Source organism: Lycium barbarum, chromosome 2 (genome assembly GCF_019175385.1).
Source record: "Lycium barbarum isolate Lr01 chromosome 2, ASM1917538v2, whole genome shotgun sequence".
NCBI classification, from domain to species: Eukaryota; Viridiplantae; Streptophyta; class Magnoliopsida; order Solanales; family Solanaceae; genus Lycium; species Lycium barbarum.
Genome location: NC_083338.1, coordinates 52,486,358 through 52,558,446, shown reverse-complemented (window position 1 = coordinate 52,558,446; position 72,089 = coordinate 52,486,358). Strand labels below are relative to the sequence as shown.

At 40.3% G+C, this 72,089-nt stretch overlaps 1 protein-coding gene and 1 non-coding gene across 2 annotated transcripts; one reads left to right on the top strand and one right to left on the bottom strand.

The window, feature by feature from the left end:
- Positions 1 to 38,064: 38,064 nt before the first annotated feature.
- On the top strand, positions 38,065 to 38,170 carry LOC132629580 (small nucleolar RNA R71). The gene has a single exon (XR_009578348.1). It is a non-coding gene; the product is annotated as a small nucleolar RNA R71 (small nucleolar RNA).
- A 22,245-nt stretch (positions 38,171 to 60,415) lies between these two features.
- Positions 60,416 to 61,843, bottom strand: LOC132628565 (uncharacterized). Its single transcript, XM_060344340.1, has 2 exons — positions 61,529 to 61,843; positions 60,416 to 61,411 (listed from the first exon to the last, which is right to left on the bottom strand). Exons 1-2 carry the CDS (start codon positions 61,841 to 61,843, stop codon positions 60,416 to 60,418), a joined length of 1,311 nt encoding a protein of 436 aa, XP_060200323.1.
- Positions 61,844 to 72,089: the final 10,246 nt, after the last annotated feature.

Sequence of the window (72,089 nt, the reverse complement as noted above, 5' to 3'; positions counted from 1 at the left end):
TATTTGAAATCTAAAAATGAATCCTTTGGACTTGCCTAGTTGGATTATGAGACTGTTAAGTTGGATATTTGTTTAAAGTAAAGGCCTAAAAGACTTGTAACTTGTCTTGAGAATCTTGATGTCTGATCATTGTGTGATTGCTGATCCTGCTCTTTCTAGGAACCTGATAAGAAGAATAAGAAATAGGAGGTGTAAGAAATTTGTGTACTTGACTTGCAACTAGAATAATGGGATCCAAGGGTGGCTTGCATGTTGGTAGTTTTGACTTGCTAGTGACTTATAGATTACTGTCCTGCCTCATATTAGCTATTTGTTTGTAATGTTCATGTTGGTTTATCACCTGTGACGTGTATTTTATACCTGTATTGATTACAGTTTGCCTGGTTCTCTTTGCCTAATGTGATCACCTAATAGACTAAGGATAGGGATTCTAAACTTGAAACGTGATATATTTCGCATGAATGACTAAAATCTTTTGTTGCGAAAATGTAAGCCGAAATAATTGTTTACCATAAACATTTCATATCTACAAAGGCATACTATTAGAACCCGTAGGTCAATCGTATTCTACGGATCTTTAATACCGGGGTGCCTAACACCTTCCCTGGGATATCACCAGAACTTTGGTTAGATTAGGATTCTTTTAAAGTTTAACCGTTTTAAACGTACCATTTTCGAACTGGTTTTCCTAATTTCCTAAAAATTAGGTGACAACTCTAAAATAATATCCATTTAGAGTACCATCCACGTAGAAGTATATTTTTTCCTTTTTTCCAGTACGATTGACAACATTACTTCCCCGGGACACTATCCTTTCAAATGAGGCAAGTGCAAATACGAATCGAAAAAATATGACCCTTTACAACCTACCGGTACTGTGGTTTGTACTGATCTATACTTGTTGCATTCTTTTATGAATGTAGAGTTCCAGGTTAGGTCTCCTCTGTCTCCCATGGCTGATAGTCGCCATCAGCTTGGCATCGAGTTTCCAGGGTGAGCACGAGTCATCCGCTGCCTTGAAGACTTCTTTTATTATGTCTTAATTTTCTATTCTGAGACATAAACAGATTTGATGCATATTTATATTCCAGACTTGTATTATTTCAATTAGATTCTCTTGTATTGCTTAGACCAGACCCTGGGGGTATTTTCCTTATTTCCGCACTATTTCGATTAGATATTATTGTGAGACTTACGTAATCATTCTTTTCCGCTTGTTTGATTTATTTATTTATGTCTTTACTTATCGATGGGTTGAGGGTTCGCTTATCGAGGTGGAAAATGTAAGTGTCCGCACAACTTAGTCGAAATGGGTTGTGGCACACATATGCCGGGATTGAGCACTGAAATAATGGCTCACATATTACCCATCAAGGAGGGTATTTCCCCAGTCAAGCAAAAGACGCGAACATTTAAGCCAGACATGAGTATTAGGATAAAGGACGAAGTAGAGTAACAAATCAAGTCTGGAATAGTGGAGGTGACATCCTACCCCACTTGGGTGGCCAACATAGTGCCAATACCCAAAAAGGACGGGAAGATTCAGATCTGTGTGGACTACCGAGATCTCAACTAGGCCAGTCCGAAAGACAACTTTTCTCTCTCAAACATCCACATTCTAATAGACAACTACGCCAAGCATGAGCTGTAGGCATTCATGGATTTTTTTTTTGCCGGGTACCACCAAATACTCATGAGGGAGGAAGACGTTAAAAAGACAGCCTTTATCACCCCTTGGGGAGTCTACCATTACAAGGTGATACCATTCGACCTCAAAAACGCCAGTGCTATAAAAATGAGAGCTATGACTACTCTGTTCCATGATATAATGCATCGAGAGATTGAAGTCTATGTGGAGGATATCATCATAAAATCAAGGGAAAGCTCAGAACATACCGTGCAATTGCATAAGTTCTTTGACAAACTTCACAAATTCAATCTGAGGCTGAACCCTGCAAAGTGCGCATTTGGAGTCTGTAGGTAAGTTGCTAGGATTCATAGTCAGCCGCAGGGGTATTAAACTGGATCCTACCAAACTCGAAGCAATTCGGTAGTTGCCGCCTCCCAAGACTAAGAAAGAAGTCATGAGCTTCTTGGGAAGGTTAAACTACATTAGGCAATTCATTGCCCAGTCAATTGTGATTGTGGAGCAAATCCTTAAACTTCTCAAGAAAGACGCTCCCACAGATTGGACGGAATAATGCCAAAAGACATTTGACAAAATCAAGAGATATCTTTCCAATCCTCCCGTCTTGGTGCCGCCCAGGCAAGGGTGTCCTCTGTTACTGTACCTGTTGGTATCAGAAAATGCTTTCGGGTACATGCTAGCCCAGCATGATGAAGAAGGCAAGAAGGAACATGTCATCTGCTATTTGAGCAAGCAGTTCACATCCTGCGAGGCACGGTATACGGTCATAAAGAAAACCTGTTGTACTCTGACATGGATTGCTCAAAAGCTGAGGCACTACCTATCTGTGTTCACCACTCACCACATATCCAGAATAGATCCATTGAGATACATTTTCCTGCAGCCGATGCCCATTAGTAAACTGGCCAAATGGCAGATGCTACTGAGTGAATTTGACATCGTATATATAGCACAAAAGGCAATCAAAGGACAAGCCCTAGCTGACTTACTGGCAGGAAGTCCCATCGATGACGAGCTTGAACCGTTACGGACTTTCTTCCCAGATGAGGAAGAGGTGGCTATAGAAAAGGAGGTGGCAGAACCATACTCAGGTTGGAGACTTTCTTCAATGGAGCAGTCAATTACAAAGGATCAGGCATCGGGGCAGCGTTAAAATCAGAAATAGGACAACACCATCCGATGGCCGCAAAGCTCAACTTCAAATGTATCAACAACATGGCGGAATATGAAGCATATGTCCTCGGCCTCAGGATGGCATTGGCCATGAGCATACAAAAGCCGCTGGTAATCGGGGACTCCAATTTGCTTATAAATCAAGTTAAAGGAAATTGGGCCATAAAGAGTGATAAGATACTCTCGTGTGTGAATTTGGTACAGAGATTGTGCGGGAGATTCAAAAACATAAATTTCAAGCATACTCCAAGGGCTCAAAATGAGTTTGCAGACGCATTTGCTATGATAGCATCTATGATCCAGCACCCCCAGAGTACTCACATTGATCCACTAGAGATCGCACTGAGGAAAGAATAGGCTCACTGCAACAAGAGGTGCTACATCACCTTGGCTATGCCTAGCTTTGTATTATATATAGATTAGTGTCGTTTGATCCACGAGCTCTCTCTTTCTTGTTGTATCAATTCTGATCCTTTTTCTGAATTATGAGACCCCTATTTATAGTTGTAGGATGGAGGAGTTGTGATAAGGACGAACTCCTTTCTGTCAATCAGATTGAAGTTGACATGTGAATATTTGATTGGTCCGAACATGTGATTTGTCATTTTGACACGTGACTTGATTTTATTGGCTCCTTCATTTGACTTGGCGTGCCAAGTCATTCGTCACGTGGCACCGATTTGGGCCTCTAGGATAAAATGACATCTTTGGGCTTAGCAAAGTGGGCTCATCATTTGTAGCCCAATCAAATGGATTAGCCCAATAATATTGGACCATTAATTAAATCCATATTTATTGGACTTAATTAACTAATCTTATTATAATAGCCCATTAATATATCTTGAATATAATCCAAATTATTTTACGGATTTAATCCGATAAAATATAAGTGATTACAAATACCCCTACTTCAAGGCTTGTCACAGTGTTAAATTATAACATCGTGGAGACTAGGCTTGAAGCATTAATTTTTTTTTGCCAGTCAGTTAATCAAGAACTTGGAGCCATTATAGCTTGCCAAGGAATTACGTGGTCAATGTACAACCAGATTCCTAAATCATGATACTTAAATTCTTTTAATTTCACATGGAATTAATAAATCATGAGTTCCAGTTCCAATTTTGTGGGTCCGTGTAACTTCCATCTCCTGCTTGAACTCTCATCTCAATTTGTTTAATCTTAATAGAGAGTTGTTATATTGTCACACTAATTTGATCTAAATTTGGTCATATTTATGTAAAAATTATTATAACCTCTATTGTATAATTCTAAATTAAGATAAACTTTGAGAAAAAAAGATAGAAATGACATTAAGTAAGCATAAATTATTAAATTTGACCTAAATAGTCATATGAATTTACCCCATTTGGACCATTGTGGCCAAAATAGCGTGGCAAAAAGACCTTATTGATCCTAATAATATTAGAAGAGTGTACAATACAAAATATTGCACGGATACAACTTTTGAATTAGACAAGGAGTCAAATTGTAGAGACCCAATTAATGCTGGAGACTAGCTGTACCGGCCTCCTTTGATCCCTTTAAACAGATGCAATGCAAGCCCTCCCTTCATAATTCATGAACATTAATTAATCAGAGAGATTGACGGCTAATAGCAGATTTCAATTTGTGCATGAGTAATTTTCTTTCAAGCTTTTAAATCATGCCGTATCTTTTAAGCTTGAAACTTTCAACGTATAGTTTCCTGCTTTTGAATGCTTTTTTTTTTTTTTTAAGTTCCAAGTCTTGAAATCTACTGACAACAAGCTTATAATCATTATGGATTATGATTTTATTAAGTGCCCGTCTACCAACAGAACAATAATTAACGTTTTGGTTGTTGCTTCTTTATGCTAGTTATACTATATTTGCACCTTCTAATTCGAATTTCCAATTCTAAGCAGCAATCCGAGATTGAGAATAGGGTCCCGGGCAACTTTGATCTCTACATTTCCATCCGGAACGTCATTATAGGAAGCTTCAAGCAGTCTAGGCACTGTGTTTCTTCTGCTTGATAGGTAATTGCTTTCACATGCATTTTCTTCTATTGCCTTTTAATTATTATTTTTGTAGGCAACGGGAGCGATATGTGTATTGCGGATGCGATACGATGTGAAGAAGGGAGGCTTTATGAGATCCCAAATATTTTGGTTTACGGTTTGAAGGGATGTGTTTAACGTTCCCGCCTTGAGATCACAATTTTGAGGCTTTATGAGACCCTGAATATTTGAGCTTGAGGTGTGAAGGGATGTGTTTAACGTCCCCGCCTTGAGATCGCAAATTTTAGGCTTTATGAGATCCCGAATATTTGAGCTTGAGGTGTGAAGGGATGTGTTTAACATCCCCACCTTGAAATCACAAATTTGTGGCTTTATAAGATCCCGAACATTTGAGTTTAATGTGTGAAGGGATGTGTTTAACGTCCCCGCCTTGAGATCACAACTTTGAGGCTTTATGAGATCCCAAATATTTGAGCTAACAGCATGAAGGGATGTGTTTAACGTCCCCGCCTTGAGATCATAACTTTGAGGCTTTATGAGATCCCCAATATTTGAGCCAATGACGTGAAGGGCTGTGTTTAACATCCCCGCTTGAGATCACAACTTTGACGCTTTATGAGATCCCGAATATTTGAGCTAACAGCGTGAAGGGATGTGTTTAATGTCCCCGCCTTGAGAGCACAAAAAAAAAAATCCATCGATTATTTCCTTTTATGCAATCTTTTTGTTTCCCTTTAGTTTTACCCCTTTTCGTGTGCCTTCATCAATAAAGACTAACTTCTTCTTTTTTTTTTGGCAGTTTGAACAATGGCCTTCTTTAAGGAATACACTTGTCCATCTTCCAAACTCAAATATCTTGTAATTGGAACAGAAGGTAGCAATGTGGAGCCCGAGTTATTGGTCGAGAATTCCTTGGTTGGTTGTTACGTTGATCCATGGCCATATTTGAGGAACACGCATTATATGGAAAATTGGACCTCCCAATATGATCACAAAACCAATAGAGCTTCCAAAGTGTGGTATCTTGAGAAACCAAATCTTCAAGGTGTGAATTACGCAAGAACCCTTCCAATTTAGGTTGACGCATGATTCAAGAGGAGCTGCGTTGAGGAGAAAAAAAATTGTATTTGAACACTGGATCCCGGGATACTGGGAATGGACAGAAGATGTCCTTAGTAAAAATGGGCAAAATTTGAGCAATGCTAACATTCGTGATGCTGTCTTTGCTTCTCTTTTTACTTATGGTCGGAACTCCAATATTATACAAGCCTTTTGTGATGCTTGGTGTCCCCAGACAAATACATTTCTTACATCTGCCGAAGAAGCATCTCTGTCTCTTTGGGATTTGCATACTCTTGGTAGCTTGCCAATTGGTGGCTTTCCTTATGAAGAAGTGGTACCTGATGTTCTAGAACTTACATGTTTTGATGAAAAGAAGGAACGATAAAATTCTCGAACTTGAGAGTACTTGTTTGCTGCGTTTCATCATCTCAAAGTGGAAAGAGGTGATAATGTTGGAATCCCGCTTAGTGAATGGATAAGATTTTGGTGCAAGAAAGATGTCAAGTATGAGCCAGCTCAAGTTAGGATAGAGAAGAGGGCTCGATGTCTATCATCTACACATAATCCAATAGGCGAAATGCTAACGGAAGTAAAAAACCGGTTAAGCGCTCAAGAGATGGTATTTTCTAGGCTTGGAGTGAAACATAAAAAATATGAGACTTATTTAGTAGCCTTTTCGCATTTTGTTTATGTGCATTTGTATTTTCGTCTGAAGAAGGAAACTTTATTTAAGATGGTGAGTTTGATAGAAAATGGTCGAAGGGTTAGCTTTGCGGTCCCAGTTTTGGTAAGCATCTACCATGGCTTAAATAAGATTTCATATCCTCACAACTTGACCATATCAAAGTTTATTTTTCTATTCACTATGTTTATGGTTGGCTTGCCCATTATCTCAAGATGCATTATCCACTTAATGGTGGGCCTTATCTCCCACAAATGGTGGTATATTCTGGAGAGGGTGCTGCGAACTATTTTGACAAAGACGAGGCAAGGAAGCGTATCCATCAAGGGGAAAGTATTGTGAGGAATGCGAACATGTTTTGTAGACCTCATCCGACCCATTATATTGATTATAGCAAAGCACCAAAGTTGGATAAAAATTATTTCATGAACCTTCGTTTCAATTATCACCCATTTAGGGCTGGAGACTCTTTCATCATTGTGCCATATAGTCCACATCGATTTAGTCATCAGTTTGGTTTTCATCAACATGTTTCTGGCTATCTAGAAAAGGATATTTGTACTAAATCACTTGATGAGGGACTTAGATATTAGCGTATTTGTATATCTCGTGCCACTATGTCAAAGGCGACATTTCCTTCGATGATAGCTTCCGCGAAGAAGCTTTTCTTGAGGATAATTTGCAAACTTTGGTGGAGAAAGCTGGACCAAACTTTATTACTCCTTTAGAGGACGAAGATGTTATGACTCGTGTTTTCACACGTTTGGAAAGACTTGAATTACATTGGATTCTTGAGATATAAGATCAATTTGATATTTTGTTGAACATAAGAGTTATGCATGAAAGAATAGAGTCATGAAAGTGTGGGACAAGACTAAGGGTAATTTTGGAATTTTGGAAATTAGTTTCGGGAATTACAAAATGTGATCCATAAGTATTGGGCTCAAAAAAAAATTGAAGCAAAGTGAGGCCCAAAATGGGGTGCTTGGCCGGCCACTTTGGCTTGGTCCAAGCCCATTTTATGGGTCATGTGCTTGGTCATGTGACCAAGCACTTCAATACTTATATAATTGAAGACTATGATAAGTATGAAAGGAGATAATCAAGAACAAAAAAATAGAAGAGGAGAAAGAAGAGGGTTTCGGGTTTGCTAGGAAAAAATAGGTACCAAAAATCTTGCTTCAAAAATTTATTTCTTGTTGTTTTCCTACTAAGTCAAGGTTCCTTTGTAACTTGGTATAGTTGGTTTGGAGTGGGGAGCATCCAATTCACTAAAGTGATCATATATCCAAGTGAAGAAAACTTGAAGAAAAGGTAAAAATTTCTACCTTTTATTTGTGTTATGAAGATTTGATTGTGTTGTAGTTTATGGAAATGTGTTGATTGTATGAAGAAATGGAAGTTTGCAAAGTGGGTATGTAGTATATATGTATGGCCGTGTATATACATGTTGTATAGCCAAAAATGTATAGAATTCATGTTGTATTCTAGTTGTGAATGTGATGGAATTTATGTTGAGAATGAAAGTGGAATAAATTTGATTGAATGGAGAAAAATAGCATATGGCCGTGTGGTATATTTGACTTGGGAATGAAATGGATTAAGTTTGTTTAGAGTATTGGAGTGTTGTTATAATGCTTGATATGTAAATGAAGTTAGAATGATATAAGTTTGTATTGAATTGGAATGTAGAAACTTATGTCGTTTTAGTATGATTTTTCCGACATTAAGGAAATGAAGTTGTTTGGTTGTTAGTTGTGATGACCATTGATGAATTTGGAAGTTGGAAACTTGTTATGAAGTTGTATGCCAAAGATTTGATGTTTTGCATAAGTTATGATTTTGGCGGAAGATTGTATATCATGTATATCGAGTGTATATCTTAAGGAAAACGATATGAAATGTTTCTAGAACTATATGGTGATGATCATGATGGTTGTTGATTATGAAATTATTGATCTTAGTTGAAAGTTGGGTTGAATTGAAGATTATGTCAACTTGTGAGAAAAACGACTAGTTGAAGGATATTTGTGTTTTTAATGTTCATTGTTGATATTGTTGTTGTCGTTTGGGTTGTTGTTGATGATTTATAGCCGAGTTGAATTCTCGGGGTGTCATATGTATAGGGGAAGTGCTGCCGAAATTTCGGTAGCCAAATATGCTTAAAGTTGAAATAATGGCATTAATAATTCACAATTGGTAAACTTGACCAATTGCAGTTTTTCGACGAAACGGGAAGTGAGTTTGGAAAGGCTTAAGGAGCGTGAAAGGTATGTAAAGCAAACCCAATTCTTCCCTTGGCATGCCCTTAGTGTATTAGGGTCGGATCCGGGCCTCGAAGGACCTCTTGGCCCTCGGAATCCGCAAGACAAAATTTCAGTTTTTCCTTCAGTAGAATTGAACCATTTTGATACGCTTTTTCTGAAATTATGCAATTGTGCTCTAAATTACTCAGAAAGTCATAGGATGTCTGTATAACCTTCGTAGATGATATTATATGTTTAGAGGGCACAATTTGAGCCCGCCGCCTTATTTGTTCTGAGGCGGGCCCACTATTTACGTTTTTGCCCCTAATGTGTTAAAGCTTCCTTTTTAAGCGATTTTTGAAAGAAATGTTTTAATTACCCTACTAATCGCTTAACGAATATTATTTTAAATATTCTGTTAAATATTATAAATTATTTTGACACTCAGAATGACTTCGGGAAAGCTATACTTCTGTAATTTATTATGATATCCGAAATACATTTATTATGATTCCGTCCGACCCCATTGGATTTGTTTGTCTTTGATACGCTTCATCGAGTCTTTGAAAACATTTATTATATTTTTAAATTGCATTAGTCTCTCACTACTCCATTCGTGGATGTCCCAATGTTTCCCACACTGAGCCCGGGCCAGGATATGTTGTCAAGCGTAATTCTCTGCATTGTTCGCCGCGTCCCGATGTGAGGGGGCAGGTATACGCGTACATGGGTCTGTGGAGTATGATGTGCCATGTCCGCCTATTCTGATCTGATCTGTTATGGCCATTTTGATATGACATTATATGATACGGGGCCACGCCCCTTTTTCTGATTCCTCTGTATAGTGGCACCAGCGCCGGGAGGGTGGCCACATTCTGTCTGCCGAGTCCCGTGGCAGGGACCGGATATGATATGATATGACATATGTTTCTATACACATTCTGTCTGATTTGGAAATATGCATTTGACACTCTGGATTTTGTACCCATTTTCTGTAATCATTATGATTTGATTTCTATGATTCCGCTTTACATATTCAGTACATATTTCGTACTGACCCCCTTTCTTCGGGGGCTGCGTTTTCATGCCGCGCAGGTACGGACGACAGGTTTGCTGATCCGCACGTTTAGGATCCCATTTCTGCTATTTTGGGGCGCTCTCTTCTACAGAGCCCATCTTTTGGTACAGTCTGTCACTGCTATCTGGATATGTACTTTGTTCAGGGTATGACGGGGCCCTATCCCGTCTTATGATTATGATATGTTCTGTAGAGGTCTGTGGATACATCTGTGTGGGTTCTGTACATATGTTTGGGATGTTTTGTTTTATGATAGCCTTATCGGCTTCTGTGTGCCAAGTCTGCTCTTCTGCTAAATTCTGTAGCATCCATTAATGTTATTACTATATTATTATTCTGATAATATGCTAATTTGGGTATCGGGTACGTATAGGTGCCCAGCTAGGGCACTGGTCGCGGCCCACGTTTGATAGAAAATGGTCAGAAGGGTTAGCTTTGCGGTCCCAGTTTTGGTAAGCATCTACCATGGCTTAAATAAGATTTCATATCCTCACAACTTGACCATATCAAAGTTTATTTTTCTATTCACTATGTTTATGGTTGGCTTGCCCATTATCTCAAGATGCATTATCCACTTAATGGTGGGCCTTATCTCCCACAAATGGTGGTATATTCTGGAGAGGGTGCTGCGAACTATTTTGACAAAGACGAGGCAAGGAAGCGTATCCATCAAGGGGAAAGTATTGTGAGGAATGCGAACATGTTTTGTAGACCTCATCCGACCCATTATATTGATTATAGCAAAGCACCAAAGTTGGATAAAAATTATTTCATGAACCTTCGTTTCAATTATCACCCATTTAGGGCTGGAGACTCTTTCATCATTGTGCCATATAGTCCACATCGATTTAGTCATCAGTTTGGTTTTCATCAACATGTTTCTGGATATCTAGAAAAGGATATTTGTACTAAATCACTTGATGAGGGACTTAGATATTAGCGTATTTGTATATCTCGTGCCACTATGTCAAAGGCGACATTTCCTTCGACGATAGCTTCCGCGAAGAAGCTTTTCTTGAGGATAATTTGCAAACTTTGATGGAGAAAGCTGGACCAAACTTTATTACTCCTTTAGAGGACGAAGATCAAGAGGTTGAAATGACACTCCTAAAAATTGATGAGTCGCTTACACGTGGCGTCTGATCTGTGCCTGATCAGCTAAGTCATCTTGTACTTTACTGGGGTACGAGACATGAACATGGCATGAATGGATCCAAATCTCTCAATGGGGAAAATATGAAAGAATCGTCCTAAACATGGGCGAGCGATCCTTATCCTACAGTGGCAAACCTAGTTTCAGGCTATCTGAGCCTTCTCGGTGATCTGTGCAACTCTCAAAAACATGAACATGGAAAATAGGTGGCACTTTCTGCCCATGGCTTTCATAATTCATAACTTGTATGTACATGGATATCATTTCATAGCATGAAAACGGGTAAAGCATGTACAGTATTTTCGTGAAAACAAACATAATGAATTATAACTTGCATATAAGAACTGATGGAATGCAAAGTATGGGTTTTCATGGACTAGGGACAACTTCTCAATAATCATAAAGAAATATTAAGAACTCAATAAGGGATTATTAATACTTCAATACTTAGTATAACATGGTACATGGACCTAGGGTTATCATGAGCATGGTTAAAACCCCTAGTTTTTGTATAACCTCTTACTTTATGAAAGAAGTGGTGTGGGGAAGAACAAGAATGTTCCCACACGTAGATAGAATGTTCCTACACGTAGATAGAAACTCTACATACCTGGTAATGCTCCAAACTTGTAATAAAAATCAACTTTGTAGAAGAATCCTAAAGCTTTAGTCTTAAATCCTTTCAATGGGTTTTCTTGAAAACCCTAAGTTAAAAAGAATGAATTCTTATTTAGGAATCATGGATACATGTTAAAATTAATTTGGGATGGCTTGGAATAACTTTCCTTGGTGAATTTTAATGGATGGATGAGAAGATTTCGTCCTAGGGCTGGAGGGAATATGAAAAGTGAAAAATAGAACTGAATCCTCATATTTATAGTTTCTGGCCAACGCGGGAGAAGTACGGCCCGTACATCGTGGTCGTACATGGGGTCAACTTTCCAGTGATAAATCAATTTTGACGGGGGAAGTACGGGCTCAAGGTACATCCCGTCCTTCAATGTACGGCCCATACTTTAGTCATAAAACATACAATTGACATCCTGAGGCCAAATTTTCCAATTCTAACACTTTTGTTTTGGTTTCTAAGTCCTGAATCATAAACGTAGCCTAGTTAGGATATGAGGTGTTACAATATCTCCCCTTGGGATCATTCGTCCTCAAATTATAGGTCATGGTTAAACAAAGAACTGGATATAGTTTGAGTACATAAGCGTGAAGGAAACATTACATGAAGCGTAGAGACTGAATTATCATGACATGGTTACATGGAAATATGGATAATTAAGCATGACTGATGAACGCCTAAACATGAACGTGAAACATGATATATGGATACATAAGCAACTTGCCGTGGATACGGAGGTTAGTTACCTTGGACGTTCCTTTCTGGTTCGTCAAACAAGTATGGATACTTGGATTTCATATCTTCTTCGGCTTCCTATGTAGCCTCTTCAACTTTCTTATTTCTCAACTTGCGAACCTGACAATCAAGAATGGTTATGGGAATCTCTTCATAGGTTAGGCCATCCTTTGGTCATAAAACATATAATTGACATCCTGAGGCCAAATTTTCCAATTCACACTTTTGTCTTGGTCTCTAAGTCTTGAATCATAAACGTAGCCTAGTTAGGATATGAGGTGTTACAGTATCTCCCCTTGGGATCATTCGTCCTCAAATTATAGGTCATGGTTAAACAAAGAACTGGACATGGTTTGAGTACATAAGCGTGAAGGAAACATTACATGAAACGTAGAGACTGAATTATCATGACATGGTTACATAGAATTATGGATAATGAAGCATGACTGATGAACGCCTAAACATGAATGTGAAACATGATATATGGATTCATAAGCAACATGCCATGGATACGGAGGTTAGTTACCTTGGACGCTCCTTTCTGGTTCGTCAAACAAGTATGGATACTTGGATTTTATATCTTCTTCGGCTTCCCATGTAGCCTTTTCAACTTTCTTATTTCTCAACTTGCGAACCTGACAATCAAGAATGGTTATGGGAATCTCTTCATAGGTTAGGCCATCCTTTACCGTTATAGTATCATCAGGAACAACCAACGACGAGGCTCCTACACACTTTCTCAACGTGGATACATGAAACACTGGGTGTACAGTGGCCAACTCTTGGGAAAACTCAAGTTCATAAGCTACTTGACCGACAGTTTCATAGAATTTTGTAAGTTCTAATATATTTGGGACTGAGTTTCCCTTTGTTGCCAAATCTCATAACACCCTTCATAGGCGAAACCTTAAGGAACACACAATCATTAACTTGAAATTCTAAGCCCCTTCGCCTCACATCTGTGTAAGACTTCTGGCGACTCTGAACCGTCTTCAAACTTTCTTGAATTAACTTGACTTTTTTCATAGCCTGATAGACCAAATCTGATCCTAACAACTCTGTTTTATCAACTTCGGACCAACCAATTGGTGATCTACACCTTCGCACATACAGAGCTTCAAACGGTGCCATCCCAATACTACCATGATAACTGTTATTATAAGCAAACTTCAATGAGAGGTAAGTGATCATCCCAATTACCTTTAAAATCTAGGACACACGCTCTTAACATGTCTTTAAGAGTCTGAATAGTACGCTCTGCCTGACCCTCTGTCTGCGGATGAAAGGCTATGCTAAGGTTCACCTTGGTACTCAATCCTTTCTGAAAGCATTTCTAGAAGTTTCCTGTGAACTGAGCACCACGATCTAAAATAATAGACACTGGGGTCCCATGCAATCTGACAATTTCGTTAACATACAGCTTGGCGTAATCTTCTACTGAATTTGTGGTCTTGATCGGCAGAAAGTACGCCGACTTAGTAAGTCAGACAACGATTACCCAAATAGATTCATGTCTCCTAGCTGAACAAGGTAAACCTGATACAAAGTCCATATTGATCATTTTCCATTTTCAGACAGGAATATCAATATTCTGTGCCAAGCCTCCAGGCCTCTGGTGTTCGGCTTGCACTTGCTGACAATTCAGACACTTAGCTACAAAATCTGCTACATTCTTCTTCATATCATTCCACCAATAAATCTCCTTAAGATCATGATACATCTTAGTGGAACCTGGGTGAATGGAATACCTGGAGTTGTGAGCTTCTGACATGATTCGCTCTCTGAGCCCATCTACATCTGGAACACATAATCTGCCTCAGTATCTCAAGGTACCATCATCTCCCCCTTGTTCAAAATTCGTCGTCTTATTCTTGTGAATCCCCTCCTTCAGCTGCAACAAGTAGGGATCCTTATATTGTTTCTCTTTAACTTCAACGACTAAGGAGGAAAGAGCTCTATTCTGAACAACCACACTACCATCCTCGGAGTCCAAAAGTCGAACTCCAAGACTGGCCAAACGGTGAACTTCCTTGGTCATAACTCTCTTATCTTCATCAATGTGGGCTAAACTTCCCATGGAATGCCGATTAAGAGCATCGACTACAACATTCGCTTTCCCGGGTGGTAAAGAATATCCACATCATAGTCCTTAAGCTACTCGAGCCATTGTTGACACCCAATTTTGACCCTCCTTTTCCTCCGATTCATTTCCTTAAGCTTCTATGTTATTAACAAACTAAATACTTTATTTTCACTATTATTTTTTATCGCCACTACTATTAATATTATTATCCTTTTTATTGTCATCTTGATTATTTTACTATCCACAGTACTAGTATTATTTTATCACCATTTTTAATGGATTGTCGTTATTTCATTTCAAGTCAAATACTTTATTAGTATCTACATTCATGGTAAGGTTATAATATTAGTATTTTATTTTCTATAAATATCTATTAATTACTACATTAATGGTAAGGTTATAATATTAGTCGTCGATTGTCATCACATAATAATATATTGTACTAGTTATTAAGTTAGAAGCTCAAAGAAACTTAAAAGGAAAAGGGAATTCCAGCCATTACAAGACCCATAACAGCCACATGTTAGCTTAAAATACTGTCCAAATTAGCTCAAAAAACTAGCCCAATTTGTGTATCCGCAGCCCACCAGCTTATAAATCACAGAACCCAGCCCATAAGATTTTTTTTCACCCTTTTTCCTAAACCTAATTTCCCTGCCAGCCGCTACTTTACTCCATTTTCCCCTTTAAACAAAAGTTAAACTCCAAGCTCCATGGATCAGATTTTGTACACTCCATTTTCGTCAAGGATTCTCTCTCTTTCTTTTTTTCAAAATCTCCGAAAAAGAACAAGTCAAGATTTGGAGATAGCTCTTCAGACGAGCAACGGATAGTTATTTCCTCTTTCATGAAGGTTCATTCTCTTGTCATTGTACTTTATTTTTCTTTACTCTACAGAAGTCGACACCCACCTCCTCTCTTTGATTCTTTTGAAATTCAAACGTCTATTCACTTCGAAATCCCGCCTAAATTCTAACCCTAATTTTCTACTCCTATAAATACTCCTTCAATCCTCAGCCGAAGGGAGGTTTTTTTTTCTTTTTTTTTTCTGAGCAACCTAGAAACTTTAATACACTCAAACATTTTCTTCGACCACTACTGTAAACCTTAGAAGTGTTTAAACTTTCATTTTGTTACGGCGGACTTTAGCCGCAACAGAGTTTTCCGAACTCATTTGTGTCGAGGTTCGGATCTGTTCATAACAAGAGAGTAGATTCAAGGCCCCGACGGCTCAGTTCGCTACACCCACAAGAGGTAACATTCGACCCTGCTCTTCTTTCTTTTCCGTCAAGGCATCGTATTTATATCGTAGGAAAATCACGTCTTAGGTTTCGATATATTCGCATGAGGTATCTTTGGATTTTAGAAGTCATGTGCTTAAGTTTAATTTGTTTCTTTCGAAATCTGGTTATAAAATCACATGTAAGGGTGTAAGAATATCTCGTGTATTTGTGACATATGTGGTTTAGTAGACTAGTAGTTCTGATCAGGAGCTGCTATACGAATTACTTGGATATTATGCTGAAATTTTCTTTTAATGCTTCATAAATCAGTGGTTGAGTTGAAAGGGCTTATCTTATTTTTGGTTCTTTCTATTTCCATGTGAATAAACATATGCAGTAGGGACTATGATTTAGCAAGTATATTCCTTTACGTGCCTGATGCATGTGACAAAGTTTAAAGTATCATTGTCTGTTCAAGTTCTTTCTTTTAGTAAACATGTTTAGAATTATTCCCTTTATTAAGAAAGAAAGATGTTTGTGAGAAAGGTACTGCATTGGTAAAATCTAACTCGAGCATGACTTCTTTCAGTAAAATATGAGCTTGAGACTTTTTCCGAATGTACAAGCCATGAGTTGTTGTACTTTTCTCTCCTCACTGTATGTTTACATCTCTGTATGAGATAAATTTGGATTTTCAACTTCTAACCTCATCTTCTCTTTCTTTTCTTTGTTTGCATGAACACCGGAGCCAAAGTGTTTCACTCGAGATTCAACGACGCCGCTGTTTCATAAAGCCATCCATCATCTTCTCTTATTCCCATTTTCTTAAACAGCTGCGTCGAGAGAATTTCAGCCTTTCGCAGCAGTCGGATTCGAGCTCATTTATTTTATCTCCCTCTTGCCTTTTATATGGTATTACTTGTGTGATTAAATTACCTCTGTTTATTTAGGTGGTAGTTTAGTCTTATGAAAACAGAATACTACTTAGGATTTTAACTTTAGTTAATAAACAATTATTTTTAACTTTCGTAAGAGGAGCTTCTGATCTTGCAAATGTCAGTAGCATTTTTTGGAAGTCAAATGACAAACTCATTTTTTTTAAATGTTAGAATTTGGAAAGGTTTTAACTTTGAACTAGAGCTCGAGCCAAATGACATTAGTTCGTGACTATTTTCATTGGGGTGCAAACTTTCTGCCAAATTGAAGTCTTTTTTTTTTTTGAAAAAAAAAAGAAAAAGAAAAATCAAATATGCTTTCCTAAACATTATACTTTTGCCAACTTATACTCTGTATTATATTTTATAAACATATCTTCAGACTACTTCTTATCATGGCTTATAAAATGTTTCACATTGAGCTTTTAGCCTTTTTAATCAACTCTAAGTCCGGTCGGTTAACCATTACTAATGGATTTTAAAGGATGCTTAATACCTTCTCTTTAGATTAATTGAACTCTTATTTAGAATCTCATAAGTTTAGTAGACCATAAATGGAGTTAACTTCAAACAATGACTTTAACTAACTTTAGGTGTCCTAATTCACTATAATAATTAGGATGCTTAATACCTTCTCTTTAGATTAATTGAACTCTTATTTAGAATCTCATAAGTTTAGTAGACCATAAATGGAGTTAACTTCAAACAATGACTTTAACTAACTTTAGGTGTCCTAATTCACTATAATAATTAGGTGGCGACTCCTTAATTTTAATTAACTTTGGAATTACTGAAATGTTGTAAATCATTTTGATTCAGGTTAACAGCCATCCCCTCCACCTAAGATTCAGCTCCCTTTGCTTGAAGATACGCTGCAGCCTTTTATGATCTGTGAAGATATCAACATACACTCCATACAAATAATGATGTCATATCTTAAGTGCAAAAACCACAGCTGCCAACTCTAAGTCATAAGTCGGATAATTCTTTTCATGAGCCTTAAGCTATACCATGCTGTATTAAGACACATCTGAGACTAACTCCTGAAGCATCACAATAAATCACGAACCCTTCGGTTCTTTCTGGTATCGTCAGAAGTGGAGCAGAAGTTAATCTCTTCTTCAACTCTTCAAAGCTTCGCTCACAAGCATCTGACTATTGAAACTTAATCTTTTTCTGAGTTAGCTTAGTCAACGGTGCAGAAATAGAGGAAAATCCTTCTACGAAACGTCTATAATAGCCTGCTAGACCCAAAAAACTTCTTATATCAGAAATGGAGGTGGGTTTGGGCCAATTCCTTACGACATCAATTTTCTGATAATCAACTTTGACACTTTCACTTGACACTACATGGCCTAAGAACGCCACTGACTTACAAAACTCATACTTTGAGAATTTTGTAAAAAGTTCGCGATCTTTAAGAGTCTGCAACACTATTCTGAGATGTTCTACATGATCGGCCTCACTACGGAAATACACCAAAATATCATTAATAAAGACAATGACGAATAAATCAAGGTAAGGCTTGAAAACCCTGTTCATAAGGTCCATGAAAGCTGCTAGCAAATTTGTCAACCCAAACAACATGACTAGAAATTCAAAGTGACCATAACGGGTTCTAAAAGCGGTCTTCAGAATACCAACTTCCTTAACCTTTAACTGATGGTAGCCTGATCTGAGGTCAATCTTGGAATAACATTGGGCACCTCGAAGTTGGTCAAATAAGTCATGTATTCTATGAAGAGGGTACCTATTCTTAATGGTGACTTTGTTCAACTGGTGGTAGTCAATGCCCATGCGCAAGAAATCATCTTTCTTTTGGACAAATAAGACTGGCGCACCCCAAGGTGAAACACTGGGCCTAATAAATCCCTTGTCAAGAAGGTCTTTTACTGGGCTTTTAATTCTCTTAACTCCGCTGGAGCCATTCTGTATGGCGGAATAGATATCGGATGCGTGTCGAGAAGTAGATCAATTCCGAAGTCAATCTCCCTGTCAGGTGGGACTCCAGGAAGATCTTCGGGAAAGACCTCTAGAAACTCATTTACAACTAAAACGGACTGGAGAGTTCGAGTCTGGGCATCTGAATTTTTGACTCGAACTAAGTGGTAGATATAACCCTTGGAAATCATTTTTCTGGCTTTTAAATAGGAAATAAACCTACCCCTGGGAACTACTGAATTACCCTTCCACTCTATAATTGGCTCATTTAGGAAACTCGTCATGACTCATCGGTTTGGATCGTGAAATAGCCTCGGCGGCCCACTCATCCAGCACCGCAAGCAATAGCATGCATTCCTTCTAGAATCCGGTAACAAAGTCCCAAAGGCGTTCTAACTCTCCTTGTGCAATGCGGAAGATGTCCGCCTTCCTGGTTTTTTCTTTCCCTCACTTGGGCCTTGATGAATATGTCAGCCAGCATCAAGAAAGATGAAATTGAATGCTAGAGTAACTTGGAGTACCATGTGAGAGTGCCCCGTGCAAGGGTCTCACTAAACTTTTTGATCAGAACCGACTCAATTTCCTTCTCATTCAAGTCGTTCCCTTTGACCGAGGTAGTTTACTCCAGGAGGTGCTCTTGTGAATCTATTGTTCATTTATACTTGGGAATATCGAGGATCTTGAACCTCTTTGAGATCAACTCTGCGGTCTCGGGTTTATACACCAACTTAATGTTATCTTTTAGCATTTGGGCCTTCCGCCACTAGGGAACCCCAGAGATTTGATCCAAGCGCCTCTAAAACTCCTTAGCATTCATCTTCTTTGGCAATTTTATCCACTTTGCCAGTGATTTCCCTCATAACCACATAACCTGCGCCTGGAAGGGATCTTCCGGTATGGACTCGCTACCGCAGGCATCTCTATTCCTCCCTACTTTTTGTCTGCTACCATTGGCAGTGTTCCCGCTAGTTAGTGTTGCGAGCGTCATGCTAGGAGCTGCAACTCTGAGGATTAGCCATGAAAGAAGTGATAACCTCCCTCAACTAATCCAATTCCACGGTCATAGCGTGGTTTTTCCCCTTCAAGATCTTCATTGATTCCGCAGGAGATTCGTCGGTGGGAGTTTGTTCCTCAGTGACTTGATGTTCCTTTCTCTCATCTGTTGGTATTTCCCTTGTGATGTTCTTGGGCTAGAAGCCTATTACAGAACCATGGAGGGGCAAACCGTTAGGGCTGAGCTGGTTGTTGCCCAAGTTGTTTCCAACATCCGTATTGCCATTGGCTCTTGTTATACCTGCAGTTGGTACTAGGGCAAGAAATGGAATTCATGAAGAGTTAGTAAACAAATAATGGTCACGGTGACTACCACAACTGTCGTGGCCCCACGGTGAAAAAATGGTTCAGTTGAACTTGTGCTCCTAGTCAAGGACACCTGGATCAAAATGACCAATAAAATAATGTAATATGCTATTAGAAATGATATAAAATGAAATGTAAGCAAAGTAAAGTTAAGAATAGCCTGAGCCTTGACGAAGCTTGATGCTTATGACTCCGGACAAGCTGGAAATTAGAACCTTGATGGTCTTGAAATAAAGCAAAAAAGAGTTTTGAAATTGAGCGAGCGTATACTATATGCTGTGTATTTCTCTTGGATTTTGTCCTTTATAATGGAATGACAAGCCCTATTTATAAATAAGACACGGGGTACACATTCCATGAATTTTTCCCCTGTTAGTAATGGGTATTAATGTCATTATAATGATAAGCCATAAAGAGGACAATAAAGCCTATTAATGTTCCACGGAAGGCGTACAGCCCGATTCGCAACGGCAGACAGTTGGTCTCTCTTGCGGAGCCATTCTAATGGTCTTCTGAAACCTGATACGTCTCCGGAATCACAGAGCTTCCTCCAGGAAAGATACATGCTGAATCATACTTGACTCATGTCTCTTGCCACGTGTCATCATGGGACTGGTCTAGTTGTGTTGTACGAATTTAGCCCGATACAAATGTTCGGTCATCCTCATTAAGAGATTCCTCCGAGACTTATTCAGCCCATGCTTATTTATCTTATTTATCATTTTCCCTATCTTATATTTACTTGATTTCATTGCAATATTATTAGTATTTTCCTCTTGCTAAACAAATCAACTCACATATCCTTTAAATAACTAATAAATTTAACTGGGCTCTTTTTGGGGTAAACAGTAGCTACGAAATATAATTAACTTAAATAGCAGTTATTAATCATAAATACCTCTTAAAGTTAGCTATGACATGTAAATTTTCCATATATTATTCAAATAATAATGCATGACTGCTAGTGCCTAATTGTACAGAGTAACCTGTTGAAAAAATAGTTAATATCTCAAAAAGAAATATTGTCAGCTCATTCTTTAAGGCATGTTAATGAATCTTGAATATGCCACTTATTCTTTCCTTTAATCTCTAACGTGTCTTGGTCTTTGTAACAGACAAATACAAATATTAAAAACGTTGATTAGCATTTGTAACAGCCATCAATTTTCCCAACGTTATTTGACTTAAATTTGCAAGTTCCCTCCACTTTGGAGATTGTGAAACCAAGAATCAAAATACCTTATTCTTCTTATGTTCTTTAGTGATAAATTTTCTATTTTTATGAATTTTTTATTAGATTCTGGCTTCTAGTTTTATACTATAAGAGCTTGTATACACCCATACAGGGTGGAATATCTTTAAGGACAGTGTCTTAATTTACATGCCTCAAGTTTTCAAGAATTCCTGCAAGGTTCGTGATTAAGTATTTTCCGTAAGAGTTTCAACAATCTTAAGGATATTTCATGCTCTATTCTTACGGAAAATTGATAGAGAATAACTTAGTACAATCTGTCTAAGTTAAGTATGTTTTTGAATTATATTATAATGAAAAATATATGATTTAAAAGGAAAGTAGTAGTGATTATGATATGATTAATTTATACTTTTATTTGAGACTTTTAAGTTGTGCTTGGACAGTAAAAATTATAAGTGGGTTTATTATAATAATGATGTTTTACAAGCTTGACATTTTGTGGTAACAATTTTTATATTGGATAATGTACTTAATTACTTTAGGCTCTCAAAATAGTCGTTGCTTCTATCTTGGTCATTTGGGTCAACAAAGTGTTGAATACTTGAATTAAGTATTCAATACTTGAATTATAATTGGTTTCTTTTCTTACAAATCCAAGACTTTTATTTGGAGATAAAGGCTCTAAACAATGGTAATTTTGGTTAGTGAATTTAAGTTATCTTCAGTTCTAAACAAATTTGAGTGTGTGGATCTGTGTATCACTGTATGTGATTGTTGATCCTTTGAGGTGGAAGAATGATTAACTTATTAAGGCTTATAATTAATTTGTTGATATTGGAGTATTATAAATATGCATAGAGATCTCCTCTCGTTATATATATTTGAATGTTTAGACATGATTTATTGAAGTATTTTACAGAACATAAATTATGAGACTCACTAATCGTGAAAGGTGTTGCCCTTCAACTATTTATTTACACAACTTTGACTCCATGATGTATACTTGGTGAGTAAAATATTTTATCTCGAAGAAAGAAAAATTGAGATTGTCAATTATTCCTGATGGATGATTTTATTGAATGACCTTTCATAGATATAATAGATGGTTGTCACGACTCAACCCTCCATGACTGGAACCCACACCAACTCTTAGTGGGTGAACCAATTCGTAAGCCATCTACTCATTCTAGTTCATTTTTATATTAACCAATTCTATCAGTTATTAACCATTTAAGCACAAGATAAATGAAAATTTTAGTCATGCCATAAAACAAGGAAGTAAATGCGGAAATCCTAACTATTACAACCCCAAAATCAGAAAGTCACTGTACAAGGACTCTAATCCAAAACATGTCTAAGGAATGTATACTGTCTAAATAAATAACCAACAATGTCTGGAATGGAAATAGACATTAGAAAAGAAGATCTTCGGGCGGCTTGGCATGGATAGAAGCTCACCCTAAATCTGTCAGCAAATGGCCTCAACACTAAATATGAGGTCGAGTAGCAATCTATGGATCACAGTCTGCACTCAAAAGAATGCAGCAAGGTAGTATCAGTACAAACACTATGTACCGGTAGATATCATAGGTCGACTAAGATTAGTATCATGCATAAATCATAAAATCAATAAAATAGACAAGCCAGTCAACAACACATAATCAAATAACTCACAGCAAGTCCACCAATGATAATAACAAGCAAGTCACTCGATTATGTCAAATAAAGTCAACAGAAATAAAGCTACCAACAACAACCAAACACACGTTGTACACACATGCTAACTGATATTATTGCTCAGTAGTCATGACCTGTAGGGGACCCATGGTGTCCATGTACCACTCGTTCCGGACTCACTCCTAGGACCCGAGCTCACAACTAGGCCACATCCTCACCCCTGGTCAAATGTGTCTGTTCATATCTAGGCCCCATCCTCACCCCCGGTCAAATGAGCCTTTTCATATATATATATATATATATATATATATATTCATATTTATTGTCACATCGCTTCCAATAGTCGATTTATCATTTTGTACCTCAATTACACCAAGAAGATCATATTAACTTCTCACCACAACATCATCAACCTGTAGGTCCCAGCATATCGAATAGTGGCACGAAGCCCACATAATCACTCAATCAGTAGCATATAGGAATTTCAATCACTCACATTATGCTCGAAGACTAGACATGCTTCTTTTATCAATTTCACAACACATACAATCAATTAATCAAAGTCTAACTTAAGTAGACCGTAACCTACCTCAACTGTAGAGCTGGAACAATGCAAATTACTCCGCTATAGCCTTTCCCTTCCGTAAAGCCTCGAAACTCTCAAAGTCTAGCGATTAAGATGCTACATAAGTCACAATCACTCTAGTCACAAAATCAATTCAAAGAACACCCTCCCCTTTTGCCCCATTCCAATGGGTGAATGTTTTCTAAGTGTAAATCAACCTAACATTAGCTTTAGCCACTATCAATTATCAATTTACCAGGCTATTTAATCAAAACATCTATTACAAGCAGTTTTCATGGTCAAGTTAACATTTTTATGAAACTCTAAGTCTCAATTCACTTAGTTCATGTATCTAATGGTTCAATTCTCGATTAAAAAGTGATAGCTGATACGCTCAAATTACACCTATTAATGGTATAACGCGAACGATGTCAAATATAGTAACCCAACTAGGTTGGGGTCGAATCCCACAGGAAATATAGTGTGAAAAGGTTACTAAACGCGCATAATGCTTAATTTAGGTTTAATGACTTAATCCGATGATTTTTGTAAAAGTTTTGATTGTTTAGGACTAATGGCTAACTAATTGCTTTGGATTGTAATTTAGGATAAAAGAAAATAAGGTTGTGTCCTCTTTAGATAGGGTGTATGATCATGGGTATTGATCTCGATATACTTCTAATGGATTGCTATATGAATGCACTTAACCTCTACTATTTCTCAATAAATAAAGATTATTTCTTTCTATGATTTTCCCAAATATAAGAAAGTGATATGAAGAACGGTTAACTATGTCAAGTAAATTCTTCTTATTCCTAAGTGAATTTATTAAACAAAGTTTAAAGCTTTGAGTTCTTGTGATTTATTCTTACCAAACCCTAATTGGCTTCCCAAACAAATCAAGATTTATGACATTAATCAATGTTTGCAACCATTAATTATGAATGAAGAATAAATAAACCATAACAATTCATTATACCCATCATTGGGTTCACAACCCTAGTAAGGGAATTTAGTTAATCATGACAAAGAACAAGAAGTAAGAAATTGAAGAATTCATAATTGTTTACTTTGGAAGGAAAAAAGAATTAATACTTGAATTGATGTAACGAAGCTTCAAAACCAAGAGAGTATTTAATGTTCTAAGTCAAAAGTCAAAAATATGAGAACTGATCCCAAATAAAACCCAACATTGGACTATTTATAGGTTTCAAAATGTGAAAATACAGAATTTACACTTCAGTCCCAGGCCGCACTTATATTGTCCATATAATATTGTACAGACTGTATAAACTTATACAGCCTCCAGTCCTTAGGTCTGCAGAGAGAAACACGACTTGGCATTACACGTTATATGGACCGTACAACTTGTTCGTAAAACTTCGAGCCCGTTTGGATTAGCTTATAAGTTGCTTATAAGCTGTTTTCAGCTTTTTTGAGTGTTTGGATGGTCAGCTTAAAGTCAATTTGTGCTTAAAATAAGCTCAAAAAAATAATTGAGCCCATTTGACTTAGCTTATCTAAAGCAGCTTATAAGCTGAAAATAACTTATAAGCCAAAAAAAATAAGTTAGACTACCCCAACTTATTTTTTTTAGCTTATAAGCTGCAAACAGCTTTTAGGCATAAGCCCATCCAAACAGACTCTTCTTCTTCCAATACAACGTTCTGTCTCCTCTTCTAACACTTCCACGCATCCACTTATACGACCCGTATAATATTATACGGTCCGTATAAGTGTCCGTGTTTCATCTTCCAACTGCGACATTCTGCTACCTTGCTTTCTTTTGTACGACCACAGATACGGTTTGTATAAAGTTATACCGACCGTGAAAATCAAACCTCGGTACAACTTTTCTGTAACTTCGACTCTTGAACCCGAACTTTATGATTTACTTGAAACATGACAAAAACACATCAAAACAACACATACGTTCCTAAAAACAAGTAAAACTTCTCGTAAAAAGGTATCAAATATGCCACAATTTCTCGGCATATCAACACCCCCAACTTAAAGTCATTGCTTGTCCTCAAGCAAGCAGTGCAACACAACTAGGACTCAACTAACACATAGATATTACAGAGTAATAATGTCTACAATGGTTTTGTTTCCGAACTACTGGCATGCACGTTTTTCTTCCACGGACCACTCCATTTTTTGATTTTCAAACCATATACACAACCCAAGAATCTATGACTAACAATGAAGCTTCAATGCATGACATTACATTATCGAACCAATTATGATGCACACAAATGCTACTTTAAGCGGCTACTTTACTTTGCTCAATTCTCCTCCTTATGTCCTCACATAGACCAAAGAATGTCCCTACACACATAAATACAACAAGAATGGGACAAAGACAAAAGAGAAGAGAAAAACACTCACACTCACAAAGAAATTCATATCTACACATGCAAATACCATAGGCTTGCCTTTATTTTCTATGTTTTCATCCTAGGCTCGTTCGGTTGTGATCACATTAGGACTTGTTTTGGCTTGTAATGTAGGCTTAGGGACGGGTAGGATACTTTTTGGATATTAGTGACTCACCCTCAAACACTACAACACCTCTTCACCTTAACTCACCTCTTTTCTTTCCAACCCCTTTATTTTCTTTCAAGATTTCGACCTCGGTGTGGTTTTATTCATAACCAACTTACAAATCTTTTTGTGTTACAATTTTCTGATTTTTCTCTTTCTTTATATATATATATATATATATATATATATATATATATATATATATATATATATATATATATATATGCAACTACCACATCGAATCTCCACTAGCAAATTCCACCACCCCTAACTTATGTTTTTAGCATCTACTCTACATTTAATTCACCCCCAACTTAAGCATTTTGCCTTATCTATCTAGTAGCATCAAGGATAAAACTGGTGCGAAGATGGATTAATTTCACAAAGGGTAAGGTTTCATAATTGGCTAACCAAGAAAACAGTCAAAAAGGCTCAAAAAGGGAAACTGGGGATATTTGAAATTTTTTTGGTAAGGCTTAGTTAGGCAAAGTGACTATTTACACAAAGAAAGCCTAAGATCATCTCTCAACCAAATTAACTTTCGGATTTCAAACAAGACCAACCGGGCAAATACTAGAATATAGATGCATAAACAGAACCAAACTAACAACTCATACACACATTGGCATAAGGATGATTATTTTTACACCTGTGACAACCTAAGTAGTCATTCACCACACACAATACCCCAATAATCATAATGTCATATAAAGAATCAATCATGTCAACCAATAATTGTTCTAAGTATGCATTTTTTCAAAATTTTCGAGGGGTCCAAAATTTCCAACAAACCATAACAACATGCCATCAATTACAGAGTAACACCAAATAAGTCAGAACTACTCTATTCAACCTAAGCAACAACCTAAACATGCCGGTTTCAAATATATATATATATATATATATATATATATATATATATATATATATATATATATATATATATATATATATATATATATATATATATATATGTATGTATGTATGTATGTATGTATGTATGAAACCCCTCAGGAAAAGAACTTTGGCAAAGAAAAGTCGAGGGGGTTACTAAACACATATTTGCAATATTAACATGATCAAGTACCCTCACCCCCAACTGAAAATCATGCAATGTCCCCAATGCATCAACTATAAGTACAAAAGGGTAAGGGATACCTGGGCGCCCTAGACGCTATGCTCATCGACTCGAGACTGTGCTGCCTCAGACGCAGCGACATCAGGAGTCGCCTCTCGTAGTTGGTTGCCCGAAGCACCCATTGGATCTAGATAGTTCTCACACAAAGAGTTTAGGGCAGCAGCTTACATCATCTCCTCCTTCATTCGGTGCAGCCTCTTGTTTCTCTCATTCACATCCTCAACCACGGCATCTAGTGGTCGTTTCCCCCCCAAGCCTTTTCTCCTTCCTCTCCTTCCTCTTCAGAGTCGAGCAGGTTCTGAATCGGGATATCAATATCCACGATAGTATGTGGTGCCAGAACAGGTTCCTCTACTCGCTCGCGCGCCTTTAGCGCGTCCAACTCAGCCTTCAGCTTTGCCAATTCGGTACTAAGTGAAACTGGGCTGCCTCCAGCTTTTGACTGCTCCAAAGCAACCAATCTCGTCTCAAACCCGTCCAATCGTGCTTGGAAAACCTCTCGAGACTGAGCATATTCCTCCCGAATCTCTCTTTTGGCAATGTTGATTTGCTTATTTATTTGGGGCTTAAGCTGCTGCATGATCACCTCAAGTTGTTTTTCAGCCTTTAAAGTTTTGAAGGCTAACTCTCGGTAACTTGCTCTCGAGAATGTAAACAAATCAACCCCAGATTACGCTACATGACGGGGAGCAGATGAAGTGGTAGAACCCACAGAGGTAGTGGGTGTAGCAGCAGGAGGTGGTGATGGATCAACAGTCGTAGTAGTACCAGCAGAAACAACAACTGTAACAGTACTAGAATCAGCGGCAGGGGCCTGAACTGTTGCATCAGTACTACTAGCTTCAGGAATGTCAGGATCAGTAGCAGTAGTATCTCTCATGGCCCCTGACTTTGACTCGAGCAAAGCCTCTGTATCTCTAGCAGGTGGGACCACAAATATCTCCGGTGTATCCCCTTTTCTACCCTTCTGCCAGTCCCCAAATTGAGTGTTTTTTATGCATTGGCCCCGGTCTGGAATGCTGACAACCTTAGCTCATCTGCACAACTCTGTGATAAGACACGGGAATGCCAATAAAGTCATAGGCTGGGGTGCTCTCCATCGAATCTCAACAACTATCATGCGCCCCATGTTCACTGGATACCGACTCATCATCGACGCAATAGCCACTACCTGAGCAACCGTGATTGTGTTATCATTTTGGGTCACCAATAATTTGTATCTCATTAGGTGCCACCAGAAACGGGCTTCCCTATTGAGTGTACTCTTGAAAATCTTAGGGCTTTGCTTGTTCACCCATTCTACCTCCGGATGGGCAATTACCGCAGCTATCTATTTAATGACCGACCGATGATTTCGGCGATCCAACTTATCTAAGTACTCTTTCTCATCCTCCGGCGCCCGAAAGTCATCCCCCAAATAAATCCTGTTGATAGCCTCGGTTGAGATGTTAACTTTGACATTTCGCACTATAATTTCCTCAAGCAATGGGAGTGTAGTATTCGTCTGACTGGGCTTTTTCTTGCTCAACAACTCAGCATCGTAGTTGGCATAAAACTCCCTCACAATCTCCCGGTAAAACTCTCCAGCAGGTTCAGCAAACACCTCTAGCTTGTAGAATCAGAGGGTTTCGGCAATATTGGGAAGAGCCTCAAGACCCTCGAACACCAATTGCCTCTCTTCCCATATGCACCACTTCGGCTCTCCCCCACGCTTAGTAAGAGATAGACCATCCTCGTACAACTCCTTTAACCCCGGAACTCCGAATCGCAAAGCATCCTCTGGTAGTGTTTTGCACCTTAGAACCAACCGACGCTTGCCGTGCGCTGATTCTGGCGAAGCATCAGAATTTGGAGCCTAGGTGTCTATAGGCTCAGATGAGCCGCTCTCTCTCGAATCTCCCTCATCATCTGGGGACTCACCTGTCCCCGTCCCCGCTTCCACTGACTCTTCTTCTCCCTCATCCGAGGTGGAAGGAGTCATGGCTGCGGGTTGAGGATTTGTAGCCCCCCTACCCTTCTTCACTGGTAAGACCTCATCATCTGAGCGTTCATCTCTCAAGCGAAGATCCGTCTCTGGTTGATCTTGGGCTCGACCTCGGCCCCGTACACCTTCGTACACTACGTTTCTAAACCATACCTGCAAAAGAACCCTTGTTAGTGATGAGTCTCACAAGTGACAGCTAAATGAAAACAAAGTTCCCCCTTTTAATTTTTTTTTGGTTGTATAAGTCTTACACGGTCCGTATAATATTATACGGGTCGTATAAGTCAGGGTATGTGGGAAATAGACTATGCAGAAACCCATTTGTGAAACACGAACTAGTTCACGGACCGTATAATTTTATATGGTCCGAATAACAGCCTGGGCTCGTGGATTTCAAAAACAAGGGCTTCCGCTAACCCGTCAATCCTATACGACTTTTTAGTTACAGAAGATTATCATATACACAATATTCCATGGTTTCAATTCCTACGGGGGTTGGGTTACTCAGACTTCACCCATTTTTCCTATTTTAAAATTCATTGGCATTTTTAAGGCATTTGTATTGGCGGGCATAACAACAACTGATTCCAAAAACTTAGATTCTTCAGTGGAAATGCCCTCCGCCTCAGTAGAGTATTGTATCACTCCATGAGTTCATAACAACCTATTATGCTCATCCCTATTTAGAAAACCATTAACCATGGAAAATTTGACTAACATCTTAAGTATACCAATATCCAACACAAACTATTCACCATTGCAAGCAAAATTACGGATTGAAACATCAACATAGCTGTGCCCTAATGATTTTAAGAAGAATCCTGGAGGAACACCTTGTGCAAAACAAGGACAGAAAGAGAAAACAAAAACAAAAAATTTTAATCTTGAACAGGGGGTTTTTGAATGTGGAGATGGATTTTGCTGGGTGTTGATGGCAACTTGGATGAATTTATGGATTTGGGGAGGTGGAATTTGAGTGGGTGAAGGTGTGCGGTTTGTGGGTAATCGTGGGTTTAATGGAGAAAGTGGGAAAGAAAGAAAATGATCAGGTGAAGGTAAGAGGTTTTATTTTAACCCTCTGTACGCGATTTGAAAAGTAAAAAAAAAAAAACTCCTTTTTTTATACGGGCCGTATAAATCTTTAATGTCCGTGAAAAATCAATTTTATGCACAGACCACTGTTTGAGCACTTCTTAATTGCACGAACATTTATAGGGCCCGTATATTATTATACGGTCTGTGAAAATGATCGTGTATGAGAGATGTCTTCAAACAGTGTTCTGTTTGATTTCCTTACCTTCCACGACTGGTTTATACGGTTCGTATAATATTATACGGTCTGTACAAGTCCAGTTTTCTCCAGGCTTCAGTGATTTCTCTGCAACTTTTTTTTTTTACCTGCACCAAAACAAATGTTACCCTATATGCACACAAAAACAAGAAGGAAAATAACCATTACACTTGGGTTGTCTCCTAAGAAGCGCTTGATTTAACGTCGCGGATATCCATTCACTTCTTATCTGCATACACCAGGTCATTTTCGTTCCGAGGTGCGTCAACTGGTATCGGTCAACAATTCTATCTCCCGACACCATCCCGTGATAGTGCTTCACCCTCTGCCCATTCACCTTAAATGTTCGAGTTCCATATCCGGACTTCAACTCAATTGCTCCATGGGGTGAAACACCTACCACCTCAAACGAACCAGACCACCTTGATTTTAGCTTACCCGGTAGCAACTTCAACCGAGAGTTAAACAGCAAGACCGGATCACCCTGGTAGAATTCTCTCTTCAAGATTTTCTTGTCATGATATTGCTTCATCCTCTCTTTATAAAGTGCTACACTCTCATATGCCTGGTACCGAAACTCATCCATCTCATTGAGTTGAAACAACCTTAGCTTGGTCGCTTCTTCCCAATCCACATTCAATTTCTTCAAAGCCCACATAGCCTTGTGTTCAAGTTCAACCAGCAAGTGACAAGCTTTTTCGAAAATGAGCTTGAAGGGTAAAGTCCCAATCGGAGTCTTGAAAGAAGTCTGGTATGCCCATAGAGCATCATCGAGCTTGCGGGCCCAATTAGTCCTATTTGCATTCACCGTTTCAGCTAGAATATTCTTGATCTCCCGATTGGATACTTCAACTTGCCCACTTGCCTGAGGATGATGAGGTGTTTCCACCCTATGTTTTACGCCATATTTCTCCATCAATCCCGCGAAAGCTCTATTGAAAAAATGGGAACCACCATCACTGATAATAGCCCTTGGGGTACCAAAACGAGTAAATATGTTCTTCTTGAGGAACCCCATGAAAGTCTTGGCCTCATTGTTAGGTGAAGCCACCGCTTCTACCCATTTCGACACATAGTCCACAGCTATCAAGATATATTTCATTCCACCAGAACTCACAAAGGGTCCCATAAAGTCAATCCCCCAGACGTCAAACACTTCTACCTCCATCACAAAATTTATAGGCATCTCTTGCCTTCTACCTATATTCCCTTGCCTCTGACATTGATCACAAGACCGCACCAAGAGATTTGCATCATGAAAGATAGTCGGCCAGTAATAACCGCATTCAAGAACCTTACCCGCAGTTCGGTTACCACTATGATGACCCCCAACAAGAGAGTCATGACACACCTTTAGAATCGCCATCACTTCACTTTTGGGAACACAACGCCGAATGATAGTGTCAGTGTATGTTCAAAACAGATAAGGCTCATCTTAATAGTATTGCCGAGAATCCCGCAAGAACTTCTTCTTTTGGTAGGCTTTGATATCTTCTGGAACTATGCTTGTCACCAAATAATTAGCAATGTCAGCATACCACGGTGCCATTTCAATTTACACAGCCAACACCCTCTCATCTGGAAACGCATCATGTATATCCAGCTCATCAGAAGGTCTCCCAGCTTCTTCAAGCTGAGAGAGATGGTCAGCAACCTGATTCTCAGTGCCCTTGTGGTCCTTCACCTCAAAATCAAACTCTTGCAGCAATAGCACCCATCGAATCAGTCATGGCTTTACTTCCTTCTTCACCATAAAGTATCTCAATGCTGTATGATCAGTGTATACTATGACTTTGGACCCTAACAAATAGGCCCAAAACTTCTTAAAAGCAAAAACTATGGCAAGTAGCTTTTGCTCCATCACTGTGTAGTTCATCTGGGCAACATTCAGTGTTCGACTTGCATAATAGATTGGGTTCATAATTTTATTGTGCCTCTGGCCAAGCACAGCACCTATCGCGAAACAACTAGCATCACACATCAATTCAAAGGGCAAGGACCAATTGGGAGCAATAATAATTGGAGCAGTAGTGAGGCGTTCCTTTAACTCATCAAACGCCTTTCGACACTTGTCAGCAAATACGAACTTAGCTTCTTTTTCAAGAAGCTTGCACATCGGGTTAGCAATCTTGGAAAATCTTTGATGAAGCGCCTGTAGAACCAACATGTCCCAAGAAACTTCGGACACTTTGACTGAGATAGGTGGAGGAAGTTTTGCAATCACATCTATCTTCGCTTGATCGACCTCAATTCCCTTTTCAGAGATTTTGTGACTAAGGATGATCCCTTCCTTCACTGTGGCACTTCTCCCAATTTAGCACGAGATTTGTCTCCTCACATCTTTTCAGCACTTGATCCAGATGGCCAAGACAATCATCAAACGAATCACCCACTACAGAGAAGTCATCCATGAACACTTCCAAGCAGTTCTCCACCATGTTAGAAAAGATCGACATCATGCACCTCTAAAAAGTGACTGGAGCATTACACATCCCAAAGGGCATCCGACTGAATGCAAACATCCCATAAGGACAAGTAAACGTCGTCTTCTCCTAATCCTCCAATGCAATGTTGATCTGATTGTAACCCGAATAACCATCAAGGAAGCAATAATAAGAACGCCCTGCTAGTCGATCAAACATTTGATCAATAAAAGGCATAGGGAAGTGATCCTTGCATGTGGAAGTGTTGAGCTTGCGATAGTCCATGCACACTCTCCATCCGGTTACAGTTCTCGTCGGAATTAGCTCATTCCTTGCATTGGGCACAACTGTGATGCTGCCCTTCTTAGGAACACATTGGACTGGGCTTACCCATTTACTATCAGTAATCGGGTAAGCCACTCGAGCATCTAACCATTTGATGATCTCTTTCTTGACTACCTCTTGCATATTCTCGTTCAGTCTTCTTTGATGCTCTACACTCGGCTTGCTATCTTCCTCCAATTGGATTTTATGTTCACAGTTCCCAGATGGAATTCCCCGAATGTCTGCTATGGTCCAACCAATCGCACACCTATATTCACGCAATACCTCCAACAAGCTGCAGAATCTGCTCCTCAGTCAGTAGGGTTGAAACAATCACTGGCAATGTATTGTTCGGACCAAGGAACTCGTACTTCAGATGTGATGGGAGCTGCTTAAGCTCCAACTTAGGTGGCTCAATGATCGAAGGATTTGCTGGAGGAGTTGTTCTATTTTTCAGATCAAGATTTAGCTTCTTTGGGTGGTAAGAATATGAACTCAACCCAACAAGCAAATTAACTGTCTCCACATAACCCTTCATGTCCTCAGCATCAAAGTTCACAAGAATACCAGCTAGAGCTTCACCCAAACTTTCTTCTTGCGTCTTGAACTCCACCGCTTCATCAACCATATCAAATGAATCAATTACCAAAATTATCTCGTAAGCACTTGGTAACTTCATCCCCTTGCTAGCCTGAAAAGTAACTTCTTCATCGTTGACTCGGAATTTGATTTCATTTTTCTCCTAATACATCAGAGCTCTCCCTGTAGCAAGGAAAGGTCTCCCCAGAATAATAGGAATGTCTCGATCAACAGCACAGTCTAGAATCACAAAATCAGCGGGCAACATAAATTCACCAACCCGCACAAGCACATCATCAACCACACCAACAGGCTTTTTGATAGACCTATCAGCCATCTGTAACCTCATAATATTTGGCCTTGGCGTCCCTAAACCTGATTGTTTGTATATAGCAAGTGGCATCAAATTAATACTCACCTATTTATCACACAAAGCACGAGTAAAATCATGGTACCCAACATAAAAAGGAATGGTGAACGTCCCAGGATCTCCCTTTCTATGAACAATAGTAGTTGAGATAATAGAACTCACAGTGTGAGTCAAACTAACGGTTTCATGTTGCACCATTTTCTTTTTGGTCAACAGGTCCTTCAAAATTTTAGAAAAACCCGGCATCTCCTTGACAGCCTCCAAGAAGGAAAAATTCGAAGACAATTGCTTTAACTAATCATAAAATTTTCGAACTTAGCATCTTCCTTCTTCTTCAGCAACCTCTGAGGAAAGGGTGGTTTAGATTTGAAAAGCTGAGTCAAAGGGCGGAGAGTCCCTTTTACAGATTGCTTGCTTTTGTCATCATCTTCCTTCAACGTCTCTGGAATATCAGCAACCTTCTTGTCAGAAAGAGTCTCATCAACAATAATTAGTGTTTCAGACTGCACCTCTTCCTCTTTATCTATCGGCTCAAGATCAACAACCTTTTTATCAGCTCCTTGGAGTGTTTTACCACTCCTACTAGTGATGGTAAATACACGGTCTACACCGCCTCCCCCATTCTTTGGATTCGGAATAGTGTCACTCGGAAGTCCTTCCTTTTTAGGTGGGTGCTGCTCTCTAGAAATATTCCTCATATGTGACTCAAGCTTCTGAATAGTCGCTATATGGGAACCTACTGTCTCTATCAGCCCAGATAAAGTCCTCTCAGACTTAGACAGATTTGCTAGAATCTTCTCAAGCATTGCTTCAACCTTCGAACCACCTTGCTCTGTTGACTGCCCTTTCAGTGGTATATAAGGATTGGAACTCTTGTTTCCAAAATTGTTGCTGTTGTTGTAGCTCCCTTGGTTCACACCACCAAAATTATTGTTGTAGTTCCCTGAGTTGTTGTAAGCACCTTGACCTTGCTGAGGTCTCCATTGATTCTGATTCTGGTAACCACCTTGGTAGTTCTATCTTTAACAACCCCCTTGAGAGTTATTCACGTAGTTAGCATCTTCAACCTGCATAGGAGGTCCCTCATGAAATGGACCCTCTTGGGTCTGATACATCCCTTTTGGCATACCTGCATCATCTTCACAAACATTCACCTTCTTAATCTGGGTCTCATCAAACTTCTTTGTTAGCAAGGAAATATTTGTTGCAAGCTCAGCCAATGTTTGCTGGGTATCTAGATGTCACGACCCAAACCGATGGGCCATGACCAGTGCTCGAACTGGACACCCGTATACGAACCTGCTCGATATGATTAGACCGAAACTGGAAACAATATGGTAAGCTGTAAAAGCACGCTGTAAACTCATCATATCATACATCAAAAAGAACCTGTCTCTTGAGAAGCCACAGCTAACCAAACATAACAAAATATGCAAGCCGATAAGGCTGCCACTATGCACGGGAATATCCAAAACGAACTACATCTGCATAGCTGATCAAACTGTATATACGCAACACACATATGTTTACAGACCTCTAAGAGTATAACAAAGCCTATGTCAAAGGATCTGTACCAAAACGACTCGAGCTCCAGAACACTAGAGCCCTTCAAGCAGCTGAGCTGAAGTCCTAAACTGGAGGATCACCAAACTGAGTCTCTGTACCTGCGGGCATGAAACGCAGCCCCCGAAAAAAGGGGATCAGTACGAATAGTGTACTGAGTATGTAAGGCATGACATCAACATGTACATAAAATCCTAGAAAATATTTGAGACATGTCAATGAATGGGCAAAATAAATGCATCAGTACAGCTATATCAAAGAAACACATATATCCATAGAAATATCACAACAAAGGCCACAGTGTCACCCCCTGTCAACTGTGTCATATATATACACACCACAACAAAGGCCACAGCGTCACCCCCTGTCAACTGTGTCATACATATACACATCACAACAAAGGCCATAGCGTCACCCCCTGTCAACTGTGCCATACATATACACATCCCAACAAAAGCCATAGCGTCACCCCCTGTCAACAGTGCCATACATATACACATCACAACAAAAGCCACAGCGTCACCCTCTGTCAATTGTGCCATATATATACATATCACGACAAAAGCCACAGCGTCACCCCCTGTCAATTGTGCCATATATATACATATCACGACAAAGGCCACAACGTCACCCCCTGTTAACTGTGCCATATATACAGACAACAAAGGTCACAATGTCACCCCCTATCAACTGTGCCTTATATATATACAACAAAGGTCACAGCGTCACCCCCTATCAACTGTGCCTTATATATACATAAAGAATGAAAATGAGTGCAGTGCATAATCAAAATGAAATAATAGAACTCTGTAATGTCACAAAATAGCTATGTACATATATTATACTCATGACATGCATAGAAGTTCAACTAAAAACTATCGCACTATCCCACCTTGAAGGAACAATTTATAAGGTGAGATCAACAACAATGAAATTAATTGAGAAAATCATGAAATAGCTTAACATTTTTACATCATCGTTGAAATCATATTTGAGACCTTTAAGCATAAAATCATCCTCAACGTAATCCTCATAAAAACATTCTCATTTTTAACATCATAAGAAGCTTTAAGTGTCATAAAATTCTAGCTTTTGAAATCAAGGAGGTTATGGAAACACTTATGCAATCATACCATAGAAATCATGCCTTTGAAAAAAAGGGAAGAGCCTTAACATACCTTTCGACCGCCTTCGTCGTTCAACGTTTATCCTTCCAAGCTCGTAAATCTACATATAAACCATTCATACTATTATTAGGCTTAATTTCATATGCTCATTTTAAGCGTTCAATTTAATTCCGTTTAGAATCTGTCGAAATTCGGGTAGCACCTCCCCTGTTTATATGTCTAGCCCGAAATCACAATCCAACAACCAACAACAACAACAATACCAACATCAATAATATCATTTGCAACACCAATATATATCAGAAAACAGCCGACACACTTTTGTTTTTCAACTTCCATAACTAACCAACTTACTACACAATTATTTAACGACTTTGTCTTCGAGAATAAGCCTTAGATAATACCAAAAGAGCAAGATTCATACCTTTTTTTCTTGGTAAGTTAGCAATATCCTTAATATCTACGCTAAAATCCACCGAAAAACAATACTAGAGTCACAACCATGTGTTACCCGGACCTAAATCACTACTCCGCTACTTGAAAATTACTCTCTTTTGACTCCCTCACTCCCTCTCTTATAATTTCTGGAAATTTATGGGCTGAAATCTGGTGAAAAAAGGGGGTTATTACCTTTTTTATAGGGGTCAAATTCGGGTCGGGTCACTGTAGCATTTTACTGTAGCAGGTCGGTTACTGTAGAAGTACTGTAGCAAGCGTTTCTGCTCTGTCAGCTAAATTTGTGACGTCCATAATTCTCTGCTACGATGTCCTATCAACGAGAGGTTTGTTGCGTTGGAAACCAGACTCGACGAAATTCATTTTAAGCTTTTGAAACACCTTAAAACACTTGATATGCTAAGACATATTCGTCCCCCAATTTGGACCAAAATTTTTACACAAGACATTACCCATTCTTTCTCCAAAGTCGTACTACTCCATTACTTCCACTCATTTCCTTATAAAACCTTACGGTATACCTTATACGTCCTTCACCCATTAAATATACTTAATACTACTTGCTCCTTATATTCCAAAGTGGTTTTACTTAGTCATAATTCAACGTACTTATGTTTCAAATTTGATAAGTGCTTCTTCGAAGATATGGGGTGTAACACTAGATTCTCCTTTACCATATTCTGGATCATAGCACTACCGTAAGACACAACATCAGCATTGTTTTAGTGCCAAGCCTGATTGTGAGTAGTCAGTCTGTCAAGTATGTTAGTCACTCTTCGATACGATTTGTTCATGAAACAACCATCAGCTGCATTGTTAGCAACTGACTGCGTCACTGGATCCAACGCTCGGTAGAACTTCTCCATTGATATGTTCTCCGAAAAACCATGATTCGGAATCTTTTGCAGATACTCTTTGAATCTTTCCCAAGCTTCATATAACTGTTCCCCCGGTCGCTGCTTAAATTCATAGATCTTGTCACGAATCTCAGCCTTCTTGCTAGGAGGGTACCATTTCTTAAGAAAGACTGCTGCCATCTCTGTCGATGTAGTAATGGACTTCCGAGGAAAATTTTGCAAATGAAGTTGAGGGTCATTCTCGGTAGAGTTCCGAAAGTACCCCTCGAGCTTTAACAACGGGAATAAAGAGGAGTCAATTTTTATGCTTGCATCTCCAACTTGAGGATGAACAATAGCAGATGCATAGTCCTCCTCTGGAATAAGATCAGCGAAAACATTCTCTTCATCTGATTCATTCGCCTGATTATTCAATCGATTCCCCCGGCTACCAGCACATTGGTTTTGCTGATTCTGATTCATGTTCACCTGAATTACAAGGAATAGCAAACAAGGTGTGATGGAATAAGCAAAAGACTTCAATCAAATCAAATACTATTTAGTAATTTCAAAACCGTATTCCCTGGCAACGGCGCCAAAATTTGATACGCTCAAATTACACCTATTAATGGTATAACGCGGACGATGTCAAAGACAGTAACCCAACTAGGTTGGGGTCGAATCCCACAGGGAATATGGTGTGAAAAGGTTACTAAACGCATAGAATGCTTAATTTAGGCCTAATGACTTAATCTGATGATTTTTGTAAAAGTTTTGATTGTTTAGGACTAATGGCTAACTAATTGCTTTGGATTGTAATTTAGGATAAAAGAAACTAAGGTTGTGTCCCCTTTAGATAGGGTGTATGATCATGAGTATTGATCTCGATATACTTCTAATGGATTGCTACATGAATGCACTTAACCTCTAGGTGAATCTCTACTATTTCCCAATCAATAAAGATTATTTCTTTCTATGCTTTTCCCAAATATAAGAATGTGATATGAATATGCCAAGTAAATTCTTCTTATTCCTAGGTGAATTTCTTAAACAAATTTTAAAGCTTTGAGTTCTTGTTATTTATTCTTACCAAACCCTAATTGTCTTCCCAAACAAATCAAGATTTATGGCATTAATCACTGTTTGCAACCATTAATTATAAATGAAGAATAAAGAATGAATAATAAGTAAACTCTAACAATACATTATGCATATATCAATCACAACCCAATCACAAAACACCCACCATTGGGTTCACAACCCTAGTAAGGGAATTTAGCTAGTCATGACAAAGAACAAGAAATAAGAAATTGAAGAATTCATAATTGCTTACTTTGGAAGGAAAAGGAATTAATACTTGAATTGATGTAATGAAGCTTCAAAACCAAGAGAGTATTTAATGTTCTAAGTCAAAAGTCAAAAATATGAGAACTGATCCCAAATAAAACCCAACATTTGATTATTTATAGGCTTCAAAACGTGAAATTACAGAATTTGCTCTTCAGTCCCAAGCGGCACTTATACGGTCCGTATAATATTGTATGGACCGTATAAAACTTATACGGACTCCAGTCCTTAGGTCTGCAGAGAGAAACACGACTTGGCATTACACGGTCCGTATAACTTTATACGAACCGTACAACTTGTTCGTGAAACTTCTTCCAATACAACGTTCTATCTCATCTTCTAACACTTCCATGCATCCACTTATACGACCCGTATAACATTATACAGTCCGTATAAGTGTCCGTGTTTCAACATCTTCCAACTGCGACATTCTGTTGCCTTGCTTCCTTTTGTACAACCACAGATTCGGTCTGTATAAAGTTATACGGACCGTGAAAATCAAGCCTCGGTACAACTTTTCTGTAACTTCGACTCTTGAACCCAAACTTTATGATTTACCTGAAACATGACAAAAACACATCAAAACAACACATACTTGCCTAAAAACAAGTAAAACTTCTCGTAAAGAGGTATCAAATGTCCCACAATTTCCCGGCACATCAACAACCCAAGCCATTAGATGATAGACACACAATAACAATCATAACCCATTAACTATTGAAATTCTATTAAGTTCTAGGGTTACTATTCCCAATTCACCATTGTGGACCCGTAAAAGGGATGATAATCAAAGAGATGAAAGCGTAATGATGGAAGGAATGGTTGAGACTTACCTCTCAAGGATATTCTTGCCCTAGGTTGTAATTTCGCCCTAAGTACTTGTAGGGAGCTATTTTGGAGTTTTATGAATAAAGAATTCGGAACTAGGTGTTTAAAAGCCAACATTCTGTCCCCATCGACCGTTGCGGCGGTCCACCCGTCGCTGCAGCGGTCCCACTATAGCAGGCAAGTGTCCGCCGTGGCGAACCAACCCAAAATCGACCCACCGCTGTGGCGAGCCTGGTCCCGCTACTGTTGTCCAGTGCCCGCCATAGCAGATGCCCTGTTTCCTCGATGACTACGGCGACGAAAGGCCGACCACTATAGCGGTCCCGCCGCAGCGATAATCCTTCCGCTGCGGCGGTACCACTGAACCAGTCAGCTTGCTAATTTCACAGTTTTTCAACTCTAGCATCCAACACTTTATCTGAGGCCTTACAAACACAAACAAAACATGCACATTGATATAAAAGCTCCATACGGACTCACCTGTGGCCTCGAAATTCCTAGCGGAATTCTAATTTCTTACGTCCCCCCCCCCCCCCCCCCCCCCAATGGACTCAACAGAATCAAACAATAATCACAAACAAGTCAAGATTTTAGTTCTTAGACCTATACAATGGAGTTTCTATTAGCTCGTTCTACCCTTGGGAAGGTTCTATTTAGTAGGGTGATCCTAGATTTTCCATAACGACCAGGAGGGTCATTACAATGGAAAAATATTATCATCATGATCCTAATTGTAGAAGAAGATTAAGAGAAATGATAATCCCACTAAGCAAAAATGAATACCAGGACGTGCGCATCGCCTCTTAGGTCAAAAACGTTATAACGACAAAGATTGTGCAAGTATAATGTGATAGAATAAGACTCTAGACTTACAAAAGAATTCTTGGTTCATAGAAGTTCTAAACTTCACTATTTATTCCGTAAACTAATCTTATTTTATTTGGGTCCGGTTCATATTTTACGCGACATCAGATTCAATGCATTTTACTCATATGTGAAAACCCAGCAAAACTTTCTATTTCGTTCTACTCCTTAATATTAATTTTTGAGATATGTGGGGAATTGTTGAAAAAATAGTTAATATCAAAATGAAATATTGTCTAAGGTCATTCTTTAAAGGCATGTTAATGAATCTTGAATATGCCAATTATGTTTTCCTTTAATCTCTAACGTTTCTTGGTCTTTGTAACATACAAATACAAATACAAATATTAAAAACATTGATTAGCATTTGTAATAGCCATCAATTTTCCTAACGTTATTTGACTTTGAATTACATTTAATAGATTTTATCATGGGTTTTGGACGTTGGAAGCCTTCAGCCAGAGATAATTCCTTTGCCTATAAATTTGCAAGTTCCCTCCACTTTGGAGACTGTGAAACCAAGAACCAAAATATCTTATTCTTCTTGTGTTCTTTAGTTTGGGTTTTCTACTTTCGTGAAATCTTTATTAGATTCTGACTTCTAACTTTATACTAGAAGAGCTTGTTTGAAATCTGAGAATACACCCATACTGAGTGAAATATCCTTAAAAACAGTATCTTAATTAACATGCCTCAAACTTTCATGAATTTCCTACAAGATTCGTGATCAAATTTTTTCGTAAAATTTCCAACACTACCAACCATAATAGTGTCCGAAAAAAGCGGTAGCGTCAAAGGCGGGTGACCATTTAATTTTTGAAATAAAAAATGAAAGCAGAAGAACATTGGAAATAGTAGTAAGTAGTGGAGTACTATTTGTTTTCACTTACTGCCCGTTACAAACCAACATGTGTTAAAGTATAATTAAGCGTCTTCAACATGTGTATTTCCAACGACCAACATTATTGTTTACCTCGAATTTAGGTAATCAATTAAATTTATGAGTGAGGTATAGGATATGTGGTTAAGCTTTAATCTATTTGGTTGAAGAAAGATATATATGGATATGCTATGAAGAAGTGAATAATAATGGATGGTTTGCACTAAATATATGTATTTAATAATATATGAATATTGTTTAATTGAATAAAGCTAAAGAATAACTCACTGAATCCGGACAAAAATCAGAAAATGAGAGAGGGAGATTTTATATATTTTGTTATTACAATGTTCTAGAACTGAAGAAGTCAACCCTTCAAAGTAGGGTAATGGCCCCTATTTATAGTTTTGCCTTATGGGCCTCATACAACATAAAGCCCTTTGAATAAAGAAAAACCCTAAAAAGGATAAGGTTAGGTCGTACGATCTGACACCCGTACGATAGGCAATACAATGTGGCAGAACGGTCTTGGCGCGTGGCAATTGTGTAACGGATCACCCGGACCAACGGCCACGAACAACCGGGCCAATGGCCACGACCGACTGGACCAACGGCCACGAAAAACCGGGCCAACAACCACGACCAACCAGACCAATGATCTTCTTCGCTTTCTTCGAATCAAGCACTTCTCCGGTCCGAAAGAAAGTCTTCATGCTCGTGCTTGTTTCTCTCTTCCCTCGATCTCCGGTCTCACCGGTCTAGCATACGTCCGATTTTTACCGTATACAGATAGTCCCCACACTTTTCGGACCGTAGTTTTATCGGAGTAACGGGAAGTGGATGAATCAAGAAACCGGTGGTTCCATATGCTCGTTATTATCTTTTCATTTTGGCGGGAACAGTTGCATCACGTCCTCCTGTCATCAGCCACGGGTCTCATCCCGGATGGTCAGCTCTGACAACCACCGTAACGCACGTCGTTTCAAGTCATTTCTCATTAATTATCGGACACGTGGCATCCCCCGGTTGGCTGGGGATTGAAACCGCCTCGATCCCATATCTATACAACGCCTTTCTCGTCTTCATTTTTACATTTTACATCTTTATTTCAGTTCTTCTCTGTTCTATTTCTTCATTTCATCACTTCTAATCATCCTTCATCTCATATTTCTTGCTGATTCGTTGCTTATATTGCGTGAGAGGAAACCAGCTTCACCAACTTCTTTAACTGTTCTTGTTTAGAAAGTGCTGCTTCGTTTTCTTCTTACTCTTACCATTTTGAATTTTTTCTTGACTTCTCCCTTACTCTATTTTTTAACTTCTTTTTCGAATTCGCCAAATCTCCTTCATAGCTTCCAAATGTCTGCTAACACCGAAACCACCTCCCATGATGTTCTCTCGATTTCTTCTCAGGGATTCGAGCCAACTTATCAATCCCAGGGAAAAACCGCCTTAGAGCCCACTGCTTTGGACAATGTACCGTCCAATCCCAACTATAACAAGGATTTCGAGGTTGAGAAACCTTCTCTGGTTTCTGACGGGGGTTTGATGTAAGACGGTACCCCTCGTCCATTACCGAGGACAAACTTGATTTAGTCCGGGCTGATTACGAATGGGATAACCGTTCGGTACAAGTTTTTTCCCCCAGACCTGATGAATCAACCACCGACCATCGGGAGGGCTTCTTATACATTTACAGCTACCCTTTCACACTCAAGCTCGACCCTCCGATCGACCCGGTTATCCTAGATATGTGTCGGACTTACTGTCACGACCCGACTAGGGGCCGCGACGAGCACCCGGTGCTAGCCCACCCGGGCACCCCTTAGCTTACACTTATGCTTGCATCTAGCTGAGCCATATAAATAAACATACATTTCGATTCATCAATCACACTAGTCCCATTGGACGACAACATCTTTAATCATCATAGGCATCTACACCACATCAATGTACATGGGCCGACGAGGCCAACAAAATGATATACAAAACATAGGCCGACAAGGCCAGACATATCTAACCATATACACGTGACTACGAGCCTCTAAAGAGAGTATGACATAACACATGAGCGAGACAGGACCACGCTATGCCCATAATTATATACACAAAATAATAAGTACCCAAAAGATTTGGCTCCGAAGAAAATGGAGCTCTGCTATACAACCTCGGAATAAGCAGCTATGGATCAAGTCTGTCTCCCTGTGCACCTGCGGGCATGACGCAGCGTCCACAAACAAAAGGACGTCAGTACGAAGAATGTACTGAGTATGTAAAGCATGATCAACATCAGTATATATAAGCATAATGAACAACATATGAAATAGCATAGGAGGGGGGAGACAATAACATCATCATCATGAAACTTACTTGCCTTTCATAGGAACTTTCCATTTCTCATACGTATTTGTATACATACATCCTCATCCGTGTTCCATAATAGTACTCGTACCGTATTCGTACTCATATTCGTATCCATGCCCTTATTCATATTCATATATATATATATATATACAAACATATACTCGACCCGGCACTATAGGCTCGGGGTTTCATTATAGCCCTTCATAGGCACACATACATCTAATAGCCCGTAGGCACCTTTAGCATCATTATTATTATCATCATCATTACTACCATCATCATTATCGCTACGTATATATTATAGGCTTACTCATCATATGAGGTGCGTAGTGCAATCGTAGTACATATCAAGGATCGTGAGCTTACGAGCTCGGAATATCAATCATTTGGAGACAACATACTCATAGAGAGGAATTAGGAATTTGGCCAAAGAACCATGCCTTATGAAAGAAGGGTTAGCCTTACATACCTTTCCGTCGCACTATTCTACACTTGCACGTTCCCCTCCAATGTTAGCGTTTCTACCTTCATTAATATCATAACAATGGCCATTAGTCATTCGCATTATCCACATTCCTTAATTTACTCCTAGTTCACCCATATTCATGGTTATAACCTTCGACCTCGTCCATTCATATACAATGTTTTATTCCATGATCATAATGTCGTTTATAACACATTCATATCACAACTCGACAACAATCATAATTCAATTCAAACTATTTCTCAAAATGTCACTATTCATCATTCATGACCCATTTTACCATATTTTCTACAATCCATGTATTTCAACTCTTCAATACCTTAAACATCATATAAATATCATGAATCTTACCTTAGATGTTGTAGGAGCAAGCCTTAGTTGATAATACTCCACCTTGAGCAAAACCCTAGTTTATCTCCATTTGGATTTCTTGACCTTGGATGATCCTTGATGGTTTTCTTACTCTTGATTCACTTGTTTTATGTTGTTGATCACTAAATATCTTTGAACTCTTGTGAAATAAATGTATAAAGATATTCTAGAGAGAAGGGGTGTGATGTAGAAATGAAATGAAATAAGCCTTGGTCCACTTATTTAATAACTTGAAAATCTGTGTTGAAGTGTACAGTGGTCGTAAACATGGTTTACTACCCGTCCTCCAGTTTACGGACCGTCCTTCGTGGCCGTCTTTAACCATTTCAGAACCAGAAACTCAGACTGCAACCATGGTGATTTACGACCATGGTTTACGGGCCGTAAATCACTTTACGGTCCGTAAACCAGGTTGTATTTTACCATTTCCTCGACTGGCAGAAAGTTGAAGTTTTGCATGCCAGTTTACGACCTGCCAGTTTACGGACCGTATACCATTTTACGGTTCGTATAGCACTTTACGACCACCTGGCCAGTTGCAAACCTGCAACTTTTCACATTTCTTAGACCTTTCATTCTAATCACCCTCATCCATGCACATGCATTGCTCATCCCACCTTGCCTTATCTTAGCCACTTTCTCGTCTTACGTCGGATACCTTTGAAATCTCGCCTAAGGTCATCAAACATCATTTATTACTCATGGAACATCATATACTCGTACTTATCACTAGTTCATTCGCTTGTGTACCAACGGAAAATTTCCGAGGTGTAACATTCTTCCCCCCTTAAGAACATTCATCCTTGAATATTAAAGTGTTCGGGAATTCTATAGAAATTTCGCCAGAGTTCCCCCTATAATATGGCACTACCAACCGGCCACAACAACCCATAATATCGATGCCTCACAGGGCCACAACATAATAGCATAAAAATTTGGCCACACACGACCCAAAAGCATAAAAGGAAAACATACATACCTTATGATCTTGACGTCTCATCTTGGGCTTCTTCCAAGGGCTGGAATAAATGTGGGTATTTGGATTGCATACTTTCTTCCGCTTCCCACGTCATTTCCTCTCATTTACTGCCTCTCCATAGAACCTTAACTGAGGCCACTTCTTTGTTTCTAAGCCTCCGTACTTGCCTATCTAATATGGCATTGGGTACTTCTTCATACGTTAATTTTTCCGTTACTTGCACATCATTTACTGGGACGATCCTAGTAGGATCTCCAAAACATTTCCGAAGCATCGAGACATGAAACACTGGATGAACTGACTCCAATTCCGGAGGTAGGTCTAACTCATAGGCCACGTTGCCTATCTTTCGTACAATTTCATATGGCCCAATATACCGGGGACTAAGCTTCCCCTTTTTGCCAAATCTCATTACACCCTTCATAGGTGACACTTTCAAGAATACCCAATCTTTCACTTTGAACTCCAAGTCTCTTCGACGATTATCCGCATAGGACTTTTAGCGACTTTGGGCTGCCAACAACCGATCTTGTATGAGCTTGACTTTCTCTATAGCTTGCTGGACCAGGTCCGACCCTATCAACTTAGCCTCTCCTGTCTCAAACCACCTAATTGGGGATCTACACTTTCGCCCATATAAAGCTTCATACGATGCCATTTGAATACTAGAATGGTGACTGTTATTGTAAGCAAACTCAATGAGTGGCAAATGATCTTCCCAATTTCCTCCAAAATCTATCATACATGCCCGTAACACATCTTCAAGAGTCTGAATAGTACGTTCAGCTTGTCCATCGGTCTGTGGATGAAATATCGTGCTAAGGCGCACTTGGGTCCCTAGACCCTCTTGGAACGACTTCCAGAAATTAGCTGTAAACTGAGTCCCTCTATCAGAAATAATAGATACTGGGACACCATGGAGTCTCACTACCTCTTTAAGATAAAGCTTCGCATACTCTTCGGCCACATAGGTCGTTCTGACCGGTAAGAAATGAGTTGACTTTGTGAGTCTATCCAAAATCACCCATATAGAATCATACTTACGTCGAGAACGGGGTAAGCCTGAAATAAAGTCCATGTTAATCACTTCCCACTTCCAAGTTGGGATTTCTATAGCTTAAAACAATCCACCCGGCTTTTGGTGCTCGATTTTCACTTGTTGACAATTAGGACATTGAGCTACAAACTCCGCTATATCTTTCTTCATCCCATTCCACCAATATATAGACTTAAGGTCGTGATACATTTTCGTCGCTCCGGGGTGAACAGAATAACGAGAACAATGAGCTTCTTTCAAAATCTGGTGGCGTAAACTTTCCACATCAGGGACACACAATATGCCTCTACATCGGAGAACTCCGTCTCCTGAAATATCAAATCATGACTCCACTTTCTGAGGGAGTGTGTCTCTGTACTGAATTAGCATGGGATCCTCATATTGTCGCTCCTTCGCCTCTGTTACTAGCGACGAGACTGCAGAATTCTGAATAGTAGCTCTGCTGCTACCTGAGTCCACTACTCGGACTCCTAGGCTAGCTAACTGTCGGAGCTCACGAGCCATTTCTCTCTTCTCTGGTCGTACATCACTTAGACTTCCCATCGACCTACGGCTAAGAGCATCAGCCACAACATTTGCCTTCCCAGGGTGATACAAAATCTCGACATCATAGTCTTTTAGCAACTCTAGCCATCGTCATTGTCACAAATTCAACTCTTTCTGCTTAAAGATATACTGAAGACTCTTATGATCTGTATAAATATCCACGTGGATACCATATAAATAATGTCTCCATATCTTTAATGCATGGACCACCGCGGCCAATTCTAGATCATGAGTAGGATAATTCTGCTCATGTTTTCGCAATTGCCTTGAAGCATACGCAATCACCTTGCCATGTTGCATCAACACACAGCCTATCCCAACACCTGAAGCATCAAAATAAATGACATATCCTTCCTACCCCTCTGGAAGAGTCAAGACTGGGGCAGAAGTCAATCTACCCTTTAACTCTTGGAAACTACGTTCGCAAGCATCTGTCCACTGAAACTTTACCGATTTTTGGGTCAACTTTGTGAGCGGTGCAGAAATAGAAGAAAATCCTTCAACAAACCTCCTGTAATAACCTGCTAAGTCCAAAAAGCTACGAACCTCCATAGGAGTTGTTGGCCTTGGCCAAGTTTTCACGGCCTCAATCTTTTGACTATCCACTCGAATACCATCGGCTGCAATAATATGTCCTAAAAATGCTACCGAGTTCAACCAAAACTCGCATTTGGAAAACTTTGCAAACAACTCTCGAGTTCGAAGAACTCCAAGGACAATGCGCAAATGATCCGCATGTTCTGCCTCGGATCTAGAATACACCAAGATGTCATCGATAAATACTATCACAAATAGATCCAGGAAGGGTCTGAACACATTATTCATCAAATCCATAAATACTGCCGGTGCGTTCGTTAGCCCAAATGACATCACCCGGAATTCAAAATGACCATATCTTGTTCTAAAAGCTGTCTTAGGGATATTTTTTTCCCTAACTCTCACTTGATGATACCCGGACCTCAAATCAATCTTCGAAAACCATTTGGCACCTTGCAATTGATCAAATAAATCATCGATCCTCGGGAGAGGATATTTATTCTTAATCGTCACTTTATTCAACTTCCTATAATCAATGCACATTCTCAAAGAGCCATCTTTCTTTCGGACAAACAATACGGGCGCTCCCCACGGGGATGAACCAGGCCTAATAAAGCCTTTATCCAGCAAGTCTTTCAATTGCTCCTTCAACTCTTTCAATTCTGCGGGCGCCATCCGGTAAGGAGGAATAGATATAGGCTTAGTGCCTGGCAGCACATCAATGGCAAAATCGATCTCCCGCTCAGGAGGAAGGCCTGGGAGCTCTTCCGGGAACACATCCGGAAATTCACTCACTACGGGAACTGACTGAAAAGTCGGCGACTCAACTTCTATATCTCGAACTCGCACTAGGTGATAGATACAGCCCTTTGTGATCATTTTCCTTGACTTTAGATAGGAAATAAACCTACCTTTTAGTGACGCCGTATTCCCTTTCCACTCTAAGACTGGTTCTCCCGGAAATTGAAAACGAACCATTTTCATTCTACAATCGACATTGGCATAACAAGAAGCCAACCAATCCATGCCCATAATAACATCAAAGTCTACCATTTCTAGCTCATGCAAATCAATCATGGTACGACGATCACAAGTCATAACTACACAATCTCTATATACTCGGCTAGCTATACATCATGAGAGAATACCGATAATATACCTGTGACCACGTTCGGAGAAGACTCAAGATCTTGGCGTCCGGCCAAAGCATAAATACGGTGCTGAGGATCGCTAGGACTGGGATCTCACCCTCTGCCTCTACTATGGCCGACTGGCGCATGTGAACCTGGCCCCGTAGGGCGTACAGATGTCGAAGATCCGGCTATCGACCCTGATGGCTGGGCCCTACCTCTACCATGTACTGAGGGGTAATCGCGCATAATATGGCCTGGTCGACCACATGAATAGCAACCATCTGTGCCTGATCGGCATGACCCCAATGCAACTTCCCACACTGGGAACATCGTGGTACAGGTGGCCTTGACTGGCCTGAATCATCTCTAAACTGAGGTCCTGAATAACTCGGACTCGGCCTTGAATGAGCAGACCTATCAAATCTCTGGCCTGAAAACCGTGGAGGTGCACTGGTCATAGAATAGCCCGAATGTCTGGGAAACTGCTGCGTGTGCCCACCTCTAAACTTGCTTGTCGGACCTGAAGATCTACCCCTCTTGCTATGTCCCCGATCATGCTCACGTTCACTTCTCCGCTGTTGTAGGATTTCTTCTAAGTTCTGAGCATGTGCCTGAATGCGTGCAATATCCATACCGTCCTGAAGGGACGCAGTCAAGCATTTATCCATCAAGTGTGGCCCTAGGCCCTTTACAAATCGGTGTACCCGATCGCCCATATCCGCTACCACGGAAGCATACCTAGCCAAGGAGTTAAAGCGGAGGCTGTACTCCAGGGCACTCATACTACCTTGCCTCAAGTTTAAGAATTTATCGGCCCTAGCTCGCCGAACTTCTGGAGGCATATAATGACTAAGAAAAGCATCAACAAACTCTTTGTTAGACCCCGTATTTTATACGTCGAGTTATTCACGAAGGAATCGACGTGAGATAGAAACCTCGGATTTTTAATTTCTAAACTAGAACTAATCGGTTATAAATTTTACTTAGTATAAAAATGTTATTGGAGATTAGGAACTACTTAATTGTGGTGTTAAGTAAAAATTAGTGGCAACAATGAGCCAAAATGCACAATAACGTGCCATGTCCAAAAGATGACTCAAAGTCATCTAAAATAAGACTACTATGGAAGACATACAAGTATGCATTTAAATGTTGATTCATCCACTATACTTTCATTATATTGTGGACAACAAAATTGAAAGAAAAAAAAGAGGTGAGGTTCGGCCAAGGTGGCTGAAATTGGGGGAGAAAAAGTTGAGGCATGCATTTGAATATTGAAGGCATCCATTATTTTATGAAGGCATACAAGTTGGATGAGTCATTGCACATTTAAATATTGATCATTCATCCTTGAATGATTACAATGGACAAAGGTTAGTGTATGATTCATTCACTACACATGCAATTGTCTTGTAAACAATTAAAAGGAAAGGAAAAAGAAGAGACACTCGGCCAAGGCTAGCCGAAAGTAGTAGAAAGAAATAGAATTTCAGTTCAAAGTTAATTGAGTGCTCAATGTCATGAGTGGAGCATGTGTTGTGTCCAACTTGTAGGCATCTTAGTTTAATCAAATGGATGACTAAGAGAGATCATCTTCTCATTTCAACTTCACAACACAAAAATAGAAAACCTAGAGAGGGAGAGAAGAGGCTCTCGGCCAAGAGGGCTGATTTTGAGCTCTTTGAGTGTTGATAAAAAAATAATTTCTTCAAGCATTTCAACCCTTTATAAGATCCCTAGAAACGTGAAGATAGTCATTGGAGCAACAAGAACCATTATCATTTCAATTCACAAACTCTAGCCAAGTTGAGAAGTCGGATTGTCAAGGTAAGATCTAACTTTCTTTTACATGTGTTAAGGGTGATGTAGATGTGTGAATATAAGTTTCATGCATGAAATGATGTGTGTTGATGTTGGAACATGATAGTAGACATGGAATTATATATATTGATGTTGAAGTATGGTTGTAACTTGGTGAACATGAATTACATGCATAAGATCATGAATGTTGGTGTTGGAATGTTAATATGGCCGTAGGGACTGTTTTAGTGGCCATGGTGGACTGATTTGCTTTAGTAATTATGGATGATTCTATCATAAAATAATGAAAAGAATTGGAAGGTTAAAGGTGAAGTTGTGTTAGTATGACTATAAATTGAATCCATGAAATTTTGTGTGTGATGTTGAAGCATGTTGAAACCGTGTAGGGACTGTTTTGTGTGGAAGATAATGAACTGATTTTACTTGATATTTTGATTGTTGTTGACATGAATTTTATGATGGAAATGAAGGTTTTTAATGGTTGGAGTTGGAACTAAAATTGTTTGTGGGTTGTTGTAAGGATTATAGTGATGACAATGTAGCTTCGTTGCGTATGAATTGATGATGTACATGTCGTGTGGTTTCTGGTCATAATTCACTGAAATTATATGAAAAGAAGACATGAAATAATGTGTAAGAATCGTATGTGGTTTGCTTAATATGTTCGTAAAACGTTTGCAAGAATTCTGAGCATCTTTATGTTGTTGGTTAGGGATTGTTTTGACACGTTGTTGTTGTTCTTATTGAGCTTGGAAGATTAATGATAATTAATATTATGCATTGTGTTTTATGTTGGATGGGCTGTTATAAAGTTGTTACATGCAAACATTAAGGCTACGAACTATTAGGAATAACTTGAGAATGTAGTAGTCGTATGTGAATCGTTATTGAATGTTCTGGATGTGGGTTGTTTGGAATGTTGTGTGGGCTGTCCGGATTGGTATTGATCGTATAATTATTGATGTGGGATTAGTTGTATGTAGTTGGTTTGGCTATAATAGAAAACGTCATCTAAACATCTAGAAAGGAGTTACTAACGTTAGAATACGTTTTGAATCTCCCCGTAGCGTAACCGTAGTAGTTGGCGTCTTAATATAGGTTGAAGTATTATTGGGCAGCGTATACACATTGTGTGACAAATAAGCGCTAAAGGTATGTGAAGCTAACCCTTCTTTCTTTTTGGCATGATCGTTGTCAAATGAATATACGACATATATACGATTCCAAAGGAAATTCCTATTCCTAGAGCCACTAGGATGGCTATTGACCTTGATTCACATAATTTATGTTTTGCTTCATATATATTGATATGTACACATGATTTTAACGTTCCATTTTGATATAATCCACAGGGACATCCGAAAGGTAAATGATATGACTATTATTGAAATTGCTAACGATGATTCGCATTGACTATTCTATTGAGTCCTTAAAAACGTTTTTAATTGCATATGGTTCTCACTACTCTACTCGTGCATACCTCGATGTATCTTTCACCGAGTCCCGGGCCGGGTATGCTATCGTGCACAACTTCAATGCATTGTTCACCGAGTCCCTCACTAAAGGGCCGGGTACGATATATATGTATATGATGATATAATGATATGATGATATGACGATATGACGATATGATGATATAATGATATGATGATATGTTATGGCGGCCAGGAGGGCATATGATGATCTTATTCACTGAGTCCCTCATTAAAGGGTCGGGTACGATATATATAAACATGCATACGATATATGATATTGACAAGTATGATTATGTTACAAAGGCAAGTGTTTTGACATTCTGGATATTGTACACATTTACTGTACTCCATGTTTTAGTTATGATCCTTTTACTGTATTTCATGCTTTACATGCTCAGTACACATTCCGTACTGACCCCCTTTCTTCGGGGGCTGCGTTTCATGCCCGCAGGTACAGATACGCGTTTTGGTGAACCGCCAGTCTAAGACTTCCCTTCTGCTATCTTAGAGAGTTCCGTTGTTCTGGAGCCCAGACTTTGGTATAGATCCTTCTTGATCTAAATATATGCATATGTTGTTTAAGGGTACGGCGGGGCCCTGTCCCGTCATATTTCACTGTTGAAACTCTTAGAGGTCTGTGGACATATGTGTGGGTTGTGTATGGGTTCTGTTCAGCTGTGTCTATATGATGTGCTGTGGTATGATGTTCGTCTATAGTGGCAGCCTTGTCGGCTTGCACATGATATTGATATGTGATGGCAGCCTTGTCGGCTTACTTTTATATGTATAATTATACGACAAATCTGAGACCATGGTTTGGTCGTTCTGAATTCCATATGGTGTCTATTGTGGACTGAACATGTAGCTAACGTGAGTGTATATGGGTGCCCATCTTGGGTACTAGTCACAGCCTACGGGGTTGGGTCGTGACACTCTTGCCATACCGGGGGAGGTGCATTGGCCCCCCATGAAGCCATCCATACTGTATACCACTGGATCGAGACATCTCTTAATCTATATGATTCCAGATCCACCGACTCAGTGTCCGAAGCATGTATCAACCGAAGCGTCCTCAACATACCATCAATAAAATCCTGGGGGTCCTCCGGCTTTGACCCAAAGAATTCCGGAGGGTTTAGAGTAATAAAATCACGGGCCCTTGCACTAACGGCCCTATCACCATGCCCTGAACTTTTCCTCTGTGTCTGGCCCACAACCAATTGAGTCAATAAATTAATGGTCTCTTTCACATCCTGGCCCGAAGCATCTGGTGGAGGAGCTGGAGCTGGGGCTGAGGCTCCCTCACGCTCCTCAGAAATGGGCACTGTCTGGGAGGACTGAGATTGAGCCGCACTCGGGGACTCACTTTCCTCTATTACCGGTGGCGGTGCTCTTTTAGCCCGCTTTTCTGCCACCGTCTTGCCCTTTTGGGCTGCTGTAGCCTTTTTCTTTTTAGGCATCTCTGAAATATACAACACACGATTAAGGAACAAGAATTTCTTACACCATAGCTCTATCGCACGATTCTTATGAAGAAAGAAGGTCATTCATTCCTAAAATGTCTGCAGCTTCCTGTTTATAAGTGTGGCGTGCAACACACCCATAACCAATACTCTACTAGACACGGCTCGTAGACACACCCTAGGACTGAACTGCTCTGATACCACTTTTGTCACAACCCGACTAGGGGCCGCGACGAGCACCCGGTGCTAGCCCACCCGAGCACCCCTTAGCTTACATTTATGCTTGCATCTAGGTGAGCCACATAAATAAACATACATTTCGATTCATCAATCACACTAGTCCCATTGGACGACAACATCTTTAATCATCATAGGCATCTACGCCACATCAATGTACATGGGCCGACGAGGCCAACAAAATGATATACAAAACATAGGCCGACAAGGCCAGACATATCTAACCATATTCACGTGACTACGAGCCTCTAAAGAGAGTATGACATAACACAAGAGCGGGACAGGACCCCGCTATGCCCATAATTATATACACAAAAGAATAAGTACCCAAAAGCTTTAGCTCCGAAGAAAATGGAGCTCTGCTATACAACCTCGGAATAAGCAGCTATGGATCAAGTCTGTCTCCCTGTGCACCTGCGGGCATGACGCAGCGTCCACAAACAAAAGGACGTCAGTACGAAGAATGTACTGAGTATGTAAAGCATGATCAACATCAGTATATATAAGCATAATGAACAACATATGAAATAGCATAGGAGGGGGAGACAATAACATCATCATCATGACACTTACTTGCCTTTCATAGGAACTTTCCATTTCTCATACGTATTTGTATACATACATCCTCATCTGTGTTCCATAATAGTACTCGTACCGTATTCGTACTCGTATTCGTATACATGCCCTTATTCATATTCATATACATATATACAAACATATACTCTACCCGGCACCATAGGCTCGGGGTTTCATTGTAGCCCTTCATAGGCACACATACATCTAATATCCCGTAGGCACCTTTAGAATCATTATTACTACCATCATCATTATCGCTACATCTATATCATAGGCTTACTCGTCATATGAGGTGCGTAGTGCAATCGTAGTACATATCAAGGATCGTGAGCTTACGAGCTCGGAATATCAATCATTTGGAGACAACATACTCATAGAGAGGAATTAGGAATTTGGCAAAAGAACCATGCCTTATGAAAGAAGGGTTGGCCTTACATACCTTTCCGTCGCACTATTCTACACTTGCACGTTCCCCTCCAATGTTAGCGTTTCTACCTTCATTAATATCATAACAATGGCCATTAGTCATTCGCATTATCCACATTCCTTAATTTACTCCTAGTTCACCCATATTCATGGTTATTACCTTCGACCTCGTCCATTCATATACAATGTTTTATTCCATGATCATAATGTCGTTTATAACACATTCATATCACAACTCGACAACAATCATAATTCAATTCAAACTATTTCTCAAAATGTCACTATTCATCATTCATGACCCATTTTACCATATTTTCTACAATCCATGTATTTCAACTCTTAAAAACCTTAAACATCATATAAATATCATGAATCTTACCTTAGATGTTGTAGGAGCAAGCCTTAGTTGATAATACTCCACCTTGAGCAAAACCCTAGTTTATCTCCATTTGGATTTCTTGACCTTGGATGATCCTTGATGGTTTTCTTACTCTTGATTCACTTGTTTTATGTTGTTGATCACTAAATATCTTTGAACTCTTGTGAAATAAATGTAGAAAGATGTTCTAGAGAGAAGGGGTGTGATGTAGAAATGAAATGAAATAAGCCTTGGTCCCCTTATTTAATAACTTGAAAATCTGTGTTGAAGTGTACAGTGGTCGTAAACATGGTTTACGACCCGTCCTCCAGTTTACGGACCATCCTTCGTGGTTGTCTTTAACCATTTCAGAACGAGAAACGCAGACTGCAACCATGGTGATTTACGACCATGGTTTACGGGCCGTAAATCACTTTACGGTCCGTAAACCAGGTCGTATTTTACCATTTCCTCGACTGGCAGAAAGTTGAAGTTTTGCATGCCAGTTTACGACCTGCCAGTTTACGGACCGTATACATTTTACGGTCCGTATAGCACTTTACGACCACCTGGCCAGTTACAAACCTGCAACTTTTCACATTTCATAGACCTTTCATTCTAATCACCCTCATCCAAGCACATGCATTGCTCATCCCACCTTGCCTTATCTTAGCCACTTTCTCGTCTTACGTCGGATACCTTTGAAATCTCTCCTAAGGTCATCAAACTTCATTTCTTTCTCATGGAACATCATACACTCGTACTCATCACTAGTTCATTCGCTTGCGTACCAACAGAAAATTTCTGAGGTGTAACACTTACGATGTCACCCTGGCCCAGCTTGGTCCGATCGTATGGAGGACCGTGGCCTGCCTCCGGCTATTGGCCAGTAACTTGAAAAAGGAGTTCATGCTGGCTCACTTCATCCGGCTATACTCCCCGAGGTTGTTCCGGGGAGGTGTAATAAAGCTAACTTAGCGAAGCCGGAACCCAATCTTCTCGAAGATAGATGAAGATAGAGACCGGGGTTGGCTGGAGCGTTACGTCCGGGGGAGGACCGCGGACATTATTCCGGACAACTACATGCCCTTTCCGGAGAGGTGGAATGATAATCGTAAGTTCTTTTAATAATTGCTTTTGAATGCTCTGTCAAACAATAGTCCTTTCACATTGTCACTACTTGTCCCTTTCTTTATACCAGCCGTGGCATGGATACCTCCGGTTGTTCGGAACATTAACGAATGGCCTAATGCTCTCCTTAGCCAGTACACCCACGAAGCACGGACATGGGGACTCCTGTCATGTGGCCGATGGGTTGCTCACAACCACGGTAAAACCTTGCTTCTATCGGTATTCATTGCATTTTCTACCTTTTCCTTTTGTAATATTTTCGGCATTCAGGTTTACCCAAGGGCTCGGTGAACCCAAGACCGGAGCCATCGGCCGAACCCGCTGCGTCGGCACCTGAGTACGATTCAGCGGGTACATCCCGTATCATTGCTACCGCTAACAAGAGAAAGAAGCCCTCTGAGAAAGGGCAGAAATCGAAGAAGAGGGCGAGTACCGTTGTTTGGACTCTAAGAGATGAAACAGAGCCCGAGTTCCTCGTCCGGAGGATCGGTGTGACCCCTCCCGTTGCTTCTTCGTTGCTTCTATTCCAGAGGAGGATACACCTATTTCATGACTCCCTCCAGCCGGGGAAGGACCATCAGCTCCGGCCTTGCACACAGGTGGGGAAGAAATTCATTACCCGAATCCTCTACGGTCGATTGAATTTATCGATATTTCAGGTGATGGTTCCTCCAAGGAAACCCCCCTGCAAAGGACCAGAAGGTCCGGGCATGCACCCGAGACCGATCTGAGGGTCGAGCCGGTCCCCGAGACCGAAGTTCCAGTGGATGTGGGCCTACAGCCCGGCTATGACCGCTGCACCTTTCGAGATCCCTGCCTCTATCGAGCCTGCTGAGGCCGGCCTGAGTTCTCTAACTCCAGCTTCAAGGTCGGAAAACTTTGATAACATGTTCTCGGACACTCCTCCTGCTACCGGCGAAGCTGTCAGTTTTGGACATCTCCCGATCCCTCGAGCCACGAGGGCGGCTAGCCAGACCACCGATACTAGAGCTAGGGATAGCCTGGTGCATGTCTTCTCGGCCCTAAGCGTGGAACCCAGGAGGACCAGATCGGCCGTAATCACCGTTCCCGAGGATTGTAGCTTTTTGTCTCGCCCGGTGGGAGTAGCAAGCTACCTAAGGCCGCTCGTCTCGGACTCGGACAAACAAAAGATGAATGGAGTCCCCTGGCAGTGTCTTATTAACGAGGGCATGCACGTTGGAAATCGAGTAAGTTTATCAGCCATCCTTGCATAATTCATTGAGAATTTTAGTTTCTCGTTTATCCGAGTTTTAACTTGTTTCTTTTGCAGAGTGTGGTGCTCGTTAACGAGGCCTTCATCCTCGCTCAGCAAGAAGTTGACGATCTCAAGGGCCAGCTGGATTCCCAAGGTTGAGAAACGGAGAAGTTCCAGCACCTTTTGTGGGTAAAGAAGGATGAATTAAACCGAGCAGTTACTCTTTCTAACCTTTAACCCGAGCTCGACGCGGCGAAGGCCAAAAACCTTCGATTAAAGAATGAGTTGGCCGAGATGGTTGAGAAGAACCGGCTTCTTGAAGCAGATAAGGTCGTCCTTAGCCAGGACAATGCTCGTTTTTCCTCAAGGCTTGGCGAGCTCGACACCACTATCTCTCAACTCCGAAGGGAGCTAGACTCGGTCAAGTCCGATGCCGTGAGCATGGCCGAAAGGCATCAGCTGCTTGAATCTAAGAGTGCCAAGTACAAGGAGCGGATGAGGGTGTTTGAGTGAAAATAAAAGGACCGGGCCCGGATATGTGATGAGCTGAAAATCGAACTCGAGGAGACGGCCGAAGCTAATGACCTTCTCAAGGCCGAGCTCGAGTCGGCCACTCAAATTCAAAGGGTCTTCGAAGAAGAGCGGGATGAACTGGTGGCAAAGCTAGCCCAGGCTGAGGCCAATTTGGCAAAAACCCTTAGGAATGTGGAGGCTGCCGAGGCTCATACTACGATTGCGGTGGAGTATGAGCGGTGGAAGTCTCGGAGGGTCACCCTTGAGCAAGCTGGGCATGGCTTTGCGGATCTTCCGGCCCTAATACTTGAAGCTAAAAGGGTCGAGGAAGAAGCTAAGAGAGCCCTCGATACTGACTCTGAAGATTCCGAGCGAACAGTGTCCGAACACTCCGGATCCATCCATACCGGATAGACTAGGGCCTGTAGTTAGCCTTTATTTTGTTTTTTGCCTTTTTGGCTTGTTTTTTGTTTTCCGACCTCGTAGGGGTCTCCAGTATAAAAACCTTATATAAATGGAACATGCATTTTTCCTGATTTTCTTTATTTCTCTTGCTTGAATGCTTACGACTTTTGCCCCAATTGCTGGTCCGTTTTTAGGACAAGCAAAGACTTGGAGTCATTATTTTGAACTGCCTAAGTATTGGCTTTTCTCTTCGTCCGGTATGTTTTGTCCGGGAATTTGACCGAGTGGATGCTCGTGGGACTTATCTAATGCTTTGTGAATTCAGACATCTCCGAATCACGATAGGCTTTTTTTAGGGCCGGTATTTTTCGGCATTTCTTAGGGCCGGTATTTTTTGACATTTCTTAGGGCCGGTATTTTTCGGCTATTCACTTGTCATAGATTAGGTTCGGACACCTGAATCCCAGCCTTAGCAAATTTTGATGTAGCAGTCCCCATTCGAGGGAGTTTAAAGATTTTGGCTCAGTTCATTGTGACCTCGTTGCTTTTGTCGAATTTCGACGGTAGTGCCCGGGATAGGATATATGAATGAAGCAATTCCGAAATACGGCGATAATCACCGGGGTAGGGTTTTTCGACAAGAAGACATCCGAAATATTTTTTTTTAAGTAAACCCACCAGAAAGGTGGAAATTTATGAATAAAGAAAATATGTACATATCAATCCAAAAGTGATTGAATAAATAAATAAAACAACAACAGAAAGGAAAATGAACAAGTGGAAAATGGAAATAAAGATTTTGGTTTAAACCAGACTATTAACAGCTATTAATCCAAGGGCCTTGACTTGATAACATCTATCACACCTTCAAAGTCTCACAGGTGGCATGTTTCAAATCAGTTGAATCATTCTTTAGGCCACTTAAATATAGTTGTGATCTTCTGTACAAACCAGCATCTGTATGGAAGTAAAAACCACTCTCAACTTTGTACCAATGTCAAAAGAGCATGAATCCTAGCCTGGACATGTGTAGCATCCATATGAAGAAATGACTCCTTAATATAGTTATTGTATCTGTCCATGCTAGTTCATACAGCATTTGAATATGATTCTTCTACATATCTTGCTTATCAGCCTGGTGATCTTTCAAAAACTATACTTTTCTTTCAATGTTCAAACTGTCCATAGCTTAATCCTTTTCACGAAACCAGGTCTCTATGATACTTGATCCATAATTAGTACAGTCTGCTACTTAGATCATGAGCATCACACCATTTATACTAAGGAATGAGCATGCCAAGCACACTGATACCACCCTAATACAGATGCTGCAAATACTCACAATCAATTGACAAACTGTACTCAGTAAAATTGCAGTTCTGATGTCAATCTGGTGCTTTGTTTTGAAGGGTTCTTATTCTCAAGTTTGGAATTCCTCTCTTCTCCATATTCAGAATCCCCTTAGCTTGACTTGGCAATTTCTGAAAATTATGGAACTGAAGTGAACCTGCAAAAACCAAAACCAAGTTAGTTAAAATATTTGCAAGCCCATTTCCTTCTCTATGTATATGCTCCACAGATACTCTTTGATCATCCATCATCCTCTTGATATCATCCACTAACATTGAAATGCTCCAAGGGACCTTCCATTCAGCATTTAAAATCATCTTCATAGTCATGGAATCAGTCTCTATAATCAATGGAAAAAGTTGCTTTTCCACACAGTACCTCAGTCCCATTCTAATAGCCTCAGCCTCAGCCATAATATTTGTTCCATCTGTCAAAGTTTTAGCAGCTGCATACACCAAATCTCCCTCTTCATTTCTTATACAAAAAGTAGCAGAACTTGGACCTGGATTTCCTTTAGCAGCTCCATCAGTATTACACCTGTAAATTCCACATGCAGGTCTTCTCCATTTAATAATTCTGCATATAACAGTAGGCTTATATCCTTCAAAGAGCTGAACAATCTGATGCCATATAGTTGGAATATTCAGCCCAGGAAATTGAACTTTACATAACATATGAATGTTCATATTTATGTCATATAGCACTCTATTCAGACTTATAGTACCACCATGAAGCCTACTGTTTCTCCACTTCCATATTTGCCACACAATAAAAGCAGGCCCTGCTTTGTATATGGTCTTCATTTTGAAATGGCATATTGCTTCCCACCAACTTCTTATAGCATGTTTGACCTGAACACAATTCATGCTCAATCCAGCCCCCATATTGAAGTATCTCCATACCTTTGTAGCCAAATCTCCACACAGAAACAGATGGTTTATAGTCTTCATCTTAGCATTATGACAGCAGCAACACTTTGAAACTAATGGAATGCCAATGCTTGCCACCACTTCATTAATTGGGACTTTAAACTTCCACAATCTTCACATGAAGAATGAAATTTTAAAAGTCACACCTTTGATCCACATATTCTGAAATGGCACAGTTATATTAGCTTTTTGTCTAAGTAACTGCCATGCACTACTTACTGTAAACTTGCTTGTACTTGTCATCATCCACCAAGGTCTATCCCATTCATTTGATGCATATTTAATGTCAATTTCCTGTATCATATGATGCACTATATCTTCAGGAAACAGCTGCCTGAGTTTGCTGATATTCCATCCTCCATCTATCATAAGTTCAGAAACATCTTCAGCATGCTCATTCATTTGCCAAGACTGGGGAACCACATAACTAAGAGCACCTAGATTAGTCCAATTGTCAAACCAAATGTTTGAACTTCCAATCTTTGGCTCCCACCAAAATTCCTGTTCTATACTTTCCCTTGCTTCCAACATCATCTTCCAGACTTGTGACCCTCCCTTCCATTAAACCACCTCCTTCATGTTTGGGAAATACAGTAATCCGAACTTTCGATAATCTTTGTATTGCAAGTATTTGTGCGTACATAATATGAGAATTTTTTCCGCTTCCTTCTGCTTTTACCGCAGCAAATACTAAATGGACACGATTCATTCTGATCGGTTGGTCCTTACATCGAAACCTAATGCAAAAGGTCCGGTTTTGGTTTTGCCGTAGCAAATGTTGAGTGGACACGATTCATTCTGATCATTTGGTCCTTAAATCGAAACCTAATGTAGCAGATCCGGTTTTGATTTGTTGAGCTTCTCCGTTTTCCACCAACCAGGGTAAACCTCGATGTGGGTACAATAGTCCCCTAGTGCTTATCTGAGTTGCAAGATCGGGTAAGTGATACTAAGTCCCCACTCGTAGGGTGTGACCCCGAGTTTCCGGGCGTTTGTCCTTGTCTTTGTCAAGTAACACGTTGTACTTGTTGCCTCATTAAAAACCATGTCGGAAAACCCATTTTGGGACAAAACCGTACTAAGAAAAAGAGTGCAACACGTGTTTTCAGACCTAGATTCTAACTTTATCCTGTACTTGACTTCCTGCAAAAAAGAAAAGGGTTAATAGAAAAACACGAGGTGTCCATACCTTAGCAGTAGTATCTCTTCAAATGAGCCACATTCCAGTTATTGCGCAACCATTGTCCGTCCATGGATTCCAGCTGATACGATCCTTTGCCCGTTACCTCGGTTATCTTGTACGGTCCTTCCCAGTTCGGACTCAGTTTTCCTTAGTTAGGATTCTTGGTGTTCAAGGTAACTTTCCGAAGCACCAAGTCCTCAACTTGGAAATGTCGAAAATTGGCTCTCCGATTATAGTATCTTTCCATTCTCTGCTTCTGGGCTGCAGTACGGACCAACGCGTTTTCGCGAAGTTCATCCGTGAGATCGAGTTTTACGGCCATGGCCTCCTCGTTTGACTCCTCGGTGGTATACTGTTATATCCCGTAATTTTGCACAATTGGATAAATCGAAATAATTGTGACTAGTAAGGGATAAGGCAATATTTTGATTCTATTTAATATATATGTTGTTCATGAAAAATATTGATGCGGAAATATGGAGGAAGGCCAAGGGCAAAATTGGAATTTTGGAAATTGGTTTCATGAATTACAAGATATTAACCAAAAGAAATTGGGCTTGGAAAAATCAAAAAAAAAAAACAAAGAGGAGGCCCAATGTGGAGGTGGTCGGCCATATGGCAAATGGCCAAAGCCCATGAAAAATTAAATCCAAGACAAATAAAAGGAAAGGGCCACTAGTCTTCAACACATACTAGAACATTCAAGAAGAAAAAAAAACAAACAAGACTAGAGAGAAAGAGCAAGAGGGTTCGGCCAAGGAGAGGGAAAAAGGAAAAAAAAATTGGAGCCTTAAATCTTTGATCCAAAATTTTATTTTCTAGTATACCCACTAATTCAAAGACCCTCTTCAACGTGGTATAATTTTTGAAGCAAGAAAATACCTTTGGTGGCAAGTGTAAAAATTCTACTCAAGTGGAAAAATTGAAGAAAAGGTCAGAATTTCTATTCTTTTACATGTTATGGGAGATTTATATATGTTGTAGTATGTGGAAATGAATGAAAAGTATGAAGTTAGTGTTGTGGGTGTGGCCGTGTATGTGTGTGTAGTGTAGGAAAGATGAACTAATTTTTATGTAGTAATTTGGTTGTTGTTGATATGTATTCTATGATGAAAAAGAGAATTTGATGATTCAAGTTGAAGTTGTGATGATTGTGGGCTGTTTTGTAAGCCACCATGGTCATTAATGTAGTTCTTGTATTTGCGGGAACAACGCTGCTAAAGTGTGAAGTCTTGTTGTTGTTTGTGAAATTGAAGGAAGGAAATGTATTGTTGTAGTCTTGTTGTAATTGTGGAGATTTCGGGTGGAGTATGGTGTTGGTGGAATTGTTTGAAAATTTTATAAATTGGTTGAAATGTTCTTGAATTGTGTTTGAATGATCTTGGATTAGTAATGAATATGTGAGCGTTGATATTGGCTTGAATGCACATAGTTGAATTGAATGTGATAAGCTACGTAGAGAAGAAGGTTACTAATATTAGAATGCGCTTTAAATTGATTCTTGATGTTATTAGTATGGTTGAGGTATTGTTGGTATGGTTGTTGATGAATTTGGCCGAGTTAAATTCTCGGGGATGTTGAATTTACAGGGGAGATGCTGCCGAAATTTCCGTAGACAAGTACTAGTTAGAATTGAATTTCTAAGTGCTTGTAGCCAATGTTTGGTAATTGGTAAAGTATTGTAGATATTGGAGAGCCCGAGACTTGAGTCGGGATTTGGTTAGCGAGCGATCGAGGTATGTAAAGCCTATCTTTCTTTCTTTTGGCATGACCTTTATGAAATGAACAAATGACATATATGTATGCTTCTAAAGAAAATTCTATTCTTAGAGCCACTAGGATGGCCGATGTCTTTGACCTCCATAAGCTATTCCATATGGTTTGATACGCATTTATGATGTTCGAAGATTCTAGTTGATATGTTTCCGAATGTTGTTCGAAAAATATTTGATATGGCTAAAGTCTTGGATATATATTTGATACGTACATATGATTCTAAGGCTCCCTTTGATTTGCTCCATAACGATAGTTGAAAGTTCCCTAATATGAATGTTACTTGAATTTCCAAAAATAGCTTCTGAAACGCTTTTAGAACGTTCTGTACTTCAAAAGCTCGTAACTTCCGTATACTAATTCCGATTGACCCGAAACTTGTTTTTGAGCCTTCAGATGTCGGTAAAAATATTTGTCCGTCGAGTTTTGAAATTTATTTATTTATATGCATATGGTTTTCTCACTACTCTGCTCGTGCATACTACTATTACATCGTTCGCCGGATCCCGGGCCGGTTTTGTGATCGTGCGCACTATGTTATATTCGACAGTATGATGTGTTACGGTTCCCGAGCTCCTCGCCATAGGGCCGGGTACCGCTTATATACGGCGTTATGATGTGATATGGCATATGATGTGTTCTGATGTTGTGATATGTTTTGATGATACGATATGTTCGGGGATTGTACGGAGATTTGAAACCTTCTGGAGTATCATGTGTTGTGGCGCCAGCGTTGGAGTGGCGACCACGTTCCTGAGCCCTATGCATGATTTTTTATTAGCGTTATTAATATTTTCAGCACAGGTTTTGATATACTAATTTTGTATCCATTTTCTGTACCTTTCACTTCAGTTATGATTCAGATCACTGTACTTCATGCTTTACATACTCAGTACATATTTCGTACTGACCCCCTTTCTTCGGGGGCTGCGTATCATGCCCGCAGGTACAGACGTTCGTTCTGGTGACCCGCCAGTGTAGGATACTTATTCTGCTACTTGGAGTACTCCTTTGATCCGGAGCTCATATTTTGGTACATATCTTTTGTCATACATATTTCTGTATATATGACTATTTGGGGTACGGCGGGGCCCTGTCCCGTCATATGTCTCTGTTATGGTTTGTAGAGGCCTGTAGATATATATGTGGGTCATGGGTCATGTTTGTTCGATTATGTTTGTGATTTGTGCCTTAAGCGGTCCCGTTTGCTATTATGGCCAAAATGGCCCATATGTTTGTATATGTATGTATATTCGGGCGATGTGTATTCTGCCAGCCTGCCGTCTTTTGGTATGATATTTTTATTACAGGTGACCGCTTAAGATGATGTTTATTCACACTATCCGTATAAATAACGTATGTTAAATTTGAATAAGTCTTTGATATGTTGATTTGGTAAGCGAATGAGTTTGGGTGTCCAATTAGGACACTAGTCACGGCCCACGGGGTTGGGTCGTGACATATACCTGAACCGGAGACTCGGTTCACCAACTTCTACGGGAATGAGGGCTTCGACCCCGTAGACCAACGAGAAAGGTGTTTCTCCCGTCATTGATTTTGATGTGATTCTATAAGCCCACAATACCTCCGGTAGTACTTCCCTCCAGTGATGCTTTAACGCTTCAAGCCTTTTCCTCAGATTTTGAATTATCGTTTTATTCGTGGATTCCGCCTGTCCGTTCGCACACAGGTGATATGGAGTTGATACGATTTTCTTGATCTTCAACCCTTCGAGAAAATCATTGACTTTGCCGCCCACGAACTGAGGACCATTATCACAAGTTATCTCGGTCGGGATGCCGAAACGACAAATGATGTGGTCCCATATGAAGTCAATGACTTCCTTCTCTCTAATTTTTTCGAAGGCTTGCGCTTCAACCCATTTGGAGAAATAGTCAGTCATAAACAAAATAAAACGGGATTTACTTGGTGCCCATGGCAGTGGACCAACAATGTCCATTCCCCACTTCATAAAAGGCCAAGGTGACACCACTGAATGCAGCAACTACCCGGGCTGATGAATCATCGGGGCATGTCTTTGACACCCGTCGCATTTTCGGACAAAATTCTTCGAATCTTCCTCCATCCGGTTCCAGTAATAACTGGCTCTGACAATTTTTCGGACCAGGGCTTCAGCATCGGAGTGGTTGCCGCAGGTCCCCTTGTGCACCTCTCTCATCACATACTACGTTTCTCCGGGACTCAAACACTTGGCCAGGGGTCCGAAGAAAGACTGTAGATACAATTGGTCGTCTACCAAGCAGAAACGCGTAGCTTTTGTCCTTAGTGACCGTGATTCTTTTGGGTCAATCGGGAGCTTTCCATTTCGCAAGTAGTCGACGTACTTGTTGCGCTAATCCCAAATTAAACCGATTGTGTTTATTTCGGCATGCCCGTTTTCTATCACTGAATTCATCAAGTGCACCGTAGTACCGGGGTTGATTTCTTCCCCTTCGACCGAAGATCCCAAATTGGCCAATGCATCGGCTTCGCTGTTCTGCTCCCTCGGTACATGCTGCATGGTCCATTCTTTAAATTAGTGTAATATCACTTGGCTTTTTTCCAGATACCTTTGCATCCGTTCGTCCTTGACCTCGAAGACGCCATTCACCTGGTTGACGACCAAGAGAGAAACGCACTTTGCCTCGATTATTTCGACCCCCATACTCCGGGCTAATTCCAAACCTGCAATCATAGCCTCATACTCGGCTTCATTGTTAGTCAATTTAACAGTTCTAATGGATTGTCGAACGGCATCCCCGGCGGGGATTCTAAGGACGATTCCTAGCCCGGAACCTTTGAGGTTTGAGGCTCCGTCCGTATATAGCGACCAAATACCCGAAGCTTTCCCCTAGGTTAGCAGAAGTTCTTTCTCAACCTCGGGGACCATAGCCGGGGTGAAGCCCGCCACAAAATCGGTCAAGATCTGGGACTTGATGGTCGTCCGAGGCTTGTATTCGATATCATATCCGCTAATCTCTACGGCCCATTTAGTTAGTCTACTCGATAATTCCGGTTTATGCATGATGTTCTTTAGGGGGTAAGTAGTCACTACACATATCGGATGGCATTGAAAGTAAGGCTTGAGCTTTCTAGAAGCGCTTACCAATGCCAATGCCAACTTTTTCAAGTGCGGATAACGGGTCTTCGCATCCCCTAAAGTTCTACTCACATAGTATATGGGGAATTGCGTACCTGCTTCTTCTGAGACCAAAACACCACTTACCGCTACCTCGGAGACAGCAAGGTAGAGAAAAAGTTGCTCGTCCGCCTTTGGTGTGTGCAGTAGCGGCGGGCTGGACAAGTACCTTTTCAATTGTTACAAAGCTCTTTGACACCCCGGTGTCCAAACGAAGTCGTTCTTCTTCATTAGTAAGGAGAAAAAGCGATGACTCTTATCCGAGGACCTCGATATGAAACGACTCAGCGTCGCTATCCTTCCGGTGAGCCTCTGCACTCCTTTGACGTTATTCACCACCTCAATATCCTCGATGGATTTGATCTTATCCGGGTTGATTTCAATTCCCCGGTTTGACACCATGAAATCCAAAAATTTACCGTACCGGACACCGAAGGTGCATTTTTCCCGATTAAGCTTCATGTTATACTTGCGGAGTACATCGAAGGTTTCCTGCAAATGCTTTAAATGGTCCTCTGTTTCCAGGGAATTGACCACCATGTCGTCAATATAAACTTCTATTGTTTTCCCTATTTGTTCTTCGAACATTCCATTAACTAGGTGTTGGTAAGTTGCACCGGCATTTTTTAATTCAAAAGGCATGACGTTGTAACAGTAAGTCCCATACCAGGTAATAAAGGATGTTTTCTCTTGATCCTCCGGGTGCATCCGAATTTGGTTATACCCGGAGTATGCATCGAGAAAACTTAACATCTCATGCCCAGCTGTCGCATCGATCATTCTATCGATGTGAGGCAACGGAAATGAATCCTTCGGGCATGCTTTGTTTAGATCCTTATAATTAATGCACATTCGAAATTTATTACCTTTTTTCGGTACCACTACTACGTTAGCTAGCCAATCCGGGTACTTTACCTCCCGAATAGAGCCTATTTTTAACAACTTCGTTACCTCATCCTTCACGAAGGCATGTTTCGCCTCTTCCATAGGCCTTCTCTTCTGCTTCACCGGGGGAAACCTCCCATCTAAGCTGAGCTTGTGAGTTGTTACTTCCGGTGGCACACCTGTCATATCTATATGAGACCATGCGAAACAATCGGCATTAGCTCGAAGAAATTTAATTAACTTGTTCCTGAGCTCCGAGGTTAACCCCGTGCCCAGGTATACCTTTATGTCCGGTAGACATTTGGACAAGGTGATTTGCTCCAACTCCTCTACTGTTAACTTGGTTGCATCCGAGTCATCCGGCATGACGAATGATCTGGGTACACCGAAATCATCCTCTTCATATCCCGGATTCAACCCTGTGTGCTTTAGTTGCTATTTGGTGTCCTTTCCCCCGGTTGAATCTTCTTCCTTTTGATCCGATTTTTAAGGCTGAGGTGTCGCTTCGTCGACCGCGAACATCTCCCTTGCAGCGGGCTATTCACCTCGGATGGTTTTTATCCCCTCCGGGGTCGGGAATTTCAGCAGCTGATGTAATGTCGACGGCACGGCCCTCATGCTATGTATCCAAGGTCTACCCAGCAATGCATTATACTTCATATCTCCTTCGATTACATAGAACACCGTTTACTAGATAGTGTCATCAATGTTAACCGGCAAAGAGATCTCCCTCTTCGTGGTTTCGCTCGCCATGTTGAACCCGCTGAGAACCCGGGCTACCGGTACGATCTGATCGAGTAGCCTTAGCTGTTCGACCATTCTCCACCGGATGATGTTGGCCGAGCTACCTGGGTCAATCAAAATACGTTTAACCTGAGTTTTAAAAATAAGTATAGAGATTACCAATGCATCATTGTGCGGTTGAATGATGCCTTCTGCATCCTCGTTGCTGAAAGAGATGGAACCCTCGGGTAAATAATCCCGGCTGCGCTTCTCACGCACAATAGAAACCTTGGTCCGTTTCATCATCGGCCCTCGTGGGGTATCGGTACCCCCGATTATCATGTTGATTATATGCTGAGGTTCTACTGGTTCGGCCCGTTTATGAGTCTCCCTTTCCTTGTAGTGACCTTTGGCTCGTTCACTTAGCAATTCTCGGAGATGGCCGTTCTTCAGTAACCGAGCCACCTCCTCTCTTAGCTGGCGACAATCCTCAGTTCTGTGTCTATGGGTTCCATGATATTCACACATCACGCTCGGGTCCCGTTGGCCCGGGTCTGACCTTAGTGGTCTCGGCCATCTTACATCTGCGATATGGCCAATAGCCGAGACGAGGTCCAAAGTTTTGACGTTAAAGTTGTACTCCGATATCCTCGGCAAGTCTTTGTTGCTGGCCGAGCTTCCAGCATCGCTCCTGAATGAGAGACCTCGACTGTTCGACGGGCGCTCGGCCCGTTTATCACCCCGCTCGGAGAAATGGCTCGGGCCAACCCTTGATTTTCCGGCCTGAAGCTTGGCTTTTCCGAATGAGAGTATGGCCTATACCTTTCCCTCGATGGTCTGGACTCCGGTTCGTAATTCTTTCGCGATCTCTCCGAGCTTTTGTTCATATTTACGGGCCCCGGGGAAAGCTCGAGTTGGTCATCCTCTACCCGAATCTTTGACTCGTATCGGTTATGGACATCCGCCCAGGTCACAGCCTCGTATTCCAGCAAGTTTTCCTTTAATTTGAATGAGGACATCGAGCTCCGAGGATTGAGCCCCTTGGTGAAAGCTTGTGCAGCCCATTCCTCCGGAACCGGAGGGAGCTCCATTCGTTCCCTTTGGAATCGGTTGACAAATTCACGCAATAACTCGTCATCCATTTGGGCTATACGGAAAATATCCGCCTTACGGGCCTGCACCTTTTTGGCACCGGCGTGAGCTTTTATGAACGCATCGGCGATCATTTCGAAAGAAATGATTGAATGCTCGGGCAGATGGTCGTACCAAGTCAATGCTCCCTTTGACAGAGTTTTCCCGAACTTTTTTAGCAACACGGACTCAATTTCATCCTCTTCCACATCATTGCCTTTTATAGTGCAGGTGTATGAAGTCACGTGTTCCTGAAGGTCCGTTGTGCCGTCATATTTCTGGATATCCGGCATCTTGAACCTCTTCGAGATCAATTTCGGAGCCGCACTCGGAGGAAAATGCCTCTGAATGTACCTCTTCGAATCCGGTCCTTTCAGAATAGGCGGAGCCCTCGGTATTTGGTCCACCCGAGAGTTATATGTTTCCACCCTCTTTTCGGTCGAGTCTACCCGCTTCGCCAATGTTTCGAGCATTCTCAGAATCTCGGTGGATGAACCAGCTCCGGACCCATTGCTCTCAACCATCCGCGTCTTATCCCTTCTGGGTTCAGCAACACCCTTCGCCTTCTCCGGGGTCGTTTTATCACTTCTGTTTTGCAACTGAGCTATTGCGATTCCTTGTTCGGCAATCTGTTCCTGCAACATTTCAAAAATTAAACGTAAGTCAATATTATCATCCGGGGTATCTGATACTTTCCGGCCTTATGTCCAGGACAAAGTAATTGAATTGTGAGTATTTAAAGGATCGGTGGCCGGCGGGGCGGCATTCTCCTGATTCACGGTGTTTTGCCGGTTGAGGCCCTCCCTCGAATTAACGGGGTTCGGGTCAGCGGGATTTGCTGGTAATCCTCGTGGCCCACTGTCTTCATTTTCGGCCACAATCTCGTTGTTGTTGACGTGACCACATTGTCCACTGTTAGCCATTTGGTCCGTTTTCACAGAGACGAACAAAAGATATTTTCGATTCTGACGGGTAAAGATAGAAATCAAGATCAAAGACCACTATTATCCTAGCCCCACGGTGGGCGCCAAACTGTTTACCCCGAATTTAGGTAATCAATTAAATTTATGAGTGAGGTATAGGCTATGTGGTTGAGCTTTAATCTATTTGGTTGAAGAAAGATATATATGGATATGCTATGAAGAAGTGAATAATAATCGATGGTTTACACTAAATATATGTATTTAATAATATATGAATATTGTTTAATTGAATAAAGCTAAAGAATAACACACTGAATCCGGACCAAAATCAGAGAATGAGAGAGGGAGATTTTGCATATTTTGCTATTACAATGTTCTAGAACTGAAGAAGTCAACCCTTCAAAGTAGGGTAATGGCCCATATTTATAGTTTTGCTTTATGGGCCTCATACAACATAAAGCCCTTTGAATAAAGAAAAACCCTAAAAAGGATAAGGTTGGGTCGTACGATCTGACACCCGTAAGATAGGCAGTACAATGTGGCAGAACGGTCTTGACGCGTGGCAATTGTGTAACAGATCACCCGGACCAACGGCCACGAACAACCGGGCCAACGGCCACGACCGACTGGACCAACGGCCACGAACAACCGGGCCAACGGCCACGACCAACCGGACCAACGATCTTCTTCGCTTTCTTCGAATCAAGCACTTCTCCGGTCCGAAAGAAAGTCTTCATGCTCATGCTTGTTTCTCTCTTCCCTCGATCTCCGGTCTCACCGGTCTAGCATACGTCCGATTTTTACCGTATACAATTATATCTTTCATTGTTTCAGAAACTAATTAAGTGCATCATCGATAGAGCACATGGTTTTGGAATACACATCCTCTCTGTTTTGTGAGTTGTGTTTGCTTGGGATTTATTTGTTTGCAGAACAGCAGAAGCCTTGCCTTTCTCATGCATTCGGTCACTCCAACACAAGGTACGTTCCAATCACAAGCCCCAGCTACTATTCTCATTTCTC

Excerpts from the sequence above, each read along its gene's own strand:
- LOC132628565 (XM_060344340.1), bottom strand. The coding sequence starts at position 61,843 with ATGATGTTGGAAGCAAGGGAAAGTATAGAACAGGAATTTTGGTGGGAG. Across the intron at positions 61,412-61,528 it reads CAAGTACAAGCAAGTTTACA|TTTAAAGTCCCAATTAATGA; the intron begins GTAAGTAGTGCA and ends AGATTGTGGAAG.